The sequence below is a fragment of the Ochotona princeps genome, chromosome 23 (assembly GCF_030435755.1).
Source record: "Ochotona princeps isolate mOchPri1 chromosome 23, mOchPri1.hap1, whole genome shotgun sequence".
NCBI lineage: Eukaryota > Metazoa > Chordata > Mammalia > Lagomorpha > Ochotonidae > Ochotona > Ochotona princeps.
Genome location: NC_080854.1, coordinates 12075210 through 12126174, shown reverse-complemented (window position 1 = coordinate 12126174; position 50965 = coordinate 12075210). Strand labels below are relative to the sequence as shown.

General features: G+C 42.2%; 1 protein-coding gene across 3 annotated transcripts; it reads right to left on the bottom strand.

The window, feature by feature from the left end:
- Positions 1 to 6576: 6576 nt before the first annotated feature.
- Positions 6577 to 50648, bottom strand: IL6ST (interleukin 6 cytokine family signal transducer). 3 transcript variants are annotated; one of them, XM_058679977.1, is made up of 17 exons: positions 50411 to 50648; positions 37922 to 38008; positions 34070 to 34148; positions 32064 to 32369; positions 30775 to 30898; positions 25806 to 25969; positions 25148 to 25302; positions 23321 to 23480; positions 20408 to 20499; positions 19365 to 19575; positions 17406 to 17588; positions 14854 to 14955; positions 14530 to 14676; positions 14079 to 14219; positions 11329 to 11425; positions 8294 to 8375; positions 6579 to 7746 (listed from the first exon to the last, which is right to left on the bottom strand). In XM_058679977.1, the coding sequence occupies exons 3-17, from the start codon at positions 34131 to 34133 to the stop codon at positions 7012 to 7014; spliced, it is 2763 nt and encodes a 920-aa protein (XP_058535960.1). In that variant the 5' UTR covers positions 34134 to 34148; positions 37922 to 38008; positions 50411 to 50648; the 3' UTR covers positions 6579 to 7011. The 3 variants fall into 3 exon arrangements, with proteins under 3 accessions (XP_058535961.1, XP_058535960.1, XP_004583763.2); XM_004583706.3 differs by lacking the exon at positions 50411 to 50648 and having other exon boundaries at positions 37922 to 38037; XM_058679978.1 differs by lacking the exons at positions 20408 to 20499; positions 25148 to 25302; positions 25806 to 25969; ... (3 more) ...; positions 37922 to 38008; positions 50411 to 50648 and having other exon boundaries at positions 6577 to 7746; positions 23321 to 23380.
- Positions 50649 to 50965: the final 317 nt, after the last annotated feature.

The window sequence follows — 50965 nt, the reverse complement described above, 5'->3', positions numbered from 1 at the left end:
CCCCTGCTCCCCTTCTGATCCAGTTCTCTGCTAATCTGCCTGGGGGAAATCCCGGGAGGATGGCCTGTGTGACTTGGTCCCCTGCATCCAGGTAGGAGACACAAGCTCCTGTTGAAACCTCTCAGGGAGTGGATGGAAGATTTTCTCTAATTCTTAAAAAAAAAAAAAGTGGGTGGCTAGCCAGGAACCTGAAAAAGGCCACAGTGGGATTGAAAGTCCTGGGATTGAAAAATTCCTGCTGGGTTGAAAGCCTGCGGGGAAGTTTGCGTAGAACAGCAGCCCATCGTGGCTCAATGCTGCCCCCCAGTGGAGCTGCTGGTGAGGAAAGGAATCGCAGCAAGCACTGAACTAGGGAGCTCTCAGGGCTGGACAGGCCAAGGGCAGCCTGGCCAGAGTCCTTTGGGCCCAGCCGACTGTGGTCTCAACCCTCAAGCCTGTCACCACCTGAATGAGCCAGGTTCCACCAATGGAGGGGCCTTTCCTTGGTTGAAATAGGGCATGGTGCTGCCAGCTCGGGTGAGAGAATGTGCCAGGCAGGGGTTAGGATCTCGCTCTGCTGACGGCCGCTCTAGACAGCGGTGATGGCTCAAGGGCATGGGCTTCTGCCACCCACACGGGAGACCCGCGCTGCCTTCCAGCCCAGCTGCAGCTGTGCCAGGCACTTGGGGCATGACCCCGTGGGTGGAGAGTCTCCTTATTCCTCTCTCTTGGCTCTGCCTTTCAAAAAAAATAAACTTGTAAAATAAAATACAGAACCCTGCTTGGGACCCAAGGCCCAGTTAGGGTTCCTTGAGGTGGGTGCTGAGGGCGTGGGGTGTTGGCTGGGTTGGTAGGAAGGCAAACCGCACATAGAAAGTCCTGGTGACATGTGCGTCCTCCACAAGCTGGCCCGGCAAGCAGGTCCTCTGGGATTTTACTAAAAGCAGTTGGGTAGCTTGGCCCAAAAATATGGGCTTGCAGCTTAGATGCCCAGCACCAACCAGCAGGGAGCACCTGCTGGCAGGTGACAGGGACAGCTGTGGGCTGGCTTGTGCCAGCTCCGACCGTGGGGCTGAGATGACCTCAGAGGTGTGCCAGGGTGTCACGTTGGCGCGTGTCACCCCATGAAGGGATCAGGCAGGTCCACGCTGCAGGCGTGCGGCAGAGCAGTTGCCTCGCATTCTTTGTGTGGCTTGACTTTCCCGTCGCCCAAATCCCTGAGATTTTGAATGCCGTTTCACTTACATTAAGAACATGCTCCCCGTGTCCGCCCCTCCCCACAAGGCATACAGCACGATTCCAGAGAAGTGCATCCACTCTGGAGCTGGCAGTGCCCAGCAGGCCTTTCCTGGCACTCGGTGGAACTGCAGGGAAATTCTGTAGGGGCAGGCCTGGGTTGTGCACAGGCTCTCATGCACTCTGAGGCCTGGCGCCTGGGACGTCTTGGCGGAACACGTGGGAGGCGTCCCTGGGGAGGAACTGCTTGTTCCGGCTCCTCCACTTGGCAGGATAAGCATGGGGCGTGGCAGGGCGTGGCGGGGCCCCACTGTGAAAGTCAAAACCAGAAAGTGCTGTAGTGCTACTTTTCTGACACATTATGATCACAGTCACAAGCAGCACAATCAGGGTCGAATAAACATTTCTTTTTTAAAGATTTATTTATTTTTATTGCAAAGTCAGATACACAGAGAGGGGAAGATCTCCCATCTACTGGTTCACTCCCCAAGTGATCACAACGGCTGGAACTGCACCAATCCAAAGCCAAGAACTTCCTCCAGGTCTCCCACACGGGTGCAGGGTCCCAAGGCTTTGGGCCGTCCTCGACTGCTTTCCCAGGCCACAAGCAGGGAAGTGGGACTGCCGGGATACCAGTGCGTGTTAGGTAAGGATTTTAGCCACCAGGCTATGGCGCTGGGCACACATGTACACAGTTTTACAGCTCTGTCTCAGCATTTCAAGCCTTTAGCAGTTGGGAGGAATTAACTGTAATTTGTTAAAAAAAAAAAAGTTTAATGTGAATTTGAAGGTATATTTTTTCTCCCTCAATGGCAACAGAATGATTTTTTACAAAATATTTTACTTGGATAGTCAAAGTTGGACCTTCCATCTGCTGATTTACTCCCCAAATGATGCAACAGCCAGAGCTGGGAGCCAGGAGCTTCCTCCATGTCTCTCTTGTGAGTGCAGGGGCCCAAGGACTTGAAGCATCCTCTTCTGTTTTCCCAGTCCGTAAGTAGGGAGCTGGACTGGGAGGTGGAGCTGCAGGACACAAACTGGTGCCCATATGATGCTGGTGCTAGCAGGAAGAGGATTAGCTTGTTAAGCTACTGCACCTGCCTTGACAGTAATTTTTTAAATAGTTTTTGATAATTTGAGAGTCAAACAGAGACCTCTGCTGGTTCACTCGCTTAAAAGCTTGCAACAGTTGGAGCTAGTTCAGGTCAAAGCAGGAACTTACCCTGCTGTCTAAAGTGGATGGGCCACCTTGCCAGGTGTATCGGGGAGTGCTGGGTCAGGAGCAGCTGGGATCACAGGTAGGGGCTCAGCTCTCTGCGCCCCAGTGACACAGAACCATAGTCACTTTTGAGAAACTAGGCGGCCTGTCTGGGGTCTCCGGCCCACCTCAGGGAGTGGCAGCAGGAAGCTGAGCTCCTGGCCGCTCAGCCTCTGGACTCCCGTCTGCTCTGTGCCGCTCGCTCTTCTGTTCTGACAGTCCGAGTCCATGTGGACAAGCAGTGTGTGCCGCAGGGAGTGTTTGCAAAGCGGGAGGGATGTTTAATTCTAAAAAATAAGACATGGGGACCAAATCAGTCCTGAGGGGAGAGGCGTCTTGCTACTGAGCTAAGGAACTAGGTAACTCGTGGGAGGTTGGCTGCACGGCGTCTGTCACATGAACTAGAACAAGAGGGCCGTGCTGTGGGGAGGGCAGGTGCAACTGCAGTGCTAGGGGCTCCAAGGCAAGGACCACATGGCCCCACGCCACGGAGTGCAAGAGCTTCAGGAAACCTAAGGCAAAGGTGTGTTAGGAAAAGCCCGTGTGTGGATGTCCACTGCACCGAAACTGGTGTCCTTCCATTGTGCAGTGTGCTCGCGCCCCAAGGGGTGATGGTCGCTGGCCACGGGGACTCAACATTCCCTGCACCTTGTAGGTGAGATCACCTTGTGAAGACACGCCAACGTGAAAGATGATGACAACTCCTCCAGGTGGACTTGCCAACGGAGCATCCAGGGCCTCCGAGCGCAGGGCATGGGACTCCAGCACCCGGCCAGAGTGAGGGTGGCAGCATGCAGGCCGTGTCACGCCACAAGGTGGTGCACCTCTGGCCGCGGTCCCCAGGCCCTTCAACCCAAAAGAGGCTGCACTAGGAGGCCGAGACGTGGTGACCAACTCACCGAGTGACTGGCTGAACAGGTAAGCGTTTCCTGTCGTTCAGGCCAAGCCTGTACAGATTTCCTTCTGGGTCTTATTCCACTGCAGTAGCTAAGCATCTCAGAAGCCAGGGGACACACCGAGACCCGCATGTCCCAATAGCAGCCACTTCAAGATGTGTGACAGTTTGTCAGATAGTGGTGACCACACACAGAAAAAAACTGAACAAAATCTTTATTAAACGGATTAGACCTGACATATAGTAGAGCATTTATGGTAACAGTTTTGTCAACGTAACAGTTAATAGCGTGGTTACAATCAGCACGTGCCAAAGAACAAAGTGCATTGGACAAGCCTTCCACATGGAGTCACATGAGGTCGGCAAAGCAGCGCGGGGACAGCGGGGCGGGTGAGGACAGACGACACGTATAATGCTTTGTAACTGTATTGTCAAGCTAGCAAATTGCACATTTTTAGAATATTCAAAATACATGTTACAATAAGACTAAACAATTTCCAAATATCACCTAAAATATCCCTCTGACACATCACCTGGAACTCTTGTACCAGCATCTGAAACTGGTAGTTACTGTTCGAATGTGGAGCCTTCATCCCCGCTGTCCTTACCTGCTTTCTCTGACCCATGACCTGTACTGCATACCTAGCTGGTGAAATGAACTACCACGTGGGAGGGAAATGCTGACGGCAAACATCCTGCAATTTAGGACCAGACGAATGTTAGGCACACACCGTGAGCCACACCCTTTTATTTCTGAATATGACATTGACCAGAGCATCATGCTAATGTATGCAGTAATGGCATTTATGATGAAAAATAACTCCTAAAATATAACCACATCTGGCTTTGGACAGTTTTATTTGGATTTGCATATTATTCTTATTTATAACCTGGAAACAGGAACTGCAAGCAAGGCTAATCCTAAGAAATGTGTTAATTGGCATCTTTACTGAAACCTAGCACAATGCCCAGTTTTAGGTTAACGCTAAATACCTTGGCCTCTTACAACTCCGTATTCTCTCAATTTACCAAAAAGTACAGTTTTTAGTTCTACCGGGGCACTGTACTCTAACCTGCACCTACAGTGTGATTGTTCCAACAATTGCTTTGAACTTTACAGTCGCTGATCACAGTGACACAGCAGGTGCACAGTACGGAGACTTGCTCTTCCTGCCAAAGGAACAGGATCGGGCCAGGAGAATGACGTGGTACTGGGCAATATATGCCAAAACACATTTTTGGGAATTGTAAATATTATACATCCGTTTTCGCCAGTTTTAACTAGCTAAATGAGTAGAAAAGATCTTTAAAATTCTTGTTTGATTTCTAACTCTAAAAATTACTTTAGGTATTGTACTTTAAATGAGTTTTAATAAATACATTTTTATAAGTGTACTTGAACTTTGCAGTAACAGCTCCGGTCACTGGCTGGTTTCATGGCCGCATCAAGGGGCAAGGTTAGTGAGCTAGGTAGCAGGGGGACTAGAATGTGCGTTTTTCTTACTCGCATGTCGGGTCTGATCCTAACGCGATTGAACTGCAGATCTTCACGACCAGGAAGCCTGACAATCTACACAGTTTCCTTGGGAGACGCGGGGAACTGACAGGTTAACAGGTACTGAGTGCTTTTTTGTTTTCAATCCTGAAGGGGACAACTGCAATAGAAACAGTGAATAGTTTCCACACAGAGGCCATTTCTTGAAGCATTTAAAAATCACTTTAAACATTTTTAGGCAATAAAAATTTAAAGAATTCCCTTTTTGCTACAAATGTTTTTCTATATCTAAAATACAATGCACATGCGTTAAAACAGATTATTCCAAGACATGCTCTAGGAAAATAATTCTGTATTTGAAACAAATTTGACTGCTTTTCTCTTTTGGGCATAAATGCACATTATATATCAGTGCTCAAAAGTACATTCATTTCCTGAATGGATTTCTGCACAGTACTTACAGCCACTTCTACGTCTAAAGTGCTCTGTGGCGGGGGCATTCTTATGGAAGCAACTCTACAGGTTTCAACATGCAAATCTGCTTTCTTTCCCTTAGACCATGCGTTCACACTTTAAATGTGTGAGCTTCAGGCTACAACCATCTTCCCAACACTGCTGCTCATTATAAGGAAGGCTACAGGTAAGCCTGACTTTTTTTTTTTTTTCATTTTTTAAAAAATAAGTAATAAGAACAAACTTCCTCGGCGCCACACTTGGCGAGGCCAGTCTTTGAAGGACTTAGAACAGTGCGGTCGCCTTGACTCCGCAGCCTCTAGGCCTACTGTTATCTGAAGTAGGAACCAGTGGACACGTCATTCTGAGTACAGCTGAAGGGGGTCGTGCAGGGGAAAGAACTTGGCAAAGCAGGAGCCAAAATGTAAAATACAAAGGATAAAAACATACCTGGAAGCCAAGTATGAACATTCTTAGCATAAAGAACTGTATGTTTATCAGTTTCCCTTTAGTCTTAAATAACCCCTACTACCTTAAGTCTGTTTTTCTGCTGTATTTAAGTTTCAAAACCACACCTCTTTCCTCTGAACTCACTTTGCTAGCAGCAAGTGACACAATGGTGGATGGCAGCTTCTTCCTCAGCTCCTCCCTGTCACGTGTGGTGGTTAGATGTAGAAATGGGTGGGTGGCCTTAGCGCTAGGCTTGCGGTGCCCGGATGACCTCTTCCCTGGAGAACTGCCTGCAAGAGGCTGAAAACACCCTCACGTCCCAGAGTGGGGCCCGTGCACCCCCAGAACTGGCCGATGTGTGCACACTCAGCAAGGCTCCCACGTTCAGTTCTCTTCTGCCTGGTAAGTACTGCCAAAGATCCTGTACCTTAGTTCCTTCAAATACGTGCTAGGAAATAGATGCAAACGTTGGTACACTCAGAACATAAAAGTATATTCAATTAGAACAGTTTAAGCCGAGACACTGTATGAAGTACTTTATCAAATTCTCTGAAGTCTGAAGGATCAATGATGTTCATGTATGCAGAGAAAAAGGCCAATAACTTTAAACATTCATTCCTAACTGTGAAATGAACCTTTACAAAGGTTCTCAATAATGCAAAAAACGATTTTTATTCTGTAATAGAAAATAGATTAAATATTTAACTATTTATAATCTTCGATGTTAAGGCTCTGGAATTTTTCCTCTTAACAATGGGCAGCATCATTCCCACTGAAAGGACGACTTTTCTAGGAGCACCAACGAGCGCCCGGGCCCTGGTGCTCGACTCCCCGGGCCTCTGCTGAAGCCGGCGCCCAGGCCGTGCTGCTCGGGTTTCTGCATCAGCCGTGTATGTGCCACTTTATTCCATAACCACTCTCACAAAGCCAGTACAGTTGATTGCTGCTTACCATTCAAATACTCTTCATGTAGCAAAAGAAACTGACTTTATAAATTTCAGACGGGCTCTCTTTCTTCAGTGCAACCATCCTGAAACAGTACAGAATCAGTCAGCTACGTGGAAGATGAAGTCAGTTTATGTAGTGCTTGAAGTTGAATCCCAGATGTTCTGGAATGGAAATAGCCCAAGGTAAGACTCGTCTTCAAGGGCAAACGGTCTGCAGGGAGTGAAGAGGATTTCTTATCTGAAATCACAGCTTAGTTTTGCTTGGCAGGTGCTGCTGCCGCCGCCGTCGCAGGGAGGCTCACTGAGGCACGTAGCCGCCTTGCGGAACAGTCTGTGGTAAGTAGCTTTTAGGCATTCCTTCATCAATCACGGCTGCCACCCCAATTGTTTCCAATGTTTCCCCTTGTCCCTCAGTCCCCAGACCAAACACATCTGCTGAGACTTCCTGAAACATTTTCATCTGGCCTCCAGTGGAGGACTGTGAGATATCTGAGAACTGCTGCTGTTGAAGTCTAATGAAGGCTTCTTCAGCCATCTCTGAAACAGGCTTTGACCTCTCAAACTGTAGAATCTCTGGACTGGCTTCCTGCTGGCTGCAGTGCTGTTTGAAATACTGCTGCCTGGGCAAAACGGCATCACTACCTTCCATGTTATCTATTAGCTGCAGGTCCTCTGGCCGCTCCTCGGAATCCAGCAGGGGCTGCGTGGACTCGGACCTGGAGAAGACCTGGACTGCCGGGACCTGGTGCCGGTAGCCGCTGTGCACCACCGTGGAGTACTGCACGGTGCTGGAGGTGTTCTGCGCAGACTCGTTGTCATCACTGCTGGAAATGCTGGGCCTGGACGATGACATGCACGAGGACCCCCCGATGCCACTGCTGTGGCCCTCGGTGCTCAGCTTCTCCTTCTTGCACAGGTCCAATGACTTGAGGTCCTCTGGAAAAGGCTTTTTGTCATTTGGTTCTATTTCCACGACACTTACATCAGTGAAATTGCCATCCGCATACATCTGATCTTTTGGACTGAAATTGTGCTAAGGAAAGGAGAATACAGATTGTCACCTTGGAAACAGATACATGAGGCATTTCTGAACGTTCAACTTCCCACGGCGCCCACAGCCTGCACTGAGCGACATGGCATGGGGTTACCGAATCACTGCTTGCCTTTCAAACACTCATGAGTCTGAGCTGTTCTGGATCAGGCTGTATTTTCTCAGAACTTTAAAGGCAGTATTTCTGGTTTCATAGCTTATAAACTACATAATCTGACAACACCAGGCAGCCTTAGGGAAACCATGTAGAAAAAAAAAATAACTGAAAGTTTTGTGGAATATAATTAAATATTGGAGGATAAATACAAATGATTTCCCCTTTGGGGTAAAGAGTTTAGCATGATAAACTTGGTCATAAGCATCTGTTAATAGTTACAAAGCAGTTTTAGTATTCCAAGTTTAATCACACAGTCATGTTTGCCAAGTACAACTGAGAATGTCAGAACAAGTGTGCAGGTCTATTGACATTTGAGTCAGCCTCTCAATCTGCTGGAAAAACTAACTATCCTAACATTTAAAAGCATCTTACCCTTGGAGGTGTGGGAGGTGACCACTGGGCAATGTGACTCTTAGAAGGATCTGGAACATTAGGCCAGATGTGTTTTTTAATTCTGAAGAGAAAAAAAAAATTGCATGTAAAGCCAGATGTAAAATAGTTCCTATTTCTAAGCATATTCACTGATGCGTTTTAAGAACATATTAGTTATATGAATAAAAACATCTGATCCCAATTTTTTTCCTTACAAGCAATACAAAAAAACTGTTCAAAGATGTTAGTATTGTTAGATGTTTTTAAAGAAACTGTTAAGGCAAAGGCTAATGATCAATATTCAATGTAATTAAATTAAAAAAAAAAAAACACACATGGAAACTTGATCCAGAGCACAATGCTATGGTACATTCTTCCCAACAGCAAAAAAACCAAAAATGTTCATAATGATACCAAGAATGCTTCAAATACCCAATTCATTCAAGCAGTCGATTTCATTAAAATCCTACTTAATTGTATTTTTCTGAAGTGTACAGGAAATTGAGCACTCAGAACAGTTAGCAGACGGGGATCCAGCCGCCCTGCAAGCAGCACCTGTTGCAAAAAGTAGTGAGGCTGACCAAACAACCCATGGCCAAAGTCCTCAAAAGGTAAACTTTTTTTCTGAATATTTATCTTTATTGCAAAGCCAGATATACAGAGAGGAGGAGAGACAGAGAGGAAGATCTTCCGTCCGATGGTTCACTCCCCAAGTAACCGCAATAGCTGGAGCTGAACCAATCTGAAGCCAGGGGCCTGGAGTTTCTTCCAGGTCTCCCACACAGGCGCAGGGTCCCAAGGCTTTGGGCCATCCTTGACTGCTTTCCCAGGCCACAAGCAGGGAGCTGGATGGGAAGTGGAGCTGCTGGGATTAGAACCGGTGCCCATATGGGATCCCAGGCGTGCAAGGCTAGGACCTTAACCACTACACTACTGCGCCGATCCCAAGGTAAACTTTCATTAAAGCAAATTCTAATGCACTTTCAGAAGAGACCATGCAAAACGCATTCCTACACATTTCAAGAGGTCAGAAATAATCTGATTTCATAGCCAAAGTCACAGGGAAAAAAATACCATCTTCCAAGCACATGTAAAATGCAAATATTAAACTGAATCCAACAAAAATCTAGCAAATGTAAGTTTATGAAAATCAAATTCATAGAAGAAATGAAAAACTATGATTTCAGTAATTCAGAAAAAGCTTTTGACAAAATTAACCCCTGCATTCCTAATAAACTTGAAAAAGAAACAAATGTCCCTGACTTAGAGCTAACATCACACACAGTGATGACAGACTGAATGCTTTCTTTCCTGAACGTGGGAGCAGTGTCCACTCCGACCATTTCCAGTCAATGCTCTACTGCAAGCTGGCCAGTCCATCACTTTAGGCAGCAGGAGCATGAAGACAGCCTGCAGTAACCCTAACTGCTGGTAAACTCCGTGACTGTACGGAGAACACTGGTACAGAGTCCTAAAAGGCACTAGCAATGAATTAATTATGAATATTTTAGCATTAACAATGTATTTTTTAAAATTGCATTTCTACATCTTCATTAAAATTTTAAATATTCCACTTAAGATAAAAAATAGGAATAAATTAGAGCAGATTTTTTTAAAAAGGAAATCGACAAGTTGATGTTAAAATTTATATAAAAAGGCAAAGAAGCCAAAACAATTTTGAAAACACAATGGAAGCAATTCTACCTATTTTCAATACTTACAATGCGCTATTTCAAAAAAGTTATTGACAAGTAGTATTAAACATTCAGGGTGGGCATCTGACCTAGAGGTCAGCTGGCCACCTAGGCTTTCCCCACCCCACATGCAGCGTGGGGTTCAACTCCTGGGTCCCCCAGCTCGCGTCCTCCCACTGCTGTGGGAGTCTGAACTCTGCTACACCACGGGGTGGGAACCCCAGCAGAGAGAAGAACTCTTTCTCTGACTCTCAAACTTCTGAGAAGCTTCTCTTGGGAGTAACACAATTTTGCAATCCATGCTTTTTTTTGCCTAATACACATTTTCCATGAACTCTCTGCTGACCCCTACTACTAATTAAGACAGTGCACTGGCTTTAAAATAGGACCTCACTGAAGCAGAGCAAGTCCTGAAGCAGCTACAGACTAACAGGAATTTGGTTTCTGGAAAAGTATCAAGAAATCCAATGGGGAAAAAAAAACTTGTCAAAATGCATGACACCAGAACTGGACATCCACTGGGAAGGAACGCTGACCGACCTCACACCATACAACAATTCACTGGGAATGATCCGAGGGTAAGAGCTGAAACAATCTCCAGAAGAAACCAGGAGGAGAGATTTGACACTGAGCTAGGCAGATGTTTTCAGATAAACACAAAACTTGGAACTGCAGTGCAGAAAAACTGGTAAGTGGATGGACTTCAAGATAAGAGACAAGAATAGTTCCAACACTAGCAATAAAAAAACTAAAACTATTCTTTCACTGGAAAGAATCACTAAAGTGAAGAATAGTACGAAGTGCTGATAATGAGATGGGACATTTGCTGGTGGGAACACAATATGGCTTTTGAAAAACTGGCAGATTTTCACGAAGCTGAACAATCATATGACCAAGCACACCAAGTCCTACTTATTCAAGACAAATGAAAATATGTCTAAAGTATTATAATGTTCTGAACTTCTACATATAAGCCACACATGGGAAACAAGGCTGCATTAAAAAAACACACACACACACAATAGATTATCTAAACTACAGAATACAGCAGTAAAGAGGACAAAGTTATGGGAGGTGAAAGACTTTACCCCTAAACAAGTTCAACCACATTTACAGAACGCAGATCCACCGAGTGCCTGAAGATGGGGGTTATGGGAGAAGACTACAAACAAAACAAGAAAACTATGAGTTACACAAATTCCCATATTTGAGTGCGGTAATACCTACACATACCTGTTTAAGTCAGAAAAATTTATCACATGATAAAATGAATTTTATTGTATAAGAGTTACAGCTCACTGAAGCAGGGAAAAATTCAAGAACAGAAATGCGGGTACTTACAGGTCTCTCTTGTTGAAGCAGAACAGCACGCCCAGCAGGGTTGTCAACAGGAATGCCAAGCAAACAGGCACAACTATGGCTTCAATTTCCCCTTGAGCTTCAAGGGAAAAAAAAGCATAGAGGGAAATATATTAAGAAAAATGTAACTTTTCAACCAGATTACTGTGGAAAAGATGAACTATCATACTACTTTCTCCCCCTCTCCTTGTAAATCACATCTTGGCTCTTTATGCCTTACACAGTAACCTGGCCACCCAGAGTAAAATATACATTAACTGGTGGATTAAGATAATTAGTTTGGCATATTAGGTAATCCACCTGGTAAACTACAGATTTCAAAGCTCACCACTTTATTATTTACGATTGGTTCTCAGCAAAAATTTTAGCAAAAGCTAATCTTTGTATCTATTCTAAGATTCGAAGAAATTATACCTAAACAAATACAAATGTTGGGTAAAACTGGGAAAGCTGTAAGACCATCTTAAATACAAATTTACCTTCAACAAGAAACAAATTTGCAGACACAAATGTTTAATGGCTTTTCCCATTTTCCCAAAGCTGATCTGATAGAAGGCTGAGACCTTTAGGAAATGATCAACAGGTTCAAGCATTGGCACAGTAGGTATGAACAAGTAGACAAGTAAGACACAACTCTCCATCTGCATGTAAAGAGGCCTAAGCGATCAAATGCATCACTAGTTGGGACAACTTGAGAGAGATTTTCAAATGACTGACTTTATGATTTTTTTTGGTTAACTCTTCCTACTCCCTTTACCGTTTGCAGTGAAAATTATCAGAGGCATTTACAATTCACTGACTTTTGTTTTTCTACCACTTCTGTGAGTGAGGATACATCCTACGGAGCCCAGCAGAAGAAGTCAGGTGAAGGGTGAGCGCCATCCCGCGGCCGGTGCAGCTGCACCTGGGATGCCTACGTTCCCCATCGCAGCGCTGGGAGCAAGGCGAGCAAGGCGCAGGCTACTCTGCTTCACATCGAGCCTCCTGACAAGGCTCAAGGACTCGAGCCCTGCCTGCCCCACGAGACCAGCTGGAGTTCCTGGCTGTTGCTGGCATGTGGAAAGTAAACCAGTAAGCACAAGATTTTTGTCTCTCCCTCTCTGTCAAATAAACAAGTCTTACAAACATAAAAGCAGGAAATTAAAATGACAAGTAATTCTGAAAAGCCTATTATGTAGTAATACCAATAAGTATGATAAATTTGGAAGGAAAAAGTCTATTTAGAAAAGACTAGAAGGATAAACAATTGTTACATTATTTTTGAGTGATGGATTAGGACTGGTTTTTCTTCTTTGGAATTTTATGTATAATACAATTCCCTATAGTAAGTTTTCTGTAACAAAAAAATTTCAAGGATGATGGTACAGTTCATTTGTTGTCTAGTAACCTGGTCCTTATCCCAGAAACTCGTCCAACAGCGAAATTCAGGGTATTTGGCCTATGTTATGTAGTCACTCGCCCATTCATTCTCTCACTCAGCATTTACTCAACAAACAAGGAATATGGATGCTATTCATCGATCACTATGACGACAACTGGGAGTGTGGACTACAACTACAATAAAGTAATTTCTATAATCACTCAATGTGAGAACAAGAAGAGAGTACAGCATTAAGACTGCTGAGAGAATCCAGGAGGACCAAACCAAGAGTAGGGCCCAAACTACTGCAATACACTGGGCAAAGAGAAGATGGTGAGAAGCGTGCAGCCCAAGCAGGAAATGATTCTGAAGGAGTAGGCACAGCAGTACTGAGGAGGAAGAGGCCTACATGAGGGAAAAAGATCCAAAAAATGTGTTGCAGTCATTTCTAAATTCATGGCTTCAGCAAAGGGTGAGAGGGCTACAGAACACATCAAAGGAAGAGATAGGTACTTGAGAAGGAAAAAAGGATGCTGAAGCCATGGACAAGGAAGTTTGCATACACAGACAGGAAAGCAAGGCCAGGAGCAGAACTCTGAGCATACAAACTATTTAACAGTAAAGCAGAAAAGGGCACAGGAGGGAGAACTTCAGGAGGCTAGGAGCTGAACACAAGGCTGAGCCAAGGGAAGGGGCAACGTCTGGGATGGAGTGGCCAGCAGGGTTAAATGCCAAAGAGGGTGGCAGAGAGATGAAGACTAGGCACACATGGCAGACTGGACCAAGCGGGGACAGCAGGTGGCCTCAGTGGTGGGGCTGGAAGGCAGATTGCGGCAGGTGTGCAGGTGGAACCTGTGAGGCCCGCCTACACTAACTGACCTACAGAAGGACTGAGCCGGAGAAGACAAACAGGAAAGATACCACACACAAACCTCTAAAGGCTAGATTTCCTACCTTTGCCGATACCTATAATGCCATGCCACACTTAAACAGCAGAATGTTAAACTCAGAACTGTTACTAAAGGATTGTATCATTGGGAAGATGGCAGGAGAGGAACTTAGGCAGGGAGGATGGGGAGGCAAAGGGAGAGTTCCCTGTGCCTCTGAACTTGTAGCATGGAATAATAATAAGAACCACCTCAGGAAGATCTACGAACTAAAAGGACAGGTGAATCCAGCCAGGAAGAGTGAAAAAGAAAGGTGAGGAATAGTACTTTCTACAATTCAAAGTCATCAAAACCAAGCATTATAAAATTAATTTATGAATACTTATGAGTGCAAAGATATACTTTTCAACAAAATGCAGGCACAAAAATAATGTCTAGTCTGATTTAAAAAGAAAAAAAAAAATGGCCGGACGTCACTCTCTTACCGAACTTGGGCGTGGTGAAGGTGAACTCCGGCCCGTCCTTCCCCCCTTCGTCTGTGTAGGCCGCCATGCGCACCATGTACAAGGTGTCGCTCGTCAGCGAGGACAGGGTGTACTCCGTGTGGGAGGAGTCCACGTTCACGGCTGCAAGACACCAAAACCCAGGCCTCAGCCAGCTGCCGGGACTCCGGGCCCCGGCCCTCAGTCCGCACTTTCAAGCATTGAAAATATCATAGCCGTAAACAGCTTTTGTAACTGACACAGTATTTTTCTTTGAGCCCACAACAAAACAAAAAACACAAACAACCAAAACAGAGTTGGGGAAGCAGCCACAAGTCATAGCTTAGGTGTCTTTTTCTGAGAATATCATGTTATAATACACTGTATAGCTTAAGGTGAGAAATTGGTACTTATAGAAATTTAAGAACAATCTTTAATAAGATAGTTTTATTACCAGTTTCATTTCCAATGGTAGTTTTATAAAATATAGTATAATTTCTGATAAAGCCGTTCTGAACATCAACAGGAAGTTGCTCCCACTCCAGGACAGCTTCATTTTTCCCCACCTTCTTTGTCCGAACAATAGGGCCTTTGGACGGTGCTACAAGAGAATGCATTTGCTAAATGAAACTTATTAGAATCTAGAGAATCACTCAACTTTATCACATTTTCTTACAATAACATTATCTGAACATAATGAGACATATCCTCATTCAGTTAAAAAGGTACCCGTTACAGCTAAGCTCTTAACATCTTCAAGGCCGCGATGTGGACTTACGTGCTTGTTTGAGGTACGCCTTCACGGACTCGGGGACCCCGGCCCCGTCTGTGTAAACTGGGGTCACCGTTATCAAGTAGCACTTACTTTCTTCAAGGTTCCCTGAAAGAATAGCAGAGGAAGCACTTTTTTCAAACTCTTATTATGTATTTTTAATCATTATTTCATGACCACTAGACTCTCTTTTCAAACTGTAGTTCTCTAAGCAAGCAATATCTTCGGTGTAATCAAATCAACTTAATAAACTGCTGATACAAATTAAAGGCTACTTTTATTGCCACAGAGCAAAAAGTTTTCAATTTATTTTTTTTTAAACATTTATTCATTTCTATTACAAAGTCAGACATACAGAGAGAAGAGAGAGGAAGATCTTCCGTCCAATGATTCACTCCCCAAGCGGCCGCAACGGCTGCAGCTGAGCCAATCCTGAGCCAGGAGCCAGGAGCCTTTTCCAGGTCTCCCACATGGGTGCAGGGTCCCAAGGCTTTGGACCATCCTCGACTGCTTTCCCAGGCCACAAGCAGGGAGCTAGATGGGAAGTGGAGCTGCTGGGATTAGAACCGGTGCCCATATGGGATCCTGGCGCGTTCAAGGCGAAGACTTTAACCACTATGCTATCATGCTGGGCCCTTCAATTTGTTAACTGACAAGAATAATGCCAACATGTATATTAATGACTCATAAAATACTGATCTCAAATCATTTTAGATCTTCCTTCGAGTCTGATAATTTTTGGTATCTCACCGAATTGCCGGAGATTTGCCGGCTGAGCAAAATAGAAAGGAAAGGCTGAAAAAAATTGAAGTATTAGTCTTAACTCCTATCCAATTTCAAAAGAAAAAAATATTTAATATCCTTTTTCTATTTAGAATTACTCAAATTATCACAGTAATCCATTTTATAGCATGGAAGTATAAAATTTCTTTAGATAGCATAATATCCGTAACAGAATATTAATGTTTATACTGAATACAACCCTTCAATAAGAACTTATATTTCCCATAATCCTTATTCAGAACGTTACATATCTATTTGCCGCCTTTACTAACTTTTTCTTTTGTTGACGATGTGACATTATCAAAGAATGAACAATTTTTATATTCTGCTAACAGTGATATTTTCAGGGCTGTCTACCAAACTACTAGGCTGCCTGCCCAACCTTTATGTTTCTAAAGCCTCTTGCTATGCTATTGTTTAATAAATTCCTATCACTGGGCCCAGCAAGGTAGCCTAGTGGCTAAAGTCCTCTCCTTGCATGCCTCGGGATCCCATATGGGCACCGGTTCTAATCCCAGCAGCTCCGCTTCCCATCCAGCTCCCTGCTTGTGGCCTGAAAAAGCAGTTAAGGACAGCCCAAAGCCTTGGGACCCTGCACCCGCGTGGGAGACCCGGAAGAAGCTCCTGGCTCCCGGCTTTGTCTCAGCTCAAGCCGTTGTGGCCACTTGGGGACTGAATCAGTGTATGGAAGATTTTCCTGTCTCTCCTCCTCTGTCTGACTTCACAATAAAAATAAATAAATCTTTAACAAAACAAGTTCCTATCATCAAATTATTTCCAATCTGGTTTTTTTTCCTAGTCCACCATGTTTTTAATTTGATAAGGTTAACATGTTAGGCTATCAGGCTTCTTATTAAAACTGTGTATTAGGGGATAGTGTGGTGTAGTGGGTTAAGTTGGCACCTGTGGCTTCCACATTCCATATGGTCCCTGGTTCAAGTCCTGGATGCTGCACTTCCAACCTGGCTTCCTGCTAAATGCATCTGGGGAAGCAGCGGAGGATGGCTTGGGCCCTCTGCGCGCATGGGGGAGGCTGTTGCCTTGGCCACCCACCCCTGGTGGATGCAGCCATTTGGCCAGTAAACCAGCAGCCTTTCAAATAAATGAAACTTACAAAAAGCAAACACTTAAACAAAAACCTGTACATTACCTAACAGGTTAGTTACAAAGAGTCAGTCTATTTTATGAACAAAGACTCAAAACTTTATAGCTGGTATTCCTGTTATGGGTTTTCTTTTATTAATCACATTATTCACAGCTAAATTCTAAAATACTGAATGATTTTTCTCTGCTAAAAGCTGTGACATCACTTTATAGCCACTTAATAAATGACACCTTCACAGAATAGTCCTCCCCGGAAATCTACCTCATTACTTCCTGTCCTTTGCTAGCACACTCAGCTGAAAGGACTAACCAGAGCAGAGCCCTTCAGACGCCCTAGGGGACTGCACTGTCATGGGAGCAGCAGGATCCAGCGCACAGAGAACACCTCGCCTCGGCAGCCCGGGCGGGACGCTTCCCCACCACCTCACAGATTTATAAAGCAATGTTAGGATACAGAGAGACAGCTCTGACTTGACTGTTGACAAAGAACCCTAGTAGTTCAGAAGGGTCAGGAGAAACGTGCTTACAGTCACAACTGCTGTGACTAGGAAGGATATGATAAACCCAAGTCTTCTCAATGGCTACAGAAACAAATATGCAAACACAGAACCAAAAGCACTGTCTAACGTTACTGAAAGGTCATCACTTTCAATGCTTCTGGTCAGGCCTACCCCTTAAATAGGTGCGATGTACGGTTCCATCCTCCTGCTGCCAGTCCGGGACACAGGGCGATTTGGCTGATAACACACACCACTCCAGGATGTATTTCTTCACGGGCTCACCTGGAGCAGTCCATTCTACCCAGAGCCGGTTATCTTTGGGGTATGCCTTAAGATCCATTACGGGGCGAGTAGCTTTAAAACAAAGTTTGAATACTGTTACAAAAATTTACATTAAAACATGACTCATTTACTTATAAACACATTTCCATAATTAGGTATTTGAGATGAACATGAATAAAAGCACTCATATATTATGGCTTACATGTAAGGCAGATAGTTCATTTTTTTTTTAAAGATTTATTTATTTTTATTGCAAAGTCAGATACACAGACAGAAGGAGAGAGAGGAAGATCTTCCACTCGATGATTCACTCCCCAAGTGACTGCAACAGCCAGAGCTAATCAATCCAAAGCCAAGAGCCTCTTCTGGGTCTCCCATATGGGGGGCAGGGTCCCAAGACCCTGGGCTGTCCCCAGCTGCCTTCGGAGGCCACAAGCAGGGAGCTGGATGGGAAGCAGGGCCACCAGGATTAGAATTGGCGCCCATATGGGATCCTGGCAAGTGCAAAGTGAGAACTTCAGCTGCTAGGCTACCATGCCGGGCCAAGTAATACATTTTTAAATTTGAATTCTCCCTTTACCATAATTCTTCAAATGTTTTATATGTTTGTAATTACAATTTTCTCTTTGAAAGCATGAATAAATACAAAGATACTTCAAAAAAAAAAAAAGAAAAAGGAAAATGTAATCCAAAGACATTTGTTTTGGTGCAAAACTTTTAAAAAACGTGTTTTTTTTCCTAATATGCATTTCTCATGAACTTTTTGAAGACCTGTGCACAGAGCAGCCTCTGCCCTTGTTTACAGGTTATGTTCCAAGACCCCCAGGCAATACCTCATACAGGAGAGGACCAAACTGCGTATCAGCTATAACTTTCCTGCACACCTAAGGAAGTGCTCTAGGGCCTCTCTGGCCCATCCGAGCTGCCAGCACTGCTGCTTTCGTGCACCGTGGCCACTATCGGCACTGCAATGAAGGCAGGGAGCGCGTGCTGTGTGCATGCTCCAGAGGAGGAGGGATTCACACCCTGGCTGGAAGTGGTTAGAGCCAGGTAATGAGATGTAACCGCGTTACTCACAATGGTACACAATTTAAAACTTACGAACTTGGGCCCAGCGTGGTGTCCTAGCAGCTAAAGTCCTCACCTTGAATGTGCCGGGATCCCATATGGGCACTGGTTCTAATCCTGGCAGTTCCACTTCCCATCCATCTCCCTGCTTGTGGCCTGGGAAAGCAGTTGAGCAAAGCCCAAAGCCTTGGGACCCTGCATCCATGTGGGAAACCTGGAGGAAGTTCCTGGCTCCTGGCTCAGGATTGGCACAGCACTGGCCATTGTGCTAACTTGGGGAGTGAATCATCGGAATGAAGATCTTCTCTGTGTCTCTTCTCCTCTCTGTAATCTGACTTTGTAATAGAAATGAATCAATCTTAAAAAAAAAAAAACTTACCAACTTTCATTTCTGGAATTTTCCATTCCTGCAGAGTACAGCTCACTATGGGTAGTTGAAACCATAGGTTTGCAATTAACGACTGTGTTTAAGACATATGCAAATGAAATCTTAAATGCTTCAAGAATCTTATAGTAATCAGAAAGCACTCAAATGAACTCAATCGTAAGGAAAGGTTGAAGTGAGCCTGTAGTGACAGCAGTATTCCATCCATTCTGATGAAATCTGCCTGTTGGCCAATTTCCAAAACCATGATCTGTCCTGATACCATGTGCCAGATGATTTCTGAAAATCCTGTCGTCCCTGACGCTGACAACCTACGCTCAGACTACCTCTCTGTTTCCAGAGTCCTGCCCACACTCAAACATCCACAAGCCATGCTCCACCCTACAGACACAGACCTTTAAAGTCACAGGAGGGGATAATTAAAACAGACGGATCCGACTTGCCAACCAGATTTCTTGCTGTCAGAGTTGCTTTGTAACGATCATTCGTAAGATTCACTGTCAGTTTTGTGTCATTAACTATGTAATTTTGTAAATGTGATTTCCATCTTGCAAGAGTCACTTCATAATCCAAGATCTTCCCATTGGCTTCAAAAGGAAGCAATGTCTGTAACAAAATTTAAAAAATATATTTCATAAAAACGATCAGTTGAATTAATCAGTTTCTTCAGATTCACAATTTATGTAAAATCTCTAAATATTTCATTGGGAAGGACTGGCAATCTCATTTGACTCAGCACTAAAGTAAAAGCATTAACTCAACGACAAGAGGGGAAAGTGGCTGTGTTCTGTTAGTTTTTAGTTCTGTATACAATTCTCTACTATATGGGCAGCAATTCAGAACTGGTGAACTATCAAAACGACTTGAGCAAGAACCTCAGAGCATGCCCCACATCTGGGACCTGGGTTGGGTGGGAGACTGGGTGGGGCTTCTCCCTTAAAATCCCCTTTTACATCAGATACATTAAGGAAAGAATATGGAACTGATCGTCTTGCCCATCTTCCTGTACTGCTTGAACCTTTTTACCCTAATTATGCCAAGATTGTCAAAACAAACAAACAAAAAACCTATTCTCTACTATCTGGACCTAAATTATTTGTTATGCTTTAATCTTTTAATACATGATAGACTCATTATCAATTTAATCAACATTTTTGATTATCCAATTTCTATTAATTTTCTCCGGAAAATTCAACAAGTACAAAACAAGTTCCTTTCCTTACAGAATTTACAATGTACAGAGCTGTGTTGAATTACCTGAGGTGCTTATTAGCTGCAGTTTTTGAACCTGGGTTCTAAATAGTATATATAAAGCTTTGTGTTTCTATTCAAAATGTTTATCAAATGCTTTGCTGCTATTATGATGAATACAAAGTGTTTAGGACCTGCATTCTCACCACAGAAAATTCATCTACACAAGAAAAAAGCTTCCTTTTACCTTCCATATGAGTTGCACAGATCGATAGCCATGATTATGGGATGCATGGGATGGATCCATCTTATACCAGAAACTTGGTGATTTGGATGGCCCTAAAGCAAACACATAAACTTTTAAAATAAAAAGCTTTAAAAGCCAAATAAAATCCTGCAAATTCTTCTACCTTGTTCTCACTATCCCAGCCCTTCAGCTCCAGTGTCCTACTCCTTAGGCCAGTGCTCTCCCACCCCAGCACAAGCCAGCTGTCTTCCTTTAGCCGCAGTGACGACTGCTGACTTATGCTGGGACTCTTTCCTCACGCTTACAATTTCAGGTAAACGTGGAAATGCGTCCTCAGCACTGAGCCCCTAAGCACTAGCCAAAGCAGCATCACCTTGCTCTTTTCCAAATGGCTCGTGACTTCACATCCTCTACTGCTTGGGTGCTGACCTGCACCTGTCCATGTATTTTAGTTTCCTCCCATATGGCCAGTCTTCCCCTAGCCTTTCCTCTGCTCTTAGGTGTTCTGACACCTGCAACTGGGTCTTCATGATCAACAAATCACTTCTTAGATTTTATTCTTTTTACTTCTGTTGAGCTGATACTACTTGTTTTTCAAAGACAATTTTTATCTGTGAAAAAAAATTGTTACTACTTATTGCTAAGAATAATATTGAAAAACCACATTTAAATACATGCCTAGAACCTCTAAACACACACGAGAACACATGGGGCTGGCACTGTGGTACACCGAGGTAAAGCTGCCACCTCTGACGCTGACATCCCATGTCACAGCAACAGCACAAGTCCTGGCTGCTTCGCTTCTCATTCGGCTCCTTGCCTACGTGCTGGGAAAGCAGCAGATGGTGACACAAACGGCGACCCTGGCTCCTGGCACTGACGTGGCCCAGGGGCCACTGCAGGCACTTAGAAAGTGAACCATACATGGAATATCTTTCTCTTGCTCTTTTAAATAAATCATTAAAAAAAACATGCAAATTTGGTAGAGATTAAATTTACACTGGGATGATTCAGAGTGATAAGGTTTAATAAATGTCAAATGTCAGTAAATACGTTTTTTAAATGCCTCTATTAACTGATTTTAAAAAAAAGTGTTTAAGGTAATTATAGGCCTGCCATGGTAATCAAAAGAATAAGAATAAAATCTCCGGAATGGTGTGTTGGTTGTGGAAAGGCAACCACAGGTGACAAAGCTGAGGACAGCAGGCTGCGGAAGAGGCAGACACACACATGAGTACTGTGCAGCCCAAACAGAATCATGAACAACTTACAGGACAGAAATATCTCCTACCACAGACACAACCTAGAGGCTCCAGTCACTACACTGAACCTTATGGGTGCAACAGATCTCTCTGATTTGACGGTGTTGAAGTACTTTCCCCCCAGAAGAGTACACACAAAAATTAACTATAACATTTTGCCTACATTTTAAATGTGTTAAGATCTTTCCCAAACGAAATAGCAATCTGATACAGGACCCCCAAACCAGCTACAGCAGGACTGCTTTTCTTCCTGGCCTTTTTGAAAGTGATAGAATTCAGAGAAGAAAGGTACATCTCTTTTATACTCTCAATTCACAGGACTGAAACCTATAGTAGAGACAGAAGTGAAGAGAAAGGCAGAGGGGACTAAACCATTGCTGCTACCCTGACATGGAAAGGGGAAGATTTCATGTTCTAAGTCGGTTTGCTACAAGAGTTTTTCTTGAAAGCTAAACAAGAGATCAGGTAACATTAGTTACTTTGGAAAGAGAATGTTACTTTAAACCATCTTAGACCCTCTAGTGTCTTATCTTCTACACTTTATGCAATAGATTACCTCTGAGGGGAAAAAGAACGAAAATAAATCAACTAACCAAAATTCCATGGTCAAAGCCTATTGCAGGGTCTTATCAAGGACTATTAGAAAAAAAAAGTAAAAGGTATAATACAATCCTCTTGATAATGAGGAGCTAAGGTGTATTTGCTAAGTAGTATGACGTCTAATGATTTAGGAGAGGATTCTCTAGTTAAGGTTAGCATTGGATTACTCCCCTTGAATAAAATATCCTAGACTTATCAAGTTACAACAATGTATTTCTCATATTTAGGACACCTTTCCATAAGAATTTACTTAGATACCAAATAGACTTCTGCTATATATAATACATATCAAAGTTCACATCTTCTCCATTTGTTTTAACTTTATTTGGAGATCTTAAGTCTGCTTGGACTACTCTCCGGAAGCCCAGTAGCGTAGACTGGGCCAGGCAAAGCAAGGAGCCAACAACTCAACCAGGTCTCCCGCATGACGGCAGGGATTCTAAGAACTCGAGACGCCACCTGCTGCCTCCCAGTGTACGGATCAGCAGGAAGCTGGAATTAGAAGCAGAGCTTGGACTCAAACCTAAGCACTTTAATGTAATGCTGACATCCCAAGCAGCGCCTTAACAGCTATGTCCAATGACCACCCAAATTTTATAACCTGACATCCTTAAAAATCAAGTTTAAACGATTTTGAATAAAATGATCACCAAACAACAAGCAATGAAGTCTATATATGTAATTTTAAAAGATTTATTTATTTGCAATCCATTGTTACAGAGATGGAGGGAATGGGGAGAGGGACAAAGATCTTCCATCTTCCATCCACTAGTTCACTCCCCATATGGCCACAACAGCAACCAACAGCCAGGGTTGGGCCAGGCTGAAGCCAGGAGCCAGGAGCCAGGAGCTTCTTCTGGGCCATCTTGTACTGCTTTGCCCAGGCCATTAGCAAGGAAGGGGATCAGAAGTGAAGCCACTTTTGGGATGCCAACATCACTGGAATAGCTTTACCTGCTATGCCACAGTGCTGGACCAAGGTCTATTGTTAATATCAGACATAAATGACGGGAAGAATTCCAAAATTATTTCTTCATATTTATTTACTTACTATCTTCATATGTGACACCATTTGCTTCTTCACTCCAGTCACTCCAAAATCCCTTACCATCTTCCTTCATACAGCGCATCCTAAACACATACTCAGTATAAGGCTGAAGGTCCTGGACAGTGAATGAAGATCGGGTGGTTGATGTATCTTCAGGAGGAATCTGAAAACAAAGTAAATCAAGTGGCCAAAAGGCCAATAAACATCTGTATTATGCAAGATTTTAAAAACCAACTTAATGAGAAAAGACTATCTAGATAAACTCAACCTCTGAAGAAGAATAAATACAACTGAAAAGCAGTTAAAAACATTGAAGTTGTGAAGTTTGAGAAGTACAGAAACATCTACTGCTGTTTTTCAATTTTATTTTTTGATTTCACAGGGCCTATTACACTCATTATCTTAGCAGGAAACACACGGCAAACTGCACTTAGAATTCGGAAGAATGTTAGTAAGGGATGAGGACAAGAAACAGAGTCCCTAGATGGGGCAGCTGGCACTCGGGGGCTCGTGGTTGTCCTCACTTCTAAAGCCCAATGAGGTAAGAGGCAGCACTGGGAGCCGAAGGAGGGTCTCACAGGAGCACTGGCCTTCCTAATCTTCCTGTTAGATGCACACAGCCAGCTCCAGGAAGGAAGCCGGGGAAGTAAACAGAGAACTCACTTTTCTCTCCCTTCTCTGTTCTGCCAGGCTCACTCTGCCTGTTAACCAAAGTCAACTAGAGAGCTGAACAAGTAGGAACCCACACATAACTGCTACGATATTAGTGGAGCAGTAGAGAGTAGAATGTAGATCCTGACAGTCGAAACAAAGGAAAGTCAAGGAAAAAAAAAGCTATCATAGTACATTAACCTGGTTTCTTTTTTTTTTTTTAACCATTTCATTCATAAAATTTGGGCGTCCAGAAAAAAGAAGGTATTAAATACAGATTAAACACACTCTGGTTCAATCTGGAACTGTGAGGTTTCAATGGGATACAAAGAGATGCCAAGTTTGGGCAACTAAATTCAGATATTAAAAAATATTTTAAAGAATTTATGTATGTCTCTGTACAACATGGAGCATTAATCCATTGTTTTTCTAATAGTATTCTGAGCCCTTTAGGTAAATCTGGGTGGAGAACAGAAGTAGGTAAGGTCACAGACTCAATTCACCTAGAAACTCGTATGGCTAAAAGCGCAGCAACAATAAGGCCGAAGCCAACTGTTAGTGACAGAGAACCAGCACAAGGGACAGCAAAACCAGCTCAGTGCTATCCCAAAGCTCCAGGTACCTCTGACAGCTTCACCTGAGTACACCATGTTTTCTTTCCAACCTTAGAAATTCCCTAGCAATCTCCTCTATCCCAAGGATTGGAAAGCTTTTTATGAAGGGCAGATGGTAAATATTTTAGGCTTGTAAGCCATTCAGTTTTGGCTATTCAACTTTTCCACCGTAGCACAAAAACAGAGGTAATATGTAAGCAAATGATTGTGGCCATCTTCCAATAAAATAATTTACAAAAACAGATGATATGTTGAATTTGGCTTGTGGACTATAGTATGCTAAAAATGTTTTGTCTTACTCTTATCTTTATTTTCATTCAAGTTAATTCTATTATGACTTGTGTTCTTTTCACTGAAGGCCCATCCAAACGCTGTTCTATAAAGCTGCATCTCCAGCATGGTTTACTTAAAGGCTACACATGCAGCAGTTATATATTCCATCTGGATGTCCTCCTGTCTCCCCTTGCTTTATGCAAAGACTGGAAAGAGATGTTAATACACATAACCAAAATCATAGTTAGTGGCCTGCAAGAAAAATCTGAATAAACGGTAACTTTCAATTTACCTGGTTCCAAGTTGAGGCATTTTTGGTCCTATATTGAATGTTATACTTCAGTCTTATCACGCTCTTAATGCTTGGATTGACCCAAGATAACTTTAAGATACTGGACAGCTCCTCAGAATTGCTCACTGATAAATTGTGAGGTGGGTTGGGCTTCACTGAAGAATAAAAATAAATATGAGTGTTTATCATGTTTTATAACTTTGTAAATAAATACTGTATATTTTTCTTTACTTTAGTTATCCTTACCAAATGAACCACATTCTCTGAAAGTGATACTATGCTATTCCATTTAACAGAAAGAAAAAGTGTCTGAAGAAACCAGCTTTGAAAACAGTTTAACTTTGCTAATCTTTTCAAGTTCAGGTATTAAAATATTTAGGATATATCAAAAACTATAAAAAAACATGGAACAGATACACTGTGATTGTAAACAATATAAAACATTTGCGAGCTGGGCAAACACAAGATAATATTCAAAGGAAAAACAGCCGTGAATGTTGGGATTAGGGATAGTTTTCTTTTTCCAAGTTATATTTAACACTGATGACAAAATGGCTTTATAAGAAAAATTAAGTAAATGTTCATTTCTAAATTAAAATCTGAAAGCTTACAAACCACTGTTAAGCTAATAAACTCCCAAATTTAGAGTTATAACTACCTTTATCCACAGGATCAAAATTGATATGATCTGATGAAACAGTTCCAAAGGCATTTTCTGCTTCTACCCAGACTTCAATGTTCACAAAATATACAGGATTATAAACAACACACACAGTAGGGGCCTCACGTTTTGCTTTGCAATCAGCAAACTTCTCTGTTGCCCTAAATATAAAATTGGAAAAGTTATTAAAAATAGATGCTAAAAAATTAAAATAATTATTTGAAAAGTGAGAATGTTGTAGTTAAGTTTGCAATACATTGTTTTTTTTTTTTTTGAAGATTTATTCATTTTATTACAGCCAGATATACACAGAGGAGGAGAGAGAGAGGAAGATCTTCCGTCCGATGATTCACTCCCCAAGTGAGCCGCAACGCGCCGGTGCGCACCTTTCCGAAGCCGGGAACCTGGAACCTCCTCCGGGTCTCCCACGTGGGTGCAGGATCCCAAAGCTTTGGGTCATCCTCGACTGCTTTCCCAGGCCACAAGCAGGGAGCTGGATGGGAAGTGGAGCTGCCGGGATTAGAACCGGTGCCATATGGGATCCCGGGGCTTTCAAGGCGAGGACTTTAGCTGCTAGGCCATGCCGCCGGGCCCGCAATACATTGTTGACTAAAATTTTTTTTCATGAATTAACCAGCCATTCTTTAAACTCAATTTGATATAGCTAAACTCATAAAATTGGGTTCAAATTTTAAGTTTAAGAATACTGTACTCCAGAATTTTAAGTTCCATTCTCACTGAATCATCTGTAAAAACTACCTACTTCCTTGTGACACCTCTTACCTGCATTACATATGTTCCAAGACTCCCAAAGGGAAGCTTGAACCATACATGTACTGTGGTTTTTGCTACAGACATATTTATGAGATACCATTAGGCCACCATGGACTTTTGATGAGGTTAAAGCAAGATCATCTACTTTTGGCTATCCAGGAACATTCAGTCATGATGACTGAGGTCTTTCACAACCGAAACGTCCTGCTTAAATCTTGGAGAAATGTTATGAGGGTACTTCCAAAATGTCATGGATATTGAGTAATATAGAAAAAAAAATACCATGATTTCAATAAAGCTATCCTTTAACTTCATTTTTCCATAATTTTCAAAAAGTACTCGGTATAATCAATCAAAGGTTTTCATCTTTAACTCATGAAAGCACTGCTTGGAGGCAGAGTCGTGTTAATGCTATGTTTCATCCCAGGATTATAATCCATACTTTGGTTGTTTGCGTTCCGTGAAACTTGAAACACTGACAGATTTTTGCAATAGTCACATTACTAGTTTGGCTTCATTTTCTTCTCTTCACCTTCCTTTTCCTTATATAGATGATTTAACTGTCAATTCAGTTCCTTTTTTGTGATATTCTCAATGGCCTTCAACAGATTCTTTAAGTCTATTGGCAAATCCTTCTTGAGCCTGTCTTGCCACATCAAAGATTTCCCTAACTTCCCCTGGAGTCTTTTAAGACCATTTGAAACTTTACTCTCAGTTCCTCCAGTAGGCATTGATAGTTTGCTTTAATTCAGCTGTGATGAGTGCCACCCTGTGCTGACAGAGTGGAGGAGTTCCAGCACTGTATCAGTATGTGCAAACCAGGGTACGCATCAACTGGTGATTCACAGTGATCAAACACCAGGCAGGTGTGTCACACCCTTAATAGCCAAAGATGCCTCAAAATCTTAGTACTGTCATAGCACAGAGTCAGGACGGCCAGGTGTATTGTCTATTACTAACTATCAGGACCTTCCTCTCTGAAGTACTTGTTCACCTCTTAGATGAAGCAATCCTGGAGCCGCCCCATAAAAAAACATAACTCTTACCCATGCTTCCTGGTTATGCTGCCTGAGAACTCGGGCAGATCACTGTCTGAGACTGTGGGGGTCCTTCCCTCTGTGTGCTACCACTGACTTGACGAAGCTCCCACAGCGATGTCACATATTACTGGAGCTTTCATCACAAATTCATATATTTGTTTAATGCAGATTTCAGTAACCTTACCATATAATTTTCTTTCCTATTAATTTAAGAGCTTTTATTGTTTCACAAAAAAATAGAGGTACAGAACCTTTTTCTGCAAAGGGCCATTTGGTTTTTAGCATCATGTGTAGGCCAAACGAAATTACCTACTTAAAAAATTAGCCTGCTATTGGTTCACTGCGTTTTGAGCCCTGCCTACAGCTGTGTTGGCAGGGCCAGACCAACCGATTTCTCAGCCTCTGTAACAGCCTGCAGGCCGGACATTCCCTGCCCTTGAAAAGGAAGCATTGTACAGTTTTCTTTTCGGCATTTCAGAATCACCAGTCTTGTGCTTTAGTTCCTTTATTAAGTAAATAACACAGACAATATAAACCTGCGGGCAGTCAACCTAGCAACTGAGAAGGCCAATGGTGCCCAATGTGCCCATTAGTGGGCAAGGTAAGCAGTATCAACACTCTGGGCAAAGGGATGATTCACATCAGGAAGGAGCTGAGCATCACATGATCACGCCAGAGTGGCATGGGATTGAAAACTTACAGATTGCTTATGTCAGGAATTTTCCACTTTATATTTTCAGATTGAAGTTGACAGCAGGCAACTAAAACTGAGGTGAAAGGGGGACTACTTTGTTTCCGACATCCCTGAAACAGAATCCTTACTTTACCAGCAGTCTACATCACTAAGCAAAAAAGACTAGAGTCTCTTACTAGTTAACCCCAATTATAACTTTGATTTCTATCATATAAAGTTTAAGTATTAATTTTTCATGTGTATAATTTATAGAATATATATAAATAGATAGATATATAGATATAGTTTTGAGGCAAACAATGTGTTCCCATCTGCTGGCTAATTTCCCAAATGCCTGTGACAGCCAGGACTGTAACATGCCAAAGCCAGGAGCCAGGAATATGCCCACATATCCCAAATGGATGGGCGAGATTCAATCAGGTGAGCCATCACCTGCTATCTCCCAGAACCTACACCAGCAGGAAACGGCAACTGACAGCCAGAATCAGGAACTGAATCCAGGCACTCCTACAGAAGGTCCAAACATCCCACATTTTTTTTTTTTATTTTTATTTTTTTTTTTATTTATTTATTTTTTTTTTACTGGAAAGGTATTTCTGCAGAGAGAAGGAAATACAGAGAAAAGGGTCTTCCACCTGCTGGTTCACTACCCAAGTGGCTGCAACGGCTGGCGCCGAGCTGATCCAAACCCAGGAGTCAGGAGCGTCTGGATCACACATGTGGATGCAGGGTCCCACTGCTTTCCAAGACTGTTCCCTACTGCTTTCCCAGGCCACAAGCTGGGAGCTGAGGACTGTTCCCTACTGCTTTCCCAGGCCACAAGCTGGGAGCTGAGGAGTTGAGACATGAACTGGTGCCCATATGGGATCCTGGCGCATATAAGATGAGGATTTGGCTACTAAGCCATCGTGCTGGACCCAAGCAACTCACATTTATGTGATGACCTTTATCTCAAACTAAACATTTCTTAGCTCTTTCTGCAAGTCTCAAAGAGTTCCCTCAGCATCCAGCTTACGGCCCTAAATATTTTTTTCACACAAAAATGGAACCAATACTCCTTGGGAAGTGACTAAGATGATGGTCAGGTGAGGAAAAACATGATGAAGAAATATAGAACAGGGACCCAGAAAATCATGACACACCAGAAATCACAGAACTATCAAGAACTAAGCAAGATTTGCCAAAAGGATGCATGAGCCAACCTGAGTAAATTTCCACTGACCAAAGATTGACAATTTAAGCAATAGAAGAACAATAACCATAACTGGGTTGGCACATATACATTTCTTTTAAGATTTATTTACTTTTATTGGAAAGGCAGATCAGATTTATGGAGAGGAAAGACAAGGAAAAAGATCTTCCATCCACTGGCTCATTCCCTAAATAGCCACAACACCTGGGGTTGAATTGATCTGAAGCCAGGAGCTGCTTCTGGGTCTCTTCTGTGGGTGCAGGGTCCCAAGGCTTTGGGCCTTGGACCACAGGACAGACCCAGAAAGAAATTCCAAGCTCCTAGTTTCACAGCAGCTCAGCTTCAGCCATTGTGGCCCATGTGGAGAGTGAACTAGCAGATGGAAGTTTTCTCTCTTCTTTCTGTAGATCTGCCTTTCAAATGAAAATAAATAAATCTTTAAAATAATATGGACAGATGGAGAGAAATAGGTAATCAAAATGTTAATTGTGGAATCTAGGTGATGTATGTATATGAATGCTTACTGTAACATTTTGTCAACTCTTGTCTGAAACAATGTAAAAGGTACTTTTATAGTGAGTAAGTCAAGCTTGCAGCGCTTGAAGCCATTCTTCTGCCTTAATATCAGAAAAAAGGCAGGCAAATACTATGTAGCGATTCCAAATAAATACAGACTACTCCTCAGAAATATTTCTTTGGGGGAAAAAGTGCCTCCAGATGTAACAGCAATTTCCAGGAAAAAGGAGGCACAGAATTATGTTAAGCAACGAGTAATAGTCAAAGAAACTATAAGGACAAACAAGGAGGGGAGGAGGCAGAACCTGCAGTCCGAGAAGCTTACAGACCCAGATCTGCAATATACGGAACTCTTCCAGACACTGACGCAATTAACATGTGACATTTACAGTGACAGCGACACCAACCGAAAAGCGGATGATGGCAAAATATCAGAAATCACTTTTGGCCGAAGTAAATATGTGTGGCTATGGCATCTTTAACAAAAGAAAACAGTATCCTTACCTTCTGATTACATGTACTAAAATATTTATGGATGAAATAATTGGAGATTTTCTTGAATATGGGGTGGACGGTAGCTGTATACAAAGGCAGACTATGAGCTGATCTCTGCTGAAACTGAGCAATGGGTGCATGGGGATTTTTCTTTAAAAATGTTGACTTCTGCATTTTTTATCATGTGACAAAATAAAAATTCCAATAAAAACAACCAACTGAATAAACCCAACAAAGCACATAAAAGTAACTTACCATTCAGATTTTAAAGTGAAGTTTGTTTCTAGGAATGTCTCCCTGCCAGGATTCCACTGACACACCATCACTTTCTTATCCTCATACACAATGCAGTTCAAGCCTTTTGGCTTTTCTGGAGGCACTAAAAGGAAAAAGTCCACATTTAAAAACATTTTATATTCCAAAATATGCAACCATCTAAAAAAAGACCTAAATTAGAAAAACAAATCCAGACTAGAAGTATGAACATAATGCAACTACAAAGTAAACTTCTCTTCTACGCCAATCCTTGAATTCTATTTTAATTAGTAATATACAGGTATTAATGTAATTATCATTAGTTTTACATTAATCTTCTATATAAAATCAACCTTACTTATAACTAGGTAAAAATATCCTGTGATTTCTCCAGTAAGTATATTTTTTATAAAATAGTGCTTACATATACTGAGGAAATTAGTAGAAGAATAACTCATTTATATTTCTCTTATTACTTTTCCAGACTCTACTAAAACAAAAGCAAATGCTGAAATAAAGTCTGGGTGGGGGTTAATGCAGTGGTTCAAGAAGCAAGCTAATCCTGCGTCTGTAGTGCCAGCATCCCATATGGCCACCAGTTTCCAGTCCCGGCTGCCCAACTTCCCATCCAGCTCCCTGCTTGTATCCTGGGAAAGCAGTGGAGGATGGCCGAAAGCCTTGGGATCCTGCACCCATGTGGGAGACCTGGAAGAAATTCCTGATTTTGGATCAGCTGATTTCAATTGTTCTGGACATTTGGGGAATGAGCCAGTGCACAGAAGATCTCTTTCTCGGTGTGTCTCCTCTCTGTAAATCTGCCTTTCCAAAAAAAAAAAAAAAAAAGGAAAAAAGGAAAGGTCTAGCCGGTGGTGTATTTATTCAGTAACACACTTTCGGACTGCAGTAAATTCACTTTCTCTACTCTGGCCTTGCAGGACTTTCTCCATGAATTATTTTCTATCTTCAGACAGGTGCTTTGCCTGTGCATTTTATCAGTAATTAAAGGATATTAAAAGTTTGTACAGATAAATTCAAAGATTTTTAATTCAAGAATACTTTGAGGGGGTACCACGTCAAAATATTTTGCTAGAAAACTGTCTAGTGGTTTAGTTTCTGGAAATGAGTTTATTCTCTAGCTTTTTTGTATATGAACAATGCAAAGTTACTATTTCTAAGCTGCTTTTGTTTGTAATACATCCAAAAGTCCACAAATTACTGTCTTTCATAGAGATCAAACATTTAAAAATAAGTCATGACAAAGTCTGAAATAAGACAAAAACAAAACTTACATCCTGAAATCAGTGTAACTCCATAAACATTCTGTTCAATTTGTCCAAAGGTAAGAATGTTGCAAGTGAGCTGAACATTTAGTGCCGTCACATTTGTAAAGGTGACACTGCATGCTGTTCTGTTGATGACAGTATACTGTTCCTTAGGAATGGTGAAATGGTTTATTTTCCAGACAATATAATTAGCATTTACATGAAATTTTTTCATGCATTCTTCCTTTATTATACAAACTGCTGTGAAGTTAGAACCAATTTGTACAATTGGAGATTCGGGGGTGATGTGGCCACATGTATTTACAAGTACATCTGGAAAGAAACAGAAAACATAAAAATGGAATGAATTTTTCTGGTACAGCTCTCAATACAGAATCCTCAATCTGCAGTAGAACACATCTAAAGACACAAAAAAATATATACAAATGAAAAGAGTTCAAATTTAATATGGTCAGAATTTATAAGGAAATGAACAAATGATAAGGCAAATATGAGCTAGCTTAAGCAGAACCTATTCCAATTTCAGCCCATGGGCTAACATTCTACATAGGCTGCAACAGGATTCCTATTTGTCTATCAGCCATCCTGGCTCTTGATTCAGACAGAGGGTCTAGACTGAACTCTCCAGGAAAGGGGCAGTGCCAGGCTCCCCTCCTCTGCAGTTTGCAGCACTGCTGAGGCCTGGGGCGAGATGGGAGCACACACAGAAGGCACATCAGTCTAAGGACTAAAATGTCTGCTTCCCACATCAAAGCTCCTGGCTCTGTCTCCTGGCTCCGGGTTCCCAACGACTGCAGTCCTGGGGGCAGCAGAGAAGGCTCAGGTTGTTTGCAAGGCACCCACACGGAGGACCTAGACTGCATTCCTGTCTTCTGTTTCTGGTCTTGTCCCAGCCCTGTCCATTGTGGGTAGGAGTACTATCACTCTGCTTCTCAAATAAATACAAATTTCAGACAGCAAAGGCAATTGCAAGGAAGTAGTAAAAAAGTGAAAAGTAAAACACAAAAGGTTAAAATAGTTCTCACAATAAATTTATGGAACAAGATTCTGTAACAAATACAAAGAATCGGGGCAGGAATGGTAGCTCAGAAGGCTAATCCACCTGTAAGTGCTGGCATCCCATATGGACACCAGTACGTGTCTCAGCTGATCCACTTTGGATCCAGCTCTCCATCTGTGGCCTGGAAAAGCAGCAGAGCATGCCCCAAGACCTTGGACCTGCACTCACGACGGAGGCTGGGAAGAAGCTCCTGGCTCCCAGTTCCGAATCAGCTCAGCCCTGGCCAATTTGGCCACTTTGGGAGTGAACCAACAGATGGAAAATTGTCTTTCTTTCTCTGTAAATCTTTCAAACATAACACTTTGTGTCACTTGAAGCTAATTCCTGAATATGGAGAGTGTCTGATTTAAAGATGTGCTGCTTAAACTACCTGTGACGATGGATTGTTTCTCCCCCTAGAACTCTACCATAGACTGCTTTCATTCTATATCATATTTACATGTCCACTAATCATGTTCTTAAATGTCAATGGTAAATAAAACTGCTGAGGGTTTTTAAACATTTGTTCTTAGCTTCTGTTTCTATGCCATTACAACTAGATGTCACAGGACTATGAGGCTATGGACTAGAGATGAATGATACTGCCCAAGACACCTGTCCATTCTAGTATCATAATCACACTACTGAGGGACACTTTTGTTACTTAAGGAGTAAAATACTAAGAGTTAACAGATTCTCTTATTGAAAAATAAAACTTTACTTTTCCTTCCTTACCTTAAAGTTATTGTTAGTATAGCTAAACATCATTTAGGATTACTGAATGACTGCTGTAACTCAAATTACACAAAACAGATGATCAAAAATATGTTTATCTATTACAAACATTTTAAGACAACATAATGACCCTAAAAACAATAAACACAATTACATAATTTATTAAAAATAAGCTTAATTATATGAACATATATAAACTCAATTTATGTAGTGAGGAAGTAGATGCCATAAACTTTACTTGTGGCCTCAGTGGTGAGAAAGATGAAGAAGGCTTGCACCAGACATGTCTGCAACACCAGCATCTTGCATAGATAGTTCTGTAAGACACATACAATATTATCTTCAAAATTTTTATATACAAATATGTAATCTTTTACTGCTACTTTCTAGAAGATGATAAGATCTTTATGAAAATGCAGGAAACAAGTTTAAGTTCTCAGGATGCTTTTTCTGTATTGCCACCAAAAGTATGAATATGTAAATTATCATTAGGAAATATACTTTCTATTTTAGGGTTAATTAAAAGATTGATCCTGAGTTTTTATATATGTAATATTTTACTAATTAGTAAATAACTGACACTGAGAACTTCAGATAAATCATTGCATGGCAAAGCCCAACACAATTTATTGAAAGATACCCGACAATGGAATAAAAAGGTCTATAATGCACAGCATGATTTCAGCTTCTCCTAATATAGGAAAAATATCTATAATTAGGCAGTTTATATGAAAAGATGTTAGTCTCAGAATCAGATGTAAATCAAAAGCTTCGTAATTTTGCACTTAAATTGAATTTACTGTTTATACAACAGAAAAGCCCTACACAGAAGAGCTGACTGAGTTGCTTCTGCAACATCAAAATTAAAACAGATTTGAATCTGATGATTCTACTTCTCATTTTATTTCGTTTTCTTATAAGCAAAGCAAAACACATAAAAAGTGCTACAATAATTGACTTTGTAACAAAAAGGCTGAAGTAATCTAAATGACGAGTATACTCAACATAATATATATGTAGCTAATTAACAAAAAAGGAGGAAGCACTATGCATATAACTATCTAAAGCACATTAACGTACTGTACAGGGCATCTGCTAGCATTTGTGAAATATACATTATTTATATTATACATTATATATGATATTATATACTATATATATATATGTATGTATGCATATGCATATATATGCCTGGCATGAAGGCTCAGTGGCGAAATCCTTGATTTGCACACACTGGGACCCCTTAATGGCGCTGGTTTGTGTCCCAGCTGCTCCACTTCCCATCCAGCTCCCTGCTTGGGGAAATAGTTGAGGACAGCCCAAAGCCTTGGGAGCTTGCACCTGCACGGGAGACCAGGAAGAAGCTCCTGACTCCAGTCTTCAGATCAATTCAGCTCCTGCTGTTGCAGCCTCTTGGGGAGTGAACCAGTGGATGGAAGATCTGTTTGTCTCTCCTTCTCTCTGTAAATTTGCCTTTCCAATAAAAATAATTTTTTTAAAAAAGCATATGCATAAAACATCTCCAGAAGAATAAAATGTTCAAATACCAGGCCACCAGCCTGTCTGAGACACTATGGTGAAAGGGAGACTCTGCACCATCAAAAATTTTGTTTTATTCCAATGCTGTACCACTGTCCACAGCATTTACAGAAAAAGTAAATGTAATTTAAATGTAACAGTATTTTATGTAGGGCACAGTTAGTTAAGGCACTGACTGCAATGCTGGCATCCCATAAGCCCAACAATTTGTGTTCTGGGCCTGGCGCAATAGCTTAGTGGCTAAAGTCCTCGCCTTGGGTGCCGGGATCCCATAAAGGCACCGGTTCTAATCCTGGAGGCCCCACTTCCCATCCCGCTACCTGCTTGTAGCCTGGGAAAGCAGTCAAAGACGGCCCAAAGCCTTGGGACTCTGTGTCTGCATTGGAGGCATGGAAGAGGCTCTAGGCTCCTGGCTTCAGATCGACTCAGCTCTAGCTGCTGCAGCCACTTGGGGAGTGATTCAACAGAGGAAAGATATTCCTCTCTGTTTATCTTTCAAACAAAAAAATAAATAAAAGGGCCCAGCGGCATGGCCTAGCGGCTAAAACTCCTCGCCTTGAAAGCCCTGAGATCCCATATGGGCGCCGGTTCTAATCCCGGCAGCTCCACTTCCCATCCAGCTTCCTGTTTGTGGCCTGGGGAAGCAGTCGAGGATGGCCCAAAGCTTTGGGACCCTGCACCCACGTGGGAGACCCGGAGGAGGTTCCAGGTTCCCGGCTTCGGAAAGGTGCGCACCGGCGCGTTGCGGCTCACTTGGGGAGTGAATCATCGGACGGAAGATCTTCCTCTCTGTCTCTCTTCTACTCTGTATATCCGGCTTTCCAATAAAAATGAATAAATCTTTAAAAAAAATAAATAATAAATAAATAAATAAAATTGTGTTCCAGCTACGTCACCGTCCAGCTCCTTTGCTAACAGCTCCTGGCCTTGGCCTGGCCCACCTCTGGCTATTGTGCCATGGTGGACAGTGAAATTAGCTGAGGGAGGATTTCTAACTCTGATTTTTCAGAAAACAGTGTTCTTTTGTCAAACATGCAAATTAAATCGGACTCTACATACTCAAAATCAAGCAATGGTCACTCTGCAACAAAATTACTTCATAAATGAACAATATCAGAAAATATATACCTTTGTACCTGCTTTTTGCATAAATACTAAAAGTCACCTGGTTTCACAGTCTAATCCTAAGAGATGAAAATAACAGCAGCACTAACTACTGTATTCTGTGCAACACCGTCAACTTCATTTTGAGGCTTGTCTTGTTTTCAAATGAACAGAACCGACATCACATTGCGTATTTCCCCCACTCCTTTCATTCACTGCTACCAACAGTCAATTTAAAATTTTACAAACCAGAGAGGGTATACCTAAGAAGCCGTTGAACTTGACTGGACAATAAGATGCTGGACTCTATGTTTGGTATATGCTTGCAATGGGGGAATCTCAAATGAACTTGAACTGTGGTTATGCAACAAGGTGGAGGAATCCACCATGGTGGGAGGGTTTGGGGAGGGGTGGGGAGAACCCAAGTACCTATGAAACTGTGTCACATAATACAATGTAATTAATGAATTAAAAATGAAAAAAAAACAAAAAAAAATAAAACTTTATTACTAAAAGTATCCTCTCTTCATATGACGCATGTGATGATTTTACAATGCATGTATCAATTTTGAAATCTGACTATTATCTGGAAAGCTCTATGAAATCAAAATAAGCCTAGTAAGCACAGACACAGGGCAGGTTGAGCCAAGAGCTCAGAGGCACTCCCGCAACAGTAACTCTCCAACTGCAGTGCTCCACCACGGCAGGGCAAGCAGAGGAGCGCCGAGGTACGCCGGAGGTGATCTGCTCTGCCTCACTGAGCAACAAAATTCACGAGCAACTTACTTAGTAGAACAAATTCAATATCATCTCTCTAGTTCTTCATCCTTATTTACTTAGATCTCCATAACTTTTCTCAAGTGGGGAAAAAGCTATGGAGTTATAATTAATATTTAATAGCTGTGCTCTTCATTTATTAGCTACAGACTTCTTTTGGTAGGTTTAAACATTTTTTTCTTTTAAATCTAACCCAAGGACAGAATGAAAATGCATAAATAATATATTCAGATATACACTGCATGTGAAGAAAAATGTCAGTATAAAATTATTACTATAGTAATATTACTACTGTCATTGGAGAGCAGTACAGGAACTACAATTGCCAAATTAAAGGAAAGTAACAACTGTTAAACAATTATGCAGAGCAGCATCAGGATGAGGGAAATTTCTATGGCATCTTTTATAGTACAGGACTATTTTTTTTTAATGCAGGACTACTTTTAATAAATTTTCAAAATATCTGCCATACCTGTATTAAACTAACCAATTAATTACTTTTAAAAGCATCCAGATTCAGCTCGTCCATTAGTAAAAGTTAGTTCATATTAACATGTATGTTACACAGAATGATTTCATGTAAATCACAGCACTTTCCCCCTGACATACTAGAGAAGCTATAATTTTACAAAAGCACAACGCTAAGATTCAGAAATGATAACTTACTTACCCAAATCACACAATTCGTAAGTGAAGGAGCAGGGCCTTGACGCTAACTCGCCTGCCTCCAAATGTCATTCTCTTTTACACCGGTCCCCTGGAAGGCGAGGAGAAGCCTGTTCACAAAGCTGGCTTTGATGCTCTTCATTATACGCACACTTTGAAAAGCCCTGTGACAGACTATTAGGTGTATACTAAGTAAACCTATTTTCAGATACCTTCTGAGCTTCAAAATACAGTAATTCCGTAAACACTTAATGAGAGTATTAAAGCACTGTAGTGCTATGCTCTGATACACATCTGCAAACATCACTGGCTCACCAATGTCGAACACCAACTTCCTTAGTGTGTATGTAACGTCTGAGAAACATGAAGGGTGTATTTTGTTGGTTTTGACAAAAGCAGTTGGAGCAGTTATTTAAAACATGACTGTATCTTCTACCAGTGCTAAATTAAGCCTGTTGACTACACAAATAGTTTGTTATTTTTTTCAAAAGATTATTATTTCTCATGATACAGTTCCATAGGCACAGGGATTTCCCCTTCCACTCTTCCCATACCCCCTCCCCAAGACTGTATATTTGAAGTGCAGAGTTAGAGACACAGAGCCACACAGCTTCATCTTCCACTGGCTGCTTCATTCCCCAAATGGCTTCAACAGACGGAGCTGGACTAGAGTGAAGCCGGCAGCTTCTTCCTAGACTCCCAGGTGGGTACAGGGACCCGAGCACTTGGACCACCTCCAGCTGCTTTCCTAGACACATTAACTGGCACCTGGATTGGTACTTGGGCGTCCAGGACTTGAACCAGCACTCATAAGGGCTGCCAGCACTGCAGACATCAGCTTTACAAGCTATGCTACAGCATCAGCCCCAACATTTGTTCAGTAGTACACTAACATCTAGTATTAGTGGCTCTGTTGTAACATAAGATAACTCCAGACACACAAGGAGATGAAGCCTCCACTGTTTCATACACATTAAACTCTGTATGGCTTTAGAAGGAATTACATTTATAATAAATAATTTTGAAATTTCAAAAGAAACTGCTGAAAACAAAGTGAGAATCTCCAATAAGCCCACTAAGAGGTAATGATTTTGAGCATTTTGGCACTCTTGCAGACACACTTCCCCACTTCATAAAGACGCTCAATACTACGCAGACCTCTTTTTAAATTAATACACAGAAAGTATATACTCCTTGCAAACTTCGCAGATATCTCTTGCAACTAGCCCTCTTTGCTTATCCCACTTTTTTCCCCTCTTATCAGCTTCTAAAATACGCTGGCAAACATTTTCTATAAACAACAAACAATAAGTAGTTTAACCTCTGGTTGTCTGTCAAAACTAACCATTTCTGCTTTTAAGCGCAGAAGCAGCCACATATAAACAAAAGAGTACAGTTGTGTTCTAACGAAACTTTACTCACAAAAAGAAGCTGTAGCTGCACTGGGTTTGTGGGGTCTGCAGTTTGTCGACCCTCTTCTAAAACACCTTATTTTATTTATTCCTGATTACAGGCTGAATTATGTTCCCACCCTGTCCCAATATATATAGACATCCTAACACTCACTACTGAAAATGTGGCCCTTTTGGGCCTGATGCAATAGCCCTACTGGCTAAATCCTGCCCCTTCAAGTGCTGGGATCTCATACAGGCACTGGTTCATGTCCTGGCTGCTCCACTTCCCATCCAGCTCCCTACTTGTGGCCTGGGAAAGCAGTTGAGGATGGCCCAATGCATTGGGACCCTGCACCCGTGTGGGAGACCTGGAAGAGCTCCTGGCTCCCAGCTCTGGACTGGCCCAGTTCTGGCCATTGTAGCCACTTGAGGAATTAGCCAGCCAATGGAAGACCTCTCTGTGTCTCCTTCACATGAATCACTCAATCTTTGTCTAAACTAAAAATCACAAGGGTTTGCTTCTAGGAGATATGTAGTTCCAGTGTTTACATTTCAGTCTCAGAATTATTTCAATTTATATATACTGTGAAGAATTAAAATTAATTTTGTCTATACGGGTAGCTAATTGTTCCTGAACCATTTGCTGAGAAAAAACTACCCTTTCTCAAGTGAACTACCTTTGACACTTTGACCAAGAATAAATAAGTAAATAAATAAATTAGTTATTCACAACAAATAATCTCCCTTATCTGCAGAGAATGCATTCCAAGACCCACAGAAGATCTTATAAATACTATCCTTTTCCAGGAATTCAAATTGGAAATGAGGAAGACAAATGATTCCTGTTTGCAGACTTGATTCTACACATAGGAGAACAAAAAGACTCACTAAAGAAACTACTGGAACTCCTGAGAGTTTGGCAAGGAAGCCAAACACAAAAATCAATGAAAATAAATTGCTGGCCATAGCACACATAAACTACTCCATGGCTGAGAAAGAACTTTTAAGAATATTCCTTTTCAAAACAATGCAGAACCTTAAACACCTTGGAATAAACTTAACCAATGAATGGACAACCTCTATGATGAAAATTACAAAACACCAGAACATGAAATGCAAGACATTCAAAGATGGAGAAATTATTGTTTCTGGGCTGGCAGGATCAACATCACCAAAACATCCATATTATCGAAAGTCATATGCAGATGCAATGTGATTCCAAAGAAAACCCTAACAGCATTCTCAGGGTTGGAAAAGACACAAAAATTCATCTAGAAACACAAGAGACCACAAACTGCCAAAGTTATCTTGAAGGATAAAAATAAAGCAGGAAGAATCATGATTCTAGATTAAGATCTACTAAGGGGCAGTAATAACTACAGAAACTGGATACTGATGGAACAGAGTAGAAGCTACAGGAGGAAGCCCACACATGTACAGCCAATTAATCTTTGCCAAGAGAAATGAAAACAACCCAGGCAAAAAAGGTTGGTCTCTGTTGGGACAACTGGATATCCATTTGCAGAAGTAACAAACAAGACCCCCATCATTCACCTCATAAAAAAAAATCGGCTCTAAATGGACCAAGCACCTAAATCTGCACCCAGAAACCATCAAACTATTAAAAGAAAACGTTAGAAAGCATTCTACAAGATATAGGACATCTTAGAAAGCCACCGAAAGCACAGGCAGTCAAAGGCAAAACAAAAAGTAGGACTACATCAAATCACGAATTGTCTTGCTGACTGCAGCTTTATATATGTCTTGAAATCAGTATCTGTGCACTTTACGTGTTGGTCCTTGTAGCTAAGGGCACTTGGTGGGATGCTTGGTTTTGAGTGTTAGCTGTCCTTCCGATTCCAACTTTCTGATGCTGCACACCCTGGAAGACTCAGGCGATGACTCAAACACTTGGATCCCCAAGGCCCACCTGAGAGACCTGGACTGCACTCTGGGCGCCTGGGTCCAGCCTGGCCTGCCTCGGCTGTTGTAGGTATTTAGAGAGTGAACCAGCAGACGGAATGTCCCTGTCTGTATTTCTACCTCTGTCTTTAAATAAACAAGTGAGTGAGTGCTATTCTTGTTAAATGGAATGTTAGATAAATGTCCATCATGCCAGTTTAATTGACAGTGTTGTTCCAATTTTCTATAGCCTGATTTTTGTTAGTCCTATCAATTACTACTGAAATATCCTAATATAACTGTGATATATTTATTTATCTGTATAGTTGTATCAGTTATTTCCCCATATATTTTGAAACTGTAATTTGGCAGGTAAGTATTAAGTCCTCTTGACAATCTCAACCCTTATCATGAAATGATACTATTTACTCTTGGCAACATTTGCTCTGAACTCCGCTTTGATTTCTCTAGTTAATCTACCCTTTTTTTAATTAGGGTTACCATAGAATGCATTTTCCTATAACAAGCTCAATACTTTGTATTTAAAGGACTTTCCTTTTTAGACAGCATATAATTGTATCTGACAATTTCTGCTTTTTAAAAATAGTGTTCTAGAACACATACATTTAATCTGATTTCTGATATGGTTAACTTTAAAGTCATTTTAGTATTTTTTTTCTTAGTTTTGCTTTTAATCTGTTGTTCATAATTAAATACAACATTTTAGGTCTTATTTTCCCCTCATTAACTTAGCAGTCCTTCTGTTATTGTTGTTGTTATTATTATTATTATTATTATTATTATTATTTTAGAGGCTGTCTCAAGGTTTAGGATATACAAGTCTGCACTCTATCTTCAAGTGATAATATGCTGCCGGATGCATTTCTTCCTTCCCAACTTCTGTGGTATTTCTATATATATTAAAACTCAACAGCAAGCATTTATTATAAGTTGGGGCCAGGAGCAGGACTGACCACGTCTCTGATCCTGCAGTAATTGGTGCATACTGCAGAATCAAGTCTCAGACTTCCTAGCAAGATTCCCTTGGGGACTCCACAGCTAGCCAGATCAACGGGTGCAAACCCTGGCCTCAGGGAAAATCATAAGGACAGGTGGTCCAACCTTGGAGCACATGTGGCAGGAACGGGCCACTTCAGTAGCTGACACCTGTGCAACAGATGCACACACAAGACAAGCCAGCCAGCAGGTCCAAGCCAACAAGAGGTCAAGCACCTCAAAGATGGAAAGCAGAACAGGCTGAACATCTCTCTAGGCTGTTCTGCACAGGTACCTAGGTCTGTGGATATGCTGAGGTAGACATGGTCAGCCAACAGACCTGAGATTCTCTCACATCTGGTGCAATGAAGCTGACAAGTTCTTGAACTATCAAGGCCATTCAAGTAACACCCTTGGGAACATTGGGAACATTCTTCCCCATATCAGGATCTCTAAGAAGACATCCAATCACCATCTCTACCCCTGGGCATTGATGCAATCTGACAGCAAGGAATGGGACTCCTGCTCCCCCTACAGACACAGTAGAAAGAAAAAAAAAATCTTTTTTGAGACAGTTATCTCACCCACCTTTTCCCACACCGCAGTCCTCCCACCCTCAGGGGCTCACACGTGTATGAAACCTTCTCACCTATATAAAGAATGTTGCAATAAAATTATAAAGAGCTATAAGAAAAAGCCTTAACTAGTTATATGTGTAGTTTTTATTACCAGAGCTTTTAACTCCTCTACAGATTCAAGTGTGGCTCCAATATGTTCTTGCTTGCATTGTTTGGAAAAGTGGGATTAGTCTTTCACTATCGCTCCTTTGCATGAAAGCTCTCCTTTCTGACCCTCTGGGAGTGTAATGAACTCCTTTTTATCAATTCCTTTGAGTAATTTGACTAAGATGCACCTTGATGCAATTCTGACTACATTTCTTGTGTCTAAAGTCTGCTGAGTTTCTTGGACATATCGATTTACAGCTTTTATCAAAAGCTATGCTGTATCTAAGATGAATAATTTTCCCTAGTATTGAGGCAGGACCCTTCTTTCCTAATGTCCTATCTCCTGGCTTATGAGAACAGGCTCTGCTCTTCACGCTGTGGGAAGGCCAGGGACGGGAATACTAACACAAACCTTCTCAGGAGGCCCTTCCCTTGGCTTTCCATAGTTTCTTTATATGCATGAGTACTTTGCTGAGTAATTTAGAAGTCTTCTGAAACATTCCAGAGTTTTCTCTGTAGAGTCCCCTCTACTCTTGCCTTGTAATTCTATCCATGTAGCTCTTCCCAGCCATCTGTCAACTCCAGAATGTCCATTGGCCTCAATCTGAGCTTTTCCTGTCAAAACCAAACCCTGAAAACTCAAGGCAGTGGGCTAATAAACATGCAGTGCACCTCATTTGTTTCTCATCTCTCCAAACAATCATCTCTTAACCCAGTATCTTGATTATTATTCCATACACTTTTTCTAGTTTCTGGTTACAGACCAGAAAGTAAATCTGGCCCTCATTACTCTGTCTTGGCCAAAATTATAATATGCACAGACGTCTGGATAGGAATTAAACAAGGAATACATAATATACCTATTACTAACAATGTCATGAAAAAAGGCCAAGGAAGGGCAGGTGTTAGGGCACATCAATTAAGCTGGCACTTATGCCACCTGCCCCTTCCATCAGAACGCTGCTTTAAGTCCCGACTGTTTGGCACTTCAGACCCAATGTGTGCGCTAAAGTGTCTGGGAGGCAGTGCATGATGGCTCAAGTGCTGGGCCCCCGGCAGAACCAGATCAAATTCCCAGCTCTCTGTCAGAACCTACGTGGTTCACAGAAACTACTGAATAAAAGGCAACAGCAGCTGCTATCAGGGTCATTCTTGTTGTTTATGTCTTGCCAATGCTATCCCAAGTAATACTATCAGGAATCTATAGGAAGTGCCTACAGAACCAAAGCAAAATTCAGAAGCATTCCTACTAAAGTGAGGATTCAAATAAGACACTTCAAGACATCACTTACTAAAAACTGTGAGACAGTTTAACTCAGAATTTAATAAAAGTTTTAAAAGTGGAGGTAATGGAAACAAGAGGACAGGCTACTAGGACTACCTAGACTGAAACGCAGGATTTCAACAGCTCTCCTACACACCAGTCACAGCCAATCCGAAAACGGAGCAGCAAAAATTCCACTCGCAAGAGGACCAAAAACCATAAAATGAGAATTCTGAAATCTAAGCAAAGTTCTTCCATGAACTTTGGAAAGATCCCCTTATATATACCAGCTCAAAATGCTTTATACAAAAAACACCTTTTAATTTCATTTTTCCATTAAGTATTTGAAGGACTATCATACCTGAGAAAAATCTAATCAGTACTATTAAAGAACTTTATGGAAAAAAATTCATAAAATATAACTAAAAGTTGTATCAATAAAATCTAAATATCATGGGATAAAAATAAATATATCCTCACAAGTTAACATATAAATGATACAAATTTTAATCAAAAGTTTATTATGAAACTTTAAAATCACTTAAAATTTAACTCATTAAGGAAGAAAAGCCAAAGGAAGCCGATTTTCCAAAATGAGGAATAAAGAGAGCAACTGCTGTGGCATCTGCCAAGACACACTGTGTTATTTGTACAGCATTTCAGTTCAGTGCAGAAATAAATTAATAAAATCAGGAAAACTGATCCCACAAGCAGAAAACTGAAGCAGTAAACTATTTCATCACAGACACAATCTGTCTTCCAAGACTGATTAAGGACCTACATGCAAAAGTAAAATTTGAAGCATAAATTTGAAGAAAATACAAGAAAACTTGAGACCTTGTTACAAATTACCACTATTTCAGCCAAATGAAAAGGTTTGAAGAATACATTCATGAGCATTCATACTCTGATCACTTAAGGAATAAAATATTATAAGTAAGACTGAAATCCATTTTAGCTCTCACAAATTCAAAGTTTAGAGGCAGAATATGCACCAAATGCTGTAGAAGAGCACACAGCACACCCAATTTAGAGGGCCCAGAAGCGCCTATTGTAAAATAAGGGCATGGGTTTTCTGAACAAAGATGCCAGCATACTCACAAGCTACACCTTTTCTTGACTTTGCCAATGGCAATCACAGATCACGCCAGTCTACCAACCAGAGCCATGTCACCTGAAACAGTTCTTGGTGAGTTTATTTTACATCAGGGAATGTGGCACCAGTCCAGAACATATAAAACAGAACATCTGAACAAAGACTGTGCAGGCATGAATCACACAAATAAAAACAAATGTTTAGGGGCCTGGCAAAGTAGCCTAGAAGCTAAAGTCTTTGCCTTGAATGCGCCAGGATCCCATATGGGCACTGGTTCTAATCCCAGTGGCCCCACTTCCCATCCAGCTCCTTGCTTGTGGCCTAGGAAGGCAGTCGAGGATGGTCCAAAGCTTGGGATCCTGCACCCACATGGGGGACCTGGAAGAAGCTCTTGGCTCCTGGCTTCGGATCGGCTCAGCTCTGGAGACTGCGGTTACTTGGAGAGTGAGCCATCAGACGGAAGACCATCCTGTGTCTCCTCCTCTCTGTATATCTGACTTTGCAAAAAAATAAATAAATCTTCTAAAAAATGAATGTTTAAAATCAATGTATAGCATTAATCTATACTATGGCCATATTTAAACAGATGAAGCTCTTCTTCATAATTAGTTAACATTTCTTATTTAATCTCACTGATAGACACATAACAAGAAATGGAGGCTAGTCCCTGTGACAATTTCACAAGGGATCTGAGGCCTCTTACATGTTAATCAGCTTGCTTCCTGATTTTTTCATATCACATGGCTTTGGTGTAACCATATCATGCACTTCCCTGTCTCCTTGATTTCATTCTGTAGTAGTATTCTTTCTCCAGGTTTTCTTTTTTTTTTTTTTTTTTAAGATAGATTTTATTTTCACTGGAAAGGCAGATATACAGAGAGGAGGAGAGACAGAGAGGAAGATCTTCCGCTCAATGGTTCACTCCAAGTGGCCACAATGGTTGGAGCTGAGCCAATCCGAAGCCAGAAGCCAGGAGCCTCCTCCGGGTCACAGAGTCCCAAGGCTTTGGGCTGTCCTCAACTGCTTTCCCAGGCCACAAGCAGGGAGCTGGATGGGAAGCGAGGCCACCAGGATTAGAACCAGCGACCATATGGGATCCTGGTGTGTGCAAGGTGAGGACTTCAGTCACTAGACCACCTCGCCACGCCCTCTCTTGGTTCTCAATGTAGCTAAATAAAAGCTATTTGGTCTGAAAATAGATATGCACATATTTATGTGAACATAAATACATAAATGCATACTTTAACAAACCACAGGGATTATCTTTTTCTCCATCTGTAATCACCCATCCTTTTCAATTTGCCAAGTCAGCTGGAGTCCACACATTACCTATCAATCACGTTAGCTTTTCTTAGTTATAAATTGTAACCAATCTTCTAAAATGTTTTTTTCACTGTCTTTTTTTAGTATCCTTTACCATGACAACTTCATTTGGGCACTGGTCACCTATTTCATCACTTAAAATAACCTTTTAGCGTCTAGTCTCTTTCTTCTTTCCAAGAATTCTGAACATTACTTTTTGGATGAACCCCTCAAAAATGCTACTTTAACCCATCACTCCTCCTCTCACAAGTTTGTTTAATAATGCTAAATATTTTTGCTATTTAAGATTCTAAAAGTGGCTTCAGAATGCCTGTCCAATCTGTCTTTTCCAATGACAAAGTCTCTAGTCAAAAAACAAATCTTTTTTTGGACTTCTCTTGGAAGTCCACCTACCACTACATTTCCAGAGTACTGCACGCAATCCAGCTTTTACTCCAATCATGCTAAAATTATTTCTGCTGTTTCCCAATTGCAAAGCAAATATTTAAAGTTCTTCCTTTGCCTGACTTCATCATTCCATTCACAAGCTGTTCTTACCTTTCACAATTTCTTATCCCAACTGCACCTGTACTCTCAAGCCACATCAATGACCACACCTCCCTAACATCTTATGTTTTTTTCAGTCTGTGTTCCACATATACTTTTACAATACCTTTACTAACACTGCTTTGCAGCACTGTTTACACACCAGATGAAACATTTTTTCTTCTGTGGAATTTTCCCCTGCTGTAACAAGCATTTTTATTCCTAGTGTACTCTCTCCCAGTTCCCAAACAATAATCACAGCACTGTACCATAACTATTTACCATGTCTGAACAGTCAGCTAATTCTTTGAGGCACCTACCTACTGGACAATTAGAAACATTTTAAAAGACCTTCTAGTTCGGTCTTATTTTACTCACTTTCACATATACATACTATACAAAGGGACAATCCGTACCATTGTTAGTAGTTCATATTCTGAAGCCAGGCTATCTATGTACAGTTTTTGGATATACCAAATTAATCTTTGAATGGGTTCCCTACAAATAAAAAGGGAATGGGGGTGTGCATTTGGCAAGCTGTTAAGAAGCTCACATATTGGGCTTTGGATCCTTGCTTGGGTTCTCAGTTGCAATTTCCTGCTAATACAGATCCTGGGAGGCACAAAAAATTGGATCCCTGCCAACTTTGAGAGACCTGGCTTGTGTTCACGGTTCCTGGCTTAGGTCTGGGCCAGTCCTGGCCTTCATAGTCATTTGGGGACTGAACCAGCAGATGGGGGCTCTATGACAATACTAACTTGAAAATGTATATACCGGGGCCCAGTTTGGTATCTTATCAAGTCAATCCTCCACTTGTGGTGCCGGCATCCTCTTTGAGCACTTCTGATCTGAGCACAGTCCGGACTGGGAAAGCAGCAGAGAATGGCCCAAGTCCTTGAGCTCCTGGACCCATGTGAGAGACTTGGAAGAAGCTCCCGGCTTCTGATCAACTCAGTTCTGGCTGTTGTAGCCATATGGGGAGTGAACCAAGGGATAAAGATCTCTCTCTCCCTCTCTCCCGCCCTTGCTCCTTCCCTTTAAGTTAATAATTTAATAAGTTAAATATATATATATATTTTAAAAAATGTATTTAAGAAAACAGTAGAAGCCAATTCTCAAGACTGTAAGGATTAAATGCATTAACATGTGCAAAGTGCTCAAAACAGTCACTGGCAGGAAATAAACATTAAGTAGGTGCTAACTTTAATAATTAATATACCTTGCTATTCCTGAATCTTCCCATAGGCTGGTTCTCCGCCATACTGCATCCTTAACTCCTTATCATGAATGGGCTCTTCGCATTTTTCCCTTTATGCAAATCTCAGCCATGTTTCAAAGCTGATCTCTGGTAAATTCATAAACAAACCTTGTCTAACTTAAACACTCAGAGTGTGGTTGGTATCATCACTTAATTAAAATTGCATTGAATACTTATAACTTTTCACCTCTATCGGCCAATTTCCCTGCACATTTTGTGAAGAGCTGAAGACATTCCCTGAGTCCCAGGGAGTTCCTGAAGCAGGCAGTGCATGTTCAGTGTTCGCTGTGAAAACAATAAACCCAGCAGAACAGCCAACTTCGATCCTGCTGCCTTGGCGATCACAGAGATGCAGAAGCCTGCGAGAGCATTCTACGTTTCTCCAGCAGCCAAGCTGTAAAGGTAGTAAGTGCAGGGAGTTCTAACCCCTTAAAGTGAGCAGCTCTGGAACAGCTGGGGGGATGGGGGCGCCCTCCCTGCTGAGGGAGAGGAATTAAGAGGAGCTGCCAGGAACCTCCAAGAGAAATCTGTCAGCGTAACAAAGGGATTGAAAAATATGAGCTAGCCATTCGTTTCAGAGGCATCCTGAACCTGCTGTGACACAAACTTGAGTTATACAACACTCAATGTTCACCCTAAGATGAAACTGGGGTGCAAATTCTATTGGGGGGTGGGGGAGAAGTAATTTCTGAATGACAACACTATTCACTGTGTACAAATACGGCGCAATAAATGAGCTGGCAGCAGTTATCAAATTCCAAATTACCTGTAAGAAAATTAAACCAGTACTGCCAACAACAGACGTCAAAGAAAACTCTGATTACAACATCTGATGTTCCTCCTCACCTTTCCCTTTCCACCTGTGATTAAAACCAAATGCTCAAGCTTATCACCAAAGAGCAACAGCTGAAAGCACAATTAACCTTACTATCAACTTGGTTCCGTAAATTAGCATTTCGGCTCGTACCTCCCCCTCGGTATTCACACAAGTTTAAGAAAAGAAGACGCGGCTGAACAGCTCAGAGGGATTACCTGAGCCAACAATTTCGAATTAAAAGTTGTCCCACCTTGAAGCTGGCCATCCCACACAGTCTAAAGGGCTTGTTTACCGCACGGACTAAACCAAATACCCCCCTAAATCCTTCTAGAAGCTTCACACTGGCACGCTAATAACTTATTTTAAAGCGCTGGAACTGATGAATCGTCCAATACCATAACCATCGATTTCTTTCTTTAGGAGGGGGGGAAAAAAGGTGGTCGATCTCATTTTTTATCTGTGACTTTTGGGGAGGGGTGGCAGGGGACTTTATGCAAATGCAGTTCACCCACTGACGGGCAGAACTCTGCTACTAGGAATGACCTTTACTTCTAGGGGATCAGGAGAAACGCTAAGACAACTGGTGGGTCTATGGTCCGTGCGATCGAGCGTTACGTGGGGTTTGTAAGGAATGGCTGGATGTAAGAGATTCAAGCAGGAGAGAAACGTCCGCTAATGTGTTTACAGGCTGTGTGAGCTTGCAAACAGCGTGCAAACCCTACAGTTGTAGGGTGGAAAGGGCGGCTCTGAGGAAGGGGAATCTACCCCCGGCTGGAGAATCGGCGTCAAGTGCGGGGGCTCACGGAATTTAAAGGAAGCCGGAGACAACGTGGGCTCTGGGGTCGCCAAAAATAATACCAAGGGGTGGGGGTACCACTCATGACAGGGAGGTCGGAGTGGGAGGTGGGGGTGGGGAGGGCAAGAAAGGGATGTGCGTGTGCCCGAAGGAAGCGGAGAGTTTGAGCTCGGGGTGCGGGGAATCGAGGGGATAAAAGTTGTCCAAGTCGAAATCAGAGGTGGAAGCCACACAGAGAAGAAGGAATGTGGGGATTTCCAGGGTCGGGACCGACACAAGTCAAGGTGAGCGCGCGGGGCCCGGCGCCGCTCTCTCGGCCCGGGGACAGGCCCGCTCCAAGGCCCGCCCGCACCCTGCCCGCTCCTCGGCCCTTCAGCCGGCCCCGGCCCCTCCTCACCTCAGGCCGCGGCGCCTCGCTCCTCCGCGACTCCACAAGCGGACGCCTGCCTCGGCGCCAGTCCGGGTCGGGTCCGAAGCCGTCAGGGGTGGGGACGACTCGGAAGCCCCTGCACTCAGCGCTGGGCAAACTTGCCCGGCCGCTGGTCGCTTCCCCCGCGGCGCCGGGTCGCTCGCAGCTCCGTCCACTCTGGATGCGACGCGCGGACCTTCTACCGCGACCGGGTGCTGCGTCCATCTAGCCCCGCCCCCGCGGCGCTCCCTGGGTGCAACCTGAGTGCTGATTGGTTTTAGCGAGTCCCGGGGCCTCCGGGCATTGGCCCAGCGGCTTGCTCCACGACGAGGGGGCGGGACTTGAGGCGGCTACGATTCCCGTAACGCGGCTCCCGGCGTCCCGGATTCTGGCGGCTGCGCCCGCGTCGTCTCTCCCAGAGATCGAAGGGTTCCCCCCACCTCCCCTTTGCGGGCGGAAGGAGCGGAATGTTCCATTTTTCTGTGGAATAACGGGTCATGAACCGAAGCCCGGGTGTTTGCCTGCGCCTGCCATCCTCATTTC

Excerpts from the sequence above, each read along its gene's own strand:
- IL6ST (XM_058679977.1), bottom strand. The coding sequence starts at position 34,133 with ATGCTGGTGTTGCAGACATGTCTGGTGCAAGCCTTCTTCATCTTTCTC. Across the intron at positions 23,481-25,147 it reads ATGCCTCAACTTGGAACCAG|ATTCCTCCTGAAGATACATC; the intron begins GTAAATTGAAAG and ends CTTTGTTTTCAG. Across the intron at positions 7,747-8,293 it reads CACCTCCCACACCTCCAAGG|CACAATTTCAGTCCAAAAGA; the intron begins GTAAGATGCTTT and ends TCCTTTCCTTAG.